The following is a 67,106-nucleotide window of genomic DNA, read 5'->3' as shown; positions in this document are numbered from 1 at the left end:
ACGGTAGTTAGTAAATGAAAATGTTAGTAGCAAATGGGATCCTTATTAGGGTGGGGGGCCATTGCATGTGATTACTTCTCTCTCGCTTTTTTTGCATAGTCACGTGCATGGTTACAATATTTATTGAGGTTAGCGAGGTATCTATGGCTAGTAGCAAATGGAGAGGAAGAGAGGTAGAGGTCTAGAGGAGCATTGACAAGCAATCCCCATGAGCACATCTTTGTGGTTTAATTTTGTAGTGACCAAACCTGCTTTACTTCCCATGTGCGATCCCCATGAGCACAAACCTGCTTTAAGAAAAATTATATCCTTTTTACCATTGGTCAAACTGAAACGGGACCTTTAATTTTCCTGAAGAGAATAATCAAAAACTCATAAATTATATTAAAAATATCAAAACAACTACTTGAATTAAATTAAAAATTAAAGCATAAAACAAAACATAAGGCAAGAGAAAGAAAAACATCACCATCAACACAAGGCAACACAAGACTGGGTGTAATCTTCTCCCCCCCAACGTGAGTGGCTTCTTCTCGCGTGGGTATTTGTGATATATTCCCAAAAGTAGGCTTTCAGCCAAAAAATAAAGTATACATCCATATTTGGACTTTTGCCATTTAATTAGCCTTTGTCCTCAATTAACCTTTGTCTTCAAACCTTCTAAGGTTTGCACAATTTTTCTAATTCAATAATCTAACTTGTGCACATATGCACATTACAAAATAAATCAACTAGTGCTCGTACGCACACTGTATAATAAATTGACGCGTGCATACACACACATCACACTGATGTCAAAATAATATCAAATGCCATAATACAGCCTCAAAATATTGTGAATAAAATAATAAGATCTGTCCACACGCCACGACTCAATCCACCATCCGTGCGACACCTAAATCAATACCCTCGCACTGTGCAACACCTAAATCGGTACCCTTGCACACCTCATCACCTAAACTCATAAACATAAACCACGTCAGTAGTAACAATCAATTGACATCGCATCAATCAATCCTAACATGTTCATGAGAAATAGGCATCATAAAAAATATATATATAAACCAAATATTAAATGACCATGACTAACATGGATCATAACAGTCCCCCCTGTTGGGAAGCAACTGTCCTCAGTTGTGCAATCAATGAGTGGATGGCTTCATGGCACAAGTGGAGGACAAGATCATCACATCAAACAATTTCTAAAAATAAAACCAAACAAGTGAACATATATAAAAGGGATCTAAGTGTCCCATACCACAGAGGTACCTTCCACATACAAACACTCGCTGGTGAAAGATAGAAGACATAGATACGTCTAGGGTAGGCATGTCAAACCAATCTAATGTCCCATACCATAGATTAATTCCACACGACACTACCTTAAGAATAGAAGTTTGAGACGGAGTAGCTAATTCCCTCTGAAACTTTTATTCTGACAACTTTTCTCTATCCTCAAAATTAGACTATAAGTCTTATTCCAAAAATGGATTAGGTCGAAATGGATATTCATATCAACTTAAGATTGAAAAATAATCACTTACATTACTATCAATATCTTGATGATTTCTGAGGATTTGTTCTTGATCTTAATCTTGTAATTGTCTAACTAAATTCTCGAGATTTGTTTTTGATCTTAATCTTGATGAATTCTCGAGATTTGTTTTTGATCTTAATTTTAATCTTGTAATTGTTTAACTAAATTCAAAAAATTATAATCTTTGAATAGGTTTATAATTCTTGAATTTGTGAATCTTACTTGTAAACAATGAAATCTAAAGGGGATATTATCTAACTAGGTCTAGAAGAAAAGAATATTCAGAAGTCAGATATAAAAGCAAACAAGAAATTGTATACAATAAATAATTTTTAACACATACCTCCACCTTTGATTAATGTGTCGAGTGCGTTAACTTCTTTGGTGTCAAGCATGTCCTTTGCTGCAATTTGGTTCTTCTTTCTAGTTGGGCAAGATTTAGCATAATGTCCCAACATCTTACACCTAAAACACTTGACAATAGACAGCTTGGATACAATGTCATTGGTCGGGCTATGCATGTCAAATGCTTCCACAGTTTTAACTTTCTTCTTAATATATTTGTTCATTCTAGACAGATGTCGTTCAATCTTTCTTTGAAATTTGTCCCGATGCTCTCGTTCTTGATTCAAAAGAATATAGATAGAATCTAGCTGTTCTTGAATTGTACGATGGTGTTGCGGATATTCACCCATTTCCTAACAATTAAAAAGAATAGGAAAAATTTAAAACAAGAGAAAAGATAGGGTTTCTTATCTCATATGGAATGTCGAACTAGATGTGAGTCCTGCCAAGTTAGCTCAATACACAAATGCATAATTTTTCAAGAAATAATCCATGTACTCTTTTAAAATTAGAAAACTAGCCATAGGTTAAAGCAACATTTGAATGATATCTTCACTAACAAGCTATTTATATTATTCGTACTTCATGAGGATTTAGAAAACAACATTATTCACAAAAATTTAACAACTCTCGAAATTTCTCTTGAGGTAAGTTCTAAAAATCTGTAGAAGAAATCCAAACTAACTATATTTACATGAGATTATTTTCGATAAAATATGATGGGAAAAAATTTATTTTCTTTTGTAAAACTTTTGATTGGTCTCATTTGTAAAGCTTTATGCTTATGGGGAAAGCTTATTTGAAAGCTTTTAAAGCTTAGTCAAAAGCTTATATATATATATATATAGTAAAATAGTTTTCCTTCTACTAGGGTACACTCACCGCATGAATAGAGAAGGGAAATGAGAAATAATAATAGTAATAATATGAAGCTTTTTTTAATTAATTTATTATTATTATTATTATGTTTATAAAGCTTTATCTCTATAAAGCTTTGTTAAAGCTTTAGTACAGTAACAAAAATATATTTATATATATTATTCTGATTCTTTATAAATTTAAACTATCAACCCTCTCTCTTCTTGAGACTACCCGCGCAGCGCGCAGTAAAAAGGGAGATTTTTGTTTTTTGTTTTTAAAAAAAATTGCTCCTCCTGGATTTCGCACAGCCAGATGGAGATAGAAGCGCGAAGCGCACTGTCGCCCGGGTTTGAAGGAGGGAGAGAGAGATTGGGAATTATATATATATATATATATATATCCCACGAGTATTCGGATAGCGCAGAGCGCAAAAGTAAAAAGGGAGAAAAAAAATCAGCACCTATTGAATTTCGCGCAGCCGGCCAGGATTTGAGGGAGAACCCTTATATATATATATATATATATATATATATATATATATATATATGGGTTGAAAGCAAAAGCTCACAAAGCTTTTATATATAGCGCAAATCGCTGTCCTTCACGATTGATGCGCAGGCCATTGGGAGAGAGAAGAAAAAGGAAAAATAAAATAAAATCCCAAGCTTCTAAAATTTTCTTGGCCGTGATTTTGGTGAAAGAAGATGTAAAAATTTTATTCTCAAAAGATCAATTTCAGAATATTTTTCTCTGAGAGAGCTTATTTCTCTATAAATTAGCTCTTGGTGGATTATACACCGTCCATTATAGATTGCTTCCTCCCTCAATGGTTTAGCAATTGGAAAGCTAAGCAGGATTGGCTATCAATTTTGTATCCCATCCATACAGACAGATTAGGAAGAGGATTAGTGAAGAGGAAGGTGGTTTTATGGTTTTGGGAAACCCACTAATGGTTTTCCACCTAGTTTTACCCTTTGGACAATAGATTGATGGAGATTGATTACCCAATGGTTAAAAACAAGCTTTATTTCATCCATACATAAACAAAAATCCCTAAACGTGTTCTTCTTCAATTTAAATTCAAGAAAATTACCAAAATTACCTCTGTTTTAGTCTCTTTCACCTCTTTTGACCGCCTTCGAGAAAATTAAATTACACCAAAGCTCTGATACCACTGAAACAGGACCTTTAATTTTCTTGAAGAGAATAATCAAAAACTCATAAATTATATTAAAAATATCAAAACAACTACTTGAATTAAATTAAAAATTAAAGCATAAAACAAAACATAAGGCAAGAGAAAGAAAAACATCACCATCAACACAAGGCAACACAAGATTGGGTGCAATCTTCCCCCCCCCCCCCAACGTGAGTGGCTTCTTCTCGCGTGGGTATTTGTGATATATTCCCAAAAGTAGACTTTTAGCCAAAAAATAAAGTATACATCCATATTTGGACTTTTGCCATTTAATTAGCCTTTTGTTGGAATTAGGGTTGCAGGAATGCACACACAACTTCAAGAAGATGAGGAAGCTTGAGCACAACACAGTAGTGTATTATGAGTGCCAAAAATGAAAGATAACAAGCCCTAGAAGATAATGGGCGTATATACAATGCACGGGGGAAAAAACCTCCTAGTGAGGGAAAAAGTACCCCGGCGGTCCTAAGTGTGTTCACACACATCACTACTATAATATGGTAACAAATCCCCCCTGGAGTGATGCGGTGAACAAGAGCTAGCACTCATGTATAGGGAAGTGTCTAGCTATGTGGATGAATCCACAAAAGGGAGTAAGCCCAAAGCTTTGCGAAAAGCTTCGAACTTCTCACGAGGCAGAGCCTTTGTGAAAAGGTCTGCAAGGTTATCCTGTGTTGGCACATAAGCCAAACTGATCTCTCCTGCAGAGAGTCTCTCCCTGACATAATGGTAGTGCACCTCAATGTGCTTCGTACGAGCATGGAACACTGGGTTCCGCGCAACTGCCAATGCGCTCTGACTGTCAGTGAAGATGGTGGTGGCAGATGGCTGCCCAACACCCAAATCAGCCATAAGGCGTCTGAGCCACACACACTCAACCGTAGCTGTGAAAGCTGCCCTGTACTCAGCTTCACAACTAGAAGTGGCCACAGTAGGCTGCTTCTTGCTCAACCATGATATGCAAGAGCTTCCAAGCATGAAGCAAAAACCACTCGTGGACACGCGTGTGTCATAACAACCAGCCCAGTCAGAATCTGAAAAAGCATGTAAATCTGGCGGCAATGATCCCCCCTTGGGATAAAACAACCCAAGATGCCGAGTACCACTCAAATAGCGAAAGATATGCTTCACTGCCTGCCAATGCTTAATGCCTGGGCTATGCATAAATCTGCTCACCTGTGAGACTGCAAACTGAATGTCTGGCCTCGTAATGCATACATAAATGAGGCAACCAACAGCTGTCTGATAGAGTGTGACATCAAAGTGATCTCCAGCATCATGAAGACTCAACTTCAAACCTGTCTCCATTGGAGTAGCAATAGGCTTGCAGTCTTCAAGGCCAAATCTCCGCAACAATGTTTCAATATACTTTGTCTGACACAAAGCAATACCTCCATCACACTGCTTAAATTGTATCCCCAAATAATGATGCAAATGCCCCATATCTGACATCTCAAAAGAGGCATTCAAATCAGCCTTAAAATCAGCAATATGACTCTCATTTGGTCCTGTGAGCAGCATGTCATCGACATAGAGAGCAATGATTAGATGTACACCATCCACACGTTTAACATACAAAGTGCTTTCTGTTGGACTATTCTGAAACCCATGTGCAGTCAAATATGCATGTATTTTTTCATACCAAGCTCGTGGAGCTTGCTTTAAACCATATAAAGCCTTTTTTAACCTGCACACTTTGTTTTCCTGCCCTCTTTGAACAAAACCACGAGGCTGCGATACATACACCTCCTCATGCAAATCTCCATTTAAGAACGCAGTCTTTATGTCCAGCTGATGTACATTCCAACCATTATGAGCTGCTAATGCACAGATGCTACGAACAGTGGTCATACGACATGTGGGAGCAAAAGTCTCATCAAAATCAATGCCCTTCTCTTGAGCATAACCTTTTGCAACAAGCCTAGCCTTATGGCGATCCACTGTGCCATCAGGCTTACGCTTCAATTTGTAAACCCACTTAGTGCCAATGGCCTTCTTGCCAGGGGGCAAGTCACATAAAGACCATGTACCATTCTTCATAATAGCATTGTATTCTGCTTGCATAGCAGCCATCCAATTTTCTGAACTTTGTGCCTCATCAAATGAAACAGGCTCACTTTCATCGCACATACTAGAAACAGCCAATGCATAACAATCTGACGCATAAGAGGCACCATGAGAGCCAGAACGAGTGCGACTAGACAAAGGGGCATCCAACTTGCTGTCACGCAAAGTCTGCACCAGCCATCTAGGCATATTCCTAGAGCCCTCAATCTCTTGTCTCTCATCCTCAAGTGCATCATGCACATCTGCATCAGATATAGGCTGATCTGTGCCATCATTTAAAACCTGCATAGGCTGAAAAACTGCCTCATGAGGTATTGCACTTGACTGTGCACCACTGAAAAGAGGCAACAATGTATCATAGACATCACGTGAGCTGATATCTGTCTCCTTAGTACATGAAACCAAGGGCTGAACTGCATCTTCCACAAATACAACATCACGGCTAACCAAAATGCGCTTTGTCTGTGGATGATACAAACGATAGCCTTTGCTCTCAGCACTATATCCAACAAAAATACATTTGACAGCTTTGTCATCCAATTTTCTGCGATGTTGCACAGGCACTAATGCATATGCCAGGCAACCAAAAACACGTAAATGGCCAACAGATGGCTTGCGGCTATGCCAAGCCTCATATGGAGTGACAACCTGTAATGCTTTGGTGGGACACCTGTTTAGTACATAAGTGGCACACATGACAGCCTCAAGCCAAAAACCATGTGGTAGACTTTGACTCTTAACCATACATCTTGCCATTTCCATGAGAGACCTGTTTTTTCTCTCAGCCACACCATTTTGCTGTGGTGTATACGGCACTGTACATTGGTGTTTTATCCCACGCTCAGCCAGAAATGCATTAAATTCTGAAGACATATACTCCCCCCCTCGATTTGAACGGAGGGTGCCCATTTTACTTTCTGACACATTTTCAGCCATAACCAAAAACTGTTTGAAGCACAAAAACACTTCGGACTTTGCCTTCAAAGGATATACCCATGCATGCCTGGTAAAATCATCAATGAAAGTCACGAAGTAAAGGTAGTTTCCAAATGATGGAGTTTGCATGGGACCACAAACATCACTGTGAACAAGCTGCAATCTGCGTTCAGCTCTCACTGATCCATCTTTGGGAAAGGAAGCACGCTGCATTTTACCCAATATGCAGCCCTCACAAACATGCTTGACAGGTGCCTCAAGCTTAGGCAAAGAAGACACCATTTCAGATTTCTGCAGGCGCAGCAAACTTGCAAAATTCAGATGACCAAAACGTGCATGCCACAGTTTTGCATTTGAAATAGCCTGTGTATCCATAATAGCACATGCTGAATCCTCTACACATTTGCCATCCATATTGAGCTTATACAGCCCTCGACATAGTGAACCAGATGCTACAATGATGTCACCACAAGAGAGATCATGAACAGTACATCTGTCATCCACAAATTTTACAACCAAACCTGTTTTGGCAAATGCGGAGACTGACAGCAGATTCTTTTTGATCCCTGGCACATACAATGCATCAAAAAGTGTAAAGGTGTTGCAATTTGCAACATTCAGCACAATCTGTCCAACTCCTTTAACGGGATAAGAGGAGTTATTGGCACAAGTGACAGTATTCCCTGTGGGAGCAGACTCAAGGAAAGTGAATAAACTGCGCTGCGAGGTGATATGCTTAGTGGCACCACTGTCAAAGTACCATACATCTGAATCTACTGCAGACATACATGTGTCATGCAAAGATGGGTCATAACTGCACTGCGCATTGAATGCCCATTCTGTATCTTGAACAACATTAGCAGATTCATTGTTAGAAGGAGAGGCATCTGCAACAGCCATACCAGCCTCTTTCTTCTTAGCCTCTTTCGCAGCCAGCTTAGGACACGCTTTGATGACATGATCATTTCCCTTACAGTACTTGCAAAATGTCTTCTGTTTGTCACCCTTCTTCTCATCTTTGTCTTCCTTCTTTGGTTGCGCAGCATTTGCAGATTTCTGCTTACTAGAAGAAAAGCCAGCTTTACCTTTCCCGCTTCTCTGACTAGCAACGAAAGCTTGATCTGCGACACGCATAATATTCCTGTTTTGCCTTGACTGGTCTTCTTGCAGCAAAACAGAAACTAACTCCTCAAATGATAAGGCATTGGGATTGCCTTTCATCATCAAGCGAAGAGTGGAAGCAAAACCCTGATAAGAATCTGGTAGACCATTCAAAACAGTCTGCACAAGTGAACTGTCTGACAGGATTTCATCTGCAGAAATGAGCTGCTCTTTGAAATCCTTGATCTTTGTCAAAAAGCTATCCATAGAATCACCTTCGTTCATATGCTCACTCTCCAACTGTTTTCGGAGGTAAGCAACACGAGCCTCATTTCTTGCCTGATACAATGTGGCAAGTACATCCCAAGCATCCTTAGAAGTCCTGCAGGAGCGAATATGTGGGATAATGGTACGTTTGACAGACAGCGCAATCAAGGCATGAGCCTGCGCATCTCTACCATCCCAACGAATCTGCTCTGCTGAAAGTGGTGGTTCTCGAACAGCTGCTACAGCACTTGTGCCTGCACCATCATCAACAGTACCTGTTTCTGATGTGTTTGCAGCATTCCCAGCCACAATAGGACGTGCATCAATACCCTGCACAATGTTCCATAACCCCTTTGCTACCAATACATGTCGCATCATATATGCCCACAATGGATAGTTGGTGCCATCCAACTTATCCTCAGCAGCCAACATGCGGAATACATCATTGTTGTCAGCCATGGCCAATGACTGTACTACTAGATGTAAATGCTGTCTGTAAGAGGTAAACCTGTATAAAATCGACCTGTGCTATGTAGCACAGCCCAAAACAGACAAATGGGCACCTGTCCTGCAGATTTTAATCTTGACAGAAAATCTGCACAGTAGGACGATTTTGCCTGCGCAGTACTTGGAATGCAAAAACGGAGGGCGAATTGACTTCAGATCAAAATTCTGAAACGACCAAGCCCTACGGGCTGTCCCACGGCATATACTAACCTGCAGACGCTCGTGAAACCTCGTCGCAATCGGAGGAGATGAAGCGGCAGGTGCCGGTGATGCTGCCCGGGAGGAGGAAGCCTGCTCTGATACCAATTGTTGGAATTAGGGTTGCAGGAATGCACACACAACTTCAAGAAGATGAGGAAGCTTGAGCACAACACAGTAGTGTATTATGAGTGCCAAAAATGAAAGATAACAAGCCCTAGAAGATAATGGGCGTATATACAATGCACGGGGGAAAAAACCTCCTAGTGAGGGAAAAAGTGCCCCGGCGGTCCTAAGTGTGTTCACACACATCACTACTATAATATGGTAACACCTTTGTCCTCAATTAACCTTTGTTCTCAAACCTTCTAAGGTTTGCACAATTTTTCTAATTCAATAATCTAACTTGTGCACATATGCACATTACAAAATAAATCAACTAGTGCTCGTACGCACACTGTACAATAAATTGACGCGTGCGCACACACACATCACACTAATGTCAAAATAATATCAAATGCCATAATACAGCCTCAAAATATTGTGAATAAAATAATAAGATCTGTCCACACGCCACGACTCAATCCACCATCCGTGCGACACCTAAATCGGTACCCTCGCACTGTGCAACACCTAAATCGGTACCCTTGCACACCTCATCACCTAAACTCATAAACATAAACCACGTCAGTAGTAACAATCAATTGACATCGCATCAATCAATCCTAACGTGTTCATGAGAAATAGGCATCATAAAAAATATATATATATAAATCAAATATTAAATGACCATGACTAACATGGATCATAACACAAATTGATATACAATGAAGTACAAAAGGATGAGTCCTTAAACTCTTTTTGGAGCTGTTGAAGTTGAAACATATGGAGAGGATTAAAAGGATTTAGTTGACTTGTAAGGTTATGGAGCCATTTTTTGTTTAGGGTCAAAGGTTTTTTGGACAAGATCATTGGTTGTTGTTGGGGTGAGGCTAAGCTTTAAGGAATTCCAAGTGATGGGTCATACATGGGTCAGGGATACACCCACCAGAGCCCCCCAATCCAAAGATGTATCTAGAAGATGCCGATGGTGTACAAGGTTTCCACCAGTGGGTGAGTAAAAGTGTACTCATTGAGCACCTACGTCCTTATTGTATGAGACAAGGGGGATTGGCCAATTGACAACTATTCTTCTTTATAAATGAACCAAAGGCGTGATTTTGAGAAGCACGAGGTGAAATTTTATGTAATTGTAGAAGAATGGTTTCTTGGATTTAAAATATGATGATAAAAAACTATGGCCATGTGGTTGCACATTTGTGTGAGTTTTATCCTCCGTGATTTACAGGTGTTAGAAATCGCGGTTGTGATCGTGGAAGAATCACAGTGATGAAGATGAAAAACTTGTGTTTACACCAGACGATGATATGAATTAAGAACAAGAGAAAACACTTGCTAGAGATGTTTTTTATGGAAATTAAGATAGCCTAGTCAATGTGATTAGGCAGAAATTTCAGTTCATATTCTCCTAAATCACTTTCAAGTCTACATTTATGCATCGAGGGTTAATCAAGAGTTTGAAAGTCTTTACCAGACTCCACAACACTAATTATGTACAAAGACACCTTTCCATTGGTTGTGTTGATTTTTGTGTCACATTTACATGGACACTTTTGGTTTCATTTTCTTTTAGCTTATCATTTCCATAGCTAATGACATCTTTCCACCTCCGTACCGCACATTGAGTTCTCTTGAGTCCTGTCTCTGAGAGGTTGAGTTTCATTTGGTAAGTATATATCATTTTGAAAGGGAAATTAATAATCCTCCATTTGGTCTTGTTTCTCTTGCATGAAAATTTGGGAAGTCGATGGGAGGAGTGTCTAAATCCACCATTCAACCAGTCTTACCATGCTCTCCCACGTTTCATGCTTAGAACTGTCAGTTGGAGTCAATTCTTCTTCATTTAGTTGGAAGCATGCACGTGCTTCTGATCCCTTGTATTCCCATGTGGGGGCATAGGACAAAGTTTATTTTGGGGTTTTGTTTGTGTCCCTCAATGTAGCACTTGCCTTCGAGTCTCTTTGTATGCTAGCAAAACTTGTTTTTTGCTACCATCATCAATAGTTTCACATGCAAGTTTTGATGTTTCTTGTGCAGTGGATGTTCCTTTATTTTGATTTGACTTGAGTCCCTTTGGTGAGACTGTTTTAATTTTCCTATCCTCATTTGAGCTTGTTTCAACCTCCACCTTATGCTTATCCTAGGTTTTATTAGGTTTTTGAGGTTTGAGGTCCCTTTTTGTAGTTGAGATTTTGGTTGGTTTGACTCTTGTCAAAACTTTTGGGCAATAGTTGTGCAAGCATGGCTTGGGACTCGTTTTGGGCATTATCACGAGTGTGGAAGATATCATACTTACTATGGTTCAACATGTCTCCACATCTATGAATCATGGACTTTATTGTAGAGCCATCAATATAAGGCCATAAATCCATCAAGGATTCAAAATCTAAAAAATAGGCTTCAACAAGAGAAGCTAAATGAAGGCGAAATAGTGGAGGTGTTATAGATAAGCATGGTTTAAACCATGAGAGAGCGTGAGTGGAACGAGAGATGAAAAGATCAAGCCCTGGCGACTTAGTGCATAGACATCGATATGAGAGAGAGAGAGAGAGAGAGAGAGAGAGAGAGAGAGAGAGAGAGAGAGAGAGAGAGAGAGATGTGATAGCACACATACACAAGTGAGAGAGTTATTGTATAGCACAAAACAACATTGATTGTATTATGATAGTACTTCCACCATGGATAATGCTTTATATGTAGGCACCAAGTCCCTATCTTATGTTCTCTTAATAAGAGAGTGTTCACATCTAAAGTGCTCACACCCCACTAGACACTTACTAGACTCCAAAAATATATATATCAAGGAGTGAAAGATCGTCATCTAAGAGAGAGACCTTAAATATAATGATTTAGGCTCTTAGACTACAATCATGTGATATAAAAGGACACAATGATGCCAACACCTGAAACTCTCATGTCAAGCCTGATACAAGAGCTTGACTGTACATAATGCCTACATCAATCTATATGGCTCTAAGTATGGAAAGTAAGATAAAAAGGAGCTGAGCCTGTAGAGTCAGCTAATCAATCGGAATCAGCAGCTCATTCGGAATCAGCTAGGTAGTCGAATTCAGATGGGCAGTCAGATTCAACCTAACAGTTGGAATTAGCCTAATGTTAATAGTTGCAATTAGCCTAATGTTAATATGTGGAATTAGCCTAATGTTAATATGTTAATTCCAACCTAGCAATTGGAATTAGCCTAATGTTAATATGTGCGCTTGAGTTTAATGGTGGACCGCATTAACTCGATGCTCGATCGGATTAACTGTGTGTTGGCTGTGCAGCAATGCGTGAGCGCCCGAAATGTTTGGTTCAAGTTTATCTCTTGTCGAAGTTTACTTTTACGACGCTCAAGACAATCAACCGGTACGGAGAGCTTGTTATTATGGCCACACAACTTGTACCGTTGATCCCACTATCTCACACCGTGTGAGATAGTGCCGAGGCTCTCTACTAGACGAACCGGTAGTGAATTGACATGGTGCTTGAGGCTGGGTCACTTGCATCTATAAGCTCCCCACCAAGTCCAAGCTTTAGAAAGATGGCGAGTGAGTGACTGGCTATTGAGTCGAGGTAGGAGCCGAATGAACCTCTTGCTCTGAGTGACTAGGGCCGGAGGAGGGGTGCTCCTCAATGGGGGAACTTGCTGTTGGGCTGACTCCACACGAGTGTCTTGAGGAGGGGTCTAGACCTCAGAGGGAGGATGTGGATTCAAGCCCTATGCAGCAAGGTAGGTGAATTTGAAACCTAGTACGACTCTTGGGAGGTCTCTGAATATAAAGGCTTAAACCATTGCTGCAGGATGAGGGCCAAGAGCACTGTGTTGATGGTCACACTAGTGTTGGCATTGGCCAAGCCAGGCCAATGGTGGTGATGTATTCACTTCTTTTAACAATACATGCATGTAACCACCATCTTCATGATATCAACAATGAAAGAGCTTTTCATGGTAATCTCTCGACTCCCCTGTATTTCTAGTAATTCTCTGTTAGGGCTACAAGGCTACTGCTCGTAATACTTGGCGATCTCCTAGTTTCTATCTTGACTTGAATCTCCATTGTTCTCAGTCTCCTCTCCATCGATGCTACTACTCCCTGCTTGTGTCACTTGCCTCTTACTTGCCTACAAAGCCTGTTATACAAGTTGTCATCCCAGGTTCATACATGGTATGAGTAGTGTGGTCGCCAATGCACCATACTGGGCTTGGGATGCAATGGGAGTATTTTAAACAAATGATACACATACGAAACTCTTGTTACATCATATAATTATATTAAAACTCATGAAAGATTATTGACTCTCACTTACCTCATCTATAATCTCAAGTTTTGTTCATAGAAGTAATACATGCTTATGTCATTAATAAAGATCTATCTCTTCATCTGGGGCTAAATGTTTTTCTATGTTCAACCACAATGGGCAATGATCCCTCTCAATACTAGAAATAGCATATACATAAACTTAACAAGTATAAGAATAAATAGTAGACTCTGGTATAATAAGAACTCAATGGTCACACACTTACTCTTCTCAACTGCAAGTCTTCATACATATATGAGGGTGTGTCATTACAAGCCCGTATGAGGAGGCACACTCTCAAGTGAACCCATGCTCACAAGCTTTACAAGCCACCTGCTCATTACATAAGCTGATTTTGAAATGAGTCTGTAATGATAAATTTGATAAGTCAAGAAGCAAATAGAAAGAAGCTAAGCTCACAAGCTTTACAAGCCACCTGCTCATTACATAAGCTGATTTTGAAATGAGTCTGTAATGATAAATTTGATAAGTCAAGAAGCAAATAGAAAGAAGCTAACATGTAAATAACATGTTGTGTAGACTTGTGAGAAGACCGGGCTTAATGTCGTCGTTAAATCTTATGCTTCCTTGATGAGTCTTAAAAAAAATCTTATGCTTCCTTGATGAGTCTTAAAAGCCTTTCTAATGTACTTTCTTTGATTGGTCATGACATACTATGTGTACACATTGCCATTAGGAAGTGTTACTCTATCTACTTTACATATGTTGTGATCCCCAATTGAGAGATTTGAAGCGAATAAATAAACATGTGTACCTAATCTCTTATCATTAAGTAAGTACTCCAAGGTGCATATAAGAGATTGGAAATTGTCGAACTTATCTTTATCTTTAATGGAGGCAGCACCAATCATGTTCAATTTCTCTTCTGTGTGGGGCCATGTGTGTGATTAGCTCATGTGAGAGAGAGCAAAGCATGCCAATAACGCGAGGATGTGCGAGCCTATGCTTTACCTCTATATAACCTTTTGTCTGGCCCGGGAAGGTTAAAAGAAAGTCTTGGGTTGGAACTTCGAATCCGACATTGTTTTCACTAGTTTTATCCGACGCTTTGGACTGGTCTTCCCACCCTGCAATCTTTGACAGCTTCCCTCATACACTTTTCGGCGTCGAGGCGTGATCGTTTCTCGTCCTTTCAAAGTAGCGCAGAGACTGGCGATGGCGGAATCGTATCTACTGATGATGTTTAGACGGGGATTTTCAAAGCGAACGATATTTTCTTGATGAGAGTCAAGTTAGGGTTTTTTCCGAAAGATTTGTGCATTGAAAAACCATCGCGCATACCCATGATCAGAGTTGTAGCAAGTTAGGGTCCCCTGGTTTCACGAGCTTTTTCACAGTGTTTGCGTTTCGCCCGTAGCCGTAGCCATGAGCCTTCTTGAGACGTGGAGTTCCTTATCAAGTCCTAGGGCTAGAGTGCGAGCGCAGGGTTCTGATCATCGCCATCTTCATCACCATGAGAAAGCCAAAAGTGCTGGGTTACGCGAAGCTGGAAGCAGCAATCAGAGGATCACCATCGATGTGAAAGATGATGACGATGAAGTCCAAGTACTCACCCCCCGATCTGAAACCCAGGTAACACTGTTTCTCCAGTCTTTGTTCAGGGTTCCATTGCTCTGCATTTTCTCTCTGTTCAATAGAGGGTTTCTTTAAGCTTTTTAAACGTTTAACTAAAAAGCTCTTCAATACAGACTGTGAATCATTTTCCAGAAGTTAATATGGTTGTCCTGCTTAGAATCATGCATTTATGTATGCATTATAGTGCGCGTGCATGTGATGGAAAAGGGAGTACACAAAGCTGTGGCTGTAAAAGCATGCATTCACGTATGCATGTATGCAAAGTAAGTACATTTCCATTGAGACAGAAAATCATTTCAGATGTGGTTGACTCACTATCAAGTTCCGCATGAGTTGCACTCTATTTCAAACATGCTATTTTTAGCCGGTGAGGGTAGAGAGTAGTGAAATCTGGAAGGAGGGTATGCGTGATGGGTAGAGAGTACATGAACATAGACATAAGACTTTGACATACTATGTATATGCATATGTGATGGGTAGAGAGAGTACATGAAAAGAGAGAGTACATAGACATAAGACTTTGACATACTATGTATATGCATATGTGATGGGTATATGCATATGTGATGGGTAGAGAGAGTACATGAAAAGCTTCTTCAATAAAAAAGACATACATTCTATACCATGCATATTCAAAGGTTATTCATCCTTTATGTGGCACTCTCTAAAGTTTCATCCCCTATACATGTTGCATGTTGCATTCTAAAGATACATACACACACCATCTGTTGCATTTGCAAAGATGCATACATTATGTTGGTTCTATAAACATATAAGTGATCATACATGGGTACACATTTTTATGCATGAGGTTCACTTACATTGGAGCATTGATGATGTGAGTGGGGATGTTATGGCTATGCACGATGTTTGATAATTTGAAGCTTTGTGAAATCACTCTCATGGAGCCAAGATTGCCCTTGTCTTTGGCAAGTTTGGCATTTAATCCAAACTTTCCATTGTTATATATACAACATATGTTGTGTGATGCATCTACAAAATGCTATCAGGATTAGCAAAGCCTAGGCCGTGTTTAAGAAGCCTTCTTCAAGGGCAGGTTGCCCACATGACTTCTAGAACGATGCGAGGCAACACAGAATCAGACTTAGGGTGTGGGTTTGGTGTGGACAAGTGGCGGGCTGGTGCGGCAGCAAGGGGACCAGCATCCGACCAGCCGTCTGGCTGACTAGTACGTTAGGGGACTGATGGGGCTATAAATAGTTCGCCTCCCTCCCCCCCACTTCATTATCAATCGTATCAGGAGTCTAAGTACTCTCTAGGAGCTTTGAAGCATGTGTTTGAAGGTAGATAGAAACAGATCTACAATCAGCCGCCATGGATATAGTTGTGTCCATAGTTGAGGCATATGCTTTTGTACATTGAGCATGTGCTTTTGTTATTAATATAGAGACTAACTAGTAGAATATTGTGTTTGTGTGCTTAAGTCTTGAGTTGCTGTAATCACACTTGCATTTAGTTCAATAATTGTCCTTTTGGTATCATAGCTTAGGGCTCCTAGAGTCTTGCATCAATTGGAATCTCATGAAAGGGGTTACAGACTCTAGAGTGCAAACAGGGTATATTGTAAATGTCGAGCTTGATTGGTGGGATACATGGATGCTTTACAATTGGGAACCGCTACTGGTTTGACCTTTCAAGCTCTCAATTTTTGTCTTTTCTAGCATTGTGCTTGTGTTGGTTGCATGATTAGGGGCTAGAGTATAGAGCATAGTTGTTAGGTACAAAAAGTTCGATTCGATAGGCTACGTTCAAATACGGTCCCGGAATGCACCACTAAATTTTGAAAATAAAAATACGGTGGAGGTACGGTTCATTTAAAAAATACCTAAAAATATAAATATGTATTGTTATACACACATACACATAGATGCAAAACTTAAAGAAGTTACAACTTACCCAAAACATAGAATGTTGCATAGAAAATGAAAGTAGATAAATGTACATGTCAAAGAGTCATGCATATATATAAAGCCACAAAAGTTGGCATGGGCAAGTACAAAAATGCAAAAAGGCTAAAAGCCTAGCTACTAGATACTAAAGGTAAGAAGGGCATGGTTAGATAGTGGATAGTAGAGTATGGACTATAGAGGCTAAAAGCCTATGTCACCATCTATGTCAGAGTTGTCGCTAGACTCTTCAATATCCTCACTAGAGGAGGACACCTGAGAGCTCCCACCAAAATCTCCATACGTTTATCTACAAGGTTGTAATTGATTAGGGGCCCGGGCGTATTAGTAAATCCACAAGTTACAACATATTTCAATTGTAAATAATAAAATATTGAAAGTAATGTAGGTCTAACGTAATAATATACTTGTCTCACTTGAGCCATGTTGTGCATTGCACGCACCATGTGCAAGTTAGCATGGCAATGTTGGAAGGTTGGCGATATCGAGCGTGTGATTTATGCCTAGAAGGTGCCTTGGATTATCCCATAAGTGCTAAGTATGAAGCTCTAGGTGCTAAGTTAGTGATTCAGGGCATAGAGTTTGTCCGTGACTTTATGGTTGCTCCTCTTGTAGGAGCAGACATAATTTTGGGTATTCAGTGGTTTCACAAGTTTCTCCCTGATGTCAAATGGGACAAGCACACGTTCCAGATCAATCGGAATGTGTCAAACGCCTCGGTGACCATTAAGTGTGAGCCAGGAATTCCGAACTTTTCGCTCATAAGCCACTTGCAGGCTAAGCGAGCTGTCAGGAAAGGCGCACAGTGTGCGATGATTTACATCCAGACAGCCCAGACGGTGGCCAGTGCTTCCGAGAAGTACTCGGTTCTCCACGAAAAGTTCGAGAAGATTTTTCTTCGGGACATTCTCTCTCTCGAGCTCCCTCCGTCCAGACCGGAGGATCACAGGATTGACCTCCTCCCAGGCTCGGAACCCCCGAGCAAGTTTCCGTATTGCCTTTCCAAGGCAATGGAATCGGAGTTGGACCGCCAACTCCAAGAATTGTTGCAAGCTGGCTTCATCCGCCCGAGCGTGTCGCCATTTGCAGCACCAATCTTGTTTGTCAAGAAGAAAGATGGGTCTTCCCGTTTGTGTCTCGATTATCGTGCACTCAACAAGCTGACTATCAAGAGCAGATTCTCGATGCCTCGAATTGACGATATCCTCGAGAGGCTGAATGGAGCAAAGGTGTTCTCAAAACTAGATTTAAAGAGTGGGTACCACCAGGTACGGATTGTGGAGGGGGACATCCCCAAGACAGCCTTCCGTACGGAACGAGTCCACTATGAATTTGTGGTCATGCCATTTGGCTTGACGAACGTCCCAGCTACATTTAATCGCATGATGATGCGTGTTTTTCGGGATTTGATTGGAAAGTGTGTGTTCATATTTTTGGACGACATACTCATATTTTCAGCTACGGTTGAGCAGCATGACATTGATGTGGAGAAAGTCCTTAAGTTGCTGGAAAGCAACGAGCTCTACATCAATGAAAAGAAGTCAGAATTTTATCTGTTCCAGGTGCATTACTTGGGATATGTAATTAGTGCTGAAGGCATTCAACTTGATCCGGCTAAAGTGGCCGAGATTGTCAACTGGGAAGTACCTGAGACAGCCTATGACATTAGATCATTTGTGGGTATATGCCAGGCATATTCCACCCACATCGACAAGTTTTCTGACCTCTCGGCAGATCTCACCGATCTGCTAATATTTCTGGAAGACATACTCATATTTTCAGCTACGGTTGAGCAGCATGACATTGATGTGGAGAAAGTCCTTAAGTTGTTGGAAAGCAACGAGCTCTACGTCAATGAAAAGAAGTCAGAATTTTATCTGTTCCAGGTGCATTACTTGGGATATGTAATTAGTGCTGAAGGCATTCGACTTGATCCAGCTAAAGTGGCCGAGATTGTCAACTGGGAAGTACCTCAGACAGCCTATGACATTAGATCATTTGTGGGTATATGCTAGGCATATTCCACCCACATCGACAAGTTTTCTGACCTCTCGGCAGACCTCACCGATCTGCTAAAGGGAGTGAAGACAAGAAGGCAAAAGATTCGAATGACTCCACGAGCATTGGAGGCATTCCAAAACCTCAAGGTGGCTTTGTCAGAAGCGCCTTGTTTAGCACTTGCCTCGTGGGACGACCCATTTCAGGTGATCACCGATGCGAGTAACATCGCAATTGGAGGTGTATTACAACAAAATGGTTATCCAGTAGCTTATATGTCTCGTAAGTTACTGTCCGCCGAGAAGAACTATTCAGTCTATGATCGTGAACTCCTAGCAGTGATATAGGCCTTGAAACATTGGAAACATTTCTTGTATGGCCGTGACTTCGAGGTTCGCACTGACCATCAGGCATTGCGCTGGATTCAGACGATGCCAAGTGCATAGTGGAGTGATCGACAACAACGCTGGAGTCAGATATTGCAGCAGTTTGGTGGTATGATTGAGTACCTTCCAAGAAAGGCCAATCCAGGGGCCGATGCTTTGAGCAGGAAGGGACAAGTGTCTACGATTCAGACCACTAGACTTGATCTTGTTGGTACAAGATTAGAGGACATGAAGCACACGTATGTGGAATCTGAGGAATTCGGTACACAGTGGGAACATGCATTGGATGCCACAGGACCATGCCATTTTTTGATACGCGATGGTTGGCTTTTCTACAAAGGCCGACTATGTGTCATGAAGTCATTCAGGCAGCTCTTCTCCATGATGCCCATGGTGGTCATAGGGGCATGAATTCGACTCTGGAGAAATTAGAACGGCAATACTACTGGCCAAAGATGAGGCGTGATGTGTTTACATATGTACAACGCTGTGACATTTGTCAAAAGGTGAAAGCTCCTCGTGGAAAGAAGATAGGGTTGTTACAGCCCTTGCCAATTCCTGAGGGTCCTTTCCAAGACATTTCCATGGACTTTGTCACGAATCTGCCTCCCAGTTCGAGTAAGCGTAATACGCAGTGCTTAACTATTGTTGATAGGTTTAGCAAATTTGTTATGCTTATTTCTTGTAGGGCCAATGTGACCGCTGAGGATGTTGCCCAGTTGTTCATTCGGCATGGGTACCCGATTGGCGGGATTCCTAGGACCATAGTGTCAGACCGAGATGCCAAGTTTACTAGTCATTTTTGCAGGGCATTGTTTGATAATTTTGGCACTAAGTTGAATTTTTCCAGTGCATTCCACCCACCACAGACAGACGGCCAGACAGAGATATACAACCAGTTGGCCTTTGATGTGCTTAAGTGTTATGTCCACGATCAGCAAGGTAAGTGGGAATCGTATTTGCCTTTAGTTCAAGCTGTTTTGAATGATTCTTTTTCTTCAGCTATTGGTAGGACTCCATATGAGGCGGCGTTTGGAAGACCTTTCCAGTCGTTGCTAACCAGGACTTCGTCTTTAGTACCGAAGGCGAACAGAGTGACGGAGTCTTACCAGGAGATCTTAGAGTCAATAAAAGACAGATTTGCTAAAGCGCAAGAGGCCTACACTCGACAAGCCAATAAAGACCGAAGGGATATGAAGTTTTCGGAAGGGGATTGGGTTTATCTTCGGATTATGAAGCAAAGATTGAAGCAGGTGGGCAAGCGATGCCCAAAGTTGTCTTTCAGGAGCTTCGGATCTTTTCCCATCAGGAAAAAGATTAATGAGGTGTCTATGCAGTTAAAGCTATCTCCGAGTTGGACTATGCACGATGTATTTCATGTCAGTTGGTTAAAGCCATATGCAGGTCCAACCCCTTCAGAGGTCAAAGACGAAGCGGAACCAGACCTTGTGGATGAAGCAGAAGTTATGGTTCCAGAACAGATCTTTCTGCACCGTTTCAAGCATGGCTCAGGCCGAAGACTACGACAATTCCTCACGAAGTTTCAGGACTGAGGAACTCATGAAGCGGTATGGCTCGACAAAGAGTTTTTCGAAGACTATCCGACGTTATTGACGGATTATTTGGAGGCTATGCAGCTTCCGTCAAGTTAAGCAGAAGGGGATGTCACGTGCATCCCGCACTTGGATGCCACGTAGACATTTCTGTACAGAAGGTGCAGGACTTGGGATGGTGAACTTGTCCCATGTGAGCCCAGTCCGAGACGAGTCAGCCAGGGATCCATCTCAGTCGTCTGAGGTCAGGTGTGCATTGTCCTGCACATGAGTCCAAGGTCAGGTGTGCACTGTCCTGCACATGAAACAGTGCCAGTCCGCGCTGTGAGTCTCCCTCTAGAATGATGTCAGTGGTTTTGTGTATCTGGTATGGTACCGGATGCCAGATCACTGAGTAGATAGTGGTTAGGACAAGGGGCCAGCCCATAGGGCTACCCCGGATCTTAGTGTGGGCATGGGAAATGGTGTGGAACCAACCCCATGAGGGTCAGGAAGGCCCAGACTGAACCCACCAGCCATGGAGGGGCTGTAGGACAGCCCTAGGGCAAGCTAAAGGCAAATTTCAGGAGAAAACAGCCTTTGCATGGCAGTAGGGCAGGTATGGGGCAGCCCATACAGGCTGCCCAGCCCTCTTGAGGTTTGCAAAGGCTTTGTCCAGCCAATCAGAAGCAGGCGCATCATGTCCAGTCTTTTAAGGAAAAAATGCAGCATTTTATGTGAATATTTTCAGCATTTTATGCTGAATTTCCAGTCGTGGGAGCATTTATTGCTGGCCGCCTGCAGTAGTACTGGCTGACTGGAGTTGGGCTAGTATAAAAGGGAGAGCCCTTGTTCCCATTCATTTATCTCATTCTCCACCAAGAGCCCAAGCATAAGAGGCTAGACAAAGCCAAGAGGGTGCTAAGCAAAGAGGTGAAGGATTCAGGTCAAGGGTAGGGTATTCCCAGCCAAGAAAAGGTCCAAGATTGCTGTATTTTCTTTCAGATTTCTCATCATTCTAATAAAGCAAATACACCATCCGTGGTGGGGGCCCTACAGAGGGTAATTGGGACCCAATACTGTGTCCTCTCCACCTCTCCCTCTCTCTCTCTCTCTATTTTTTGCACTTCTCCTTTCAATTTGTGCGTGAATTTCCATCGCGAAAAGAGTTCTGAATTCTGAGTTTTGAAGTTACCGATTCTTCTCCGAAGCTTCCACATATTACACTGGGCAGTTTAGGCGTGTGTGATCGTGGGCGACCCCCTCGTGCCTCGGTGGCTTGCGGAGCTTGAATCGAGGGAGGGTGTTGGAAGGTTGGCGATTTCGAACGTGTGATCTATGACTAGAAGGTGCCTTGGATTATCCCATAAGTGGAAGCATGGGAAGTTGAAGAGCCATATATAGACTAGAGTGGCACCTTGTCATAATCATCTCCTCCGGCCGGTGTTTTGGGAGGCAGTGCCGCTCACCGGGAGACGGGAGCCCGGTGGAGGGATGTTGCAGTGCCCATTGGGGGTGTTCGTGGAGCTCGATGGTGATGCGTCTCCTACGTGCGTTAGTCTTTCGCTGCGCATTCTGACAAAGCAATAGACCAACCGCTAACTATCTCGTGCTCAATTGATTTCGTAACTTCCTGTGTATAAGTGAGTAGGAACTCTAGTTCCTCCACATGCACCCGAAGAGCAATCCTAATCCGCAATTTTTAAAAAATGTTTAGGATTTTAGTATCTACACATAATTATAATTTTTAGCTCAAGTCTTAAGAGTTAGAATCTCAAGGGGATCACTGAAATAAAGAAAGAATATATTATATGAGAAAAAAGAAAGAATAAGTATTTAGATTCATCATTTTTTTTAGTTTATTGAATTATTCTTATTTACCTTCTTAGCGTATGCTTTGGATCAAGCTCATCTAGGACTATGGTGCATAGTCACCAGGGAACGGGAACGGATATGGGAACGAGGGGCCAATCCGGAACGGGAACGGGACCCCTTGCAATCCGGAACGGGATCCGGAACGACACGTTATCATATTTCAATACACATGAGTAGACAAATATACAATTAAAAGCAGGTAAAAAGAGACAAATATACAATTGAAAGTAGACAAAAAAAGACAAGAATTTGATAGCAAACTCAATGACCTTGTTCATATTTAGAAAACCAGAAGTACAATAGCTTGTACAATGTACAGCCACATAGTGAAAGCTAGAATCTAGATAGCTAAGAACAAAGAAACCTAAAGTCCTAGGTGATATCAAATAGGTGCAAAGATGTCAGCTAGATCATCCATAGATGCATCATGCATCGATGCAGGTGGAGGTGGAGGTGGAGGTGGAGGGTCGTCATCATCCGACTCAGACTGTGGCTCCATATCTATGAAGCTCTCATGGTCAAAGTCACCACTAGCAACGTGGGCTAATAGTCGCAAGTTGGCTGACACATACACAAGGTCATTTGTTCTGGTAGTGAGTAGCCGATTTCTCCTCTTCGAGGCAACATGGCTAAAAACACTCCATAGTTGCTCAATTGGAGAAGAACTTGCATTCTGACTGAGAATGCGCATTGCAAGCCGTTGTAGGTCTGGAGTACCCGATCCGTAGTTCTCCCACCAAAGAGCACCTCCCATAAGTGTCCTATCTTGTTGGGCATCTGCTGAACCAAAATTACCTGTCTTTGCTTTGTACTTTCCCAAATCAATTCTAATCTTGCTTCTCATCGTAGCATCAGGCACCAATCTGGCAAGGATTTTGTCCCAGCCATTTGTGACTTCTTCATCCGATTCCTGGCCTTTGCCTTGAAACTCTGGATCAATCACAAATGCAGCTGCATGCATTGGTGAGTGATATCGGTCCCACCTTGCTTGACACAAACTTTGAAGTTCTGCCTTCTTTGTTGTGTCGGGCTCCAAAGAAAGGATACGCTCCACCATCTTGTCCATGCCCTCATAAACTTTGCCAATGCAAGGTTTTTTCCCATCCACCATACGCAGCATGTAGATAATGGGCTTCGTAATGTTGACAACATGCTCAATCTTCACCCACAAAGGAGCATCCATGATGTGGGTGTAACAAGTTGTTCCTTGTGTGCTACGGGCAGTGGGCCACGTGCTCCACTCATCACTCACTACAAGCTGCTTGAGAATGTTATGGAGTGCAACTAGCCTCTCTAGCATAATAAAATTATATGCAAAACGAGTTTTCGAATATTTTTTAAGATCCAAGTTTGGGGATCTTTTCCTAAACTCGGAGAGGCTAAATGTGTGCCGAGTGATGAATGAAACTGTCTTTTCCCTTTGCTATGCATGGTGCTACCCATGAAAGACCATCAATGTCTTTCAGAAGATTATTCAAGCCATGTGCAATGCATGGAGTGAATGTGATGTGTGGATACCTTGCCAAAAGAAGGTCGCCTGCAGCTCGATTTGAGGCCTCCCCATCACCAATGACCTGGATCACATCTTGAGGACCCACTTGCTCAATTGCCTCTGCCCATTCCTCCACGATGACGTCGGCATACTTGCCCGTTGGAGAGGCATCATGGGAAGACACAAAAAATGTGTTCCCTCGAGAGTATGCGATGATGCCATGGATGGAGCGAGATTGGCTATCACTCCATCCATCACTAATGATGGAGACACCGTTGCGTTGCCACCCTTCCTTGACGTTTTGCATGGCTTGCTCAACAGCTTCCTTTTCCTTTGCCAAAAGCGTGGTTTGAAGGCTCTCCGAAGAAGGGGGAGTGTAGGTTGGTCCCATAGTCACAGGGGACGGCGGGGACGGCGCCTAGGAACGCGGGGACGCCGACACGGGACGGCGCAGGGACGGGGACGGACGGGGACGGACGGACGTCCCCTGTCTGGCGTTTCAAACCGGGGACGGCGCAGGGGACGCCGTAGGGACGGGGGACGGCTGTCGGGGGACGACAGATAGCCGTTGCGCCGGCCCGTTTCTGGCCGTTGCGCCCGTTTCTGGCCGTTGCGCCTGCGTGCCGCGTGCCTGCCCCACTGTAGCCGTTTATGGCTGTTGGGCTTGGGCTCTACTAGCCGTTTATGGCTGTTGGGCCTTGGCCCTCTCTCTCTCTTGCCTATCTATATAAGAGCCCACAAGGCTACAAGCTGCCACACACAAGTTCATTGCTCATTGCTCATTGCTCAAGCTTCTTGAATCTTCTCAAGTTCTCTCGAGTCTCTTCCAACTTCCAAGTTCCAAGCTCTAGGGCCTAGGCTCTCACCTCTCCCTCAAGCCTCTTGAGTCTTGACTCTTCCAACTTCCAAGCCTCTAGGCTCTCTCTCTCTCTCTCTCTCGCTCTCTCTCTCATTCCTCAAGGCTCTCTCTCTCTCTCTCTCTCTCTCTCTCACACTCCTCAAGGCTCAAGAGTCAAGCGGCAAGCCATCTTCAACCATGGCATCCTCCTCACGTGCCGGGGCTTCTCGTAGAAGGACAACGGGATGGACATGGTGGGAGGAGGTAAACTACACCACATCCGTTCATGGAGGCGGTTCTCGGCCATGGGTATGCAAGCTTTGCCCGTACCGGCGAACGGGTGGCGCCGACAAAGTGCGAGCCCACCTCTTGCATGAGAGTGGGCATGAGGTGAGGTTTTGCACGAATGTCACGCCCGAGAAGAGACGGGAACTTCTTGACAAGCTTAGCGTCTACGAAGCGGTCGAAGCGACAAGAAGGACACCATGAGTGGCCGTGGATCCCGCGACGATGGGGAGAGGAACTCAAGCCTCTACCATGGAGTCATGTGGTGGATCGGGATCATGCACACCATCACCTTCGCCATCAAGTCGGAATGTTACTCCATCCACGACACCGGCACCCTCCATCTCCACGGCCTCTCAATCATTACGTGGCCCACGGCGACAATCTACACTTGGGGAGAATTGGAACCCCAAGTTGAAGGAGGAGGTGGATATGGCGGTGGCCCGCTTCTTCTTCCACGACCACATTGCCTTTCAAGCGGCTAGGTAAGTGCAATCGATCATTGCCAATTCATCATTCATGTTTTCATCATCCTAGTCTCCTTCTCATTAGTAAATTACTTTCTTGAATAGGTCGGAATACTTCAAGGTAATGGTTAAGAAGATTGGGGAGTATGGCTCAACCTATACGCCCCCCTCATCCGAGAGCTTGCGCACTACATTGCTCGACAAGGAGAAGCGCATTGTAGAGCAAGCGGCCGACAACACAAAGCGGCAATGGGAGAGGAACGGAGTCTCCCTCATTGTGGATGGATGGAGTGACACCCGCAAGAGGAGTATTCACGGCATGGTTGCATATTCCCGTGGAGAGATGTACTTCATCTCATCTCATGATGCATCCGGCACTGGGAAGAGCGCGGATGTGCTTGCGGCGGAGTGGGCTACCACCATGGAGATCGTTGGCCCCGAGCATGTAGTCGGCTTTGTTGCGGATGGGGAGCCTTCCAATAGGGCGGCGGGAGCTATTCTCCAAGGTATGTATGGACATGTCACGGTGTCCTTTTGTATGGCTCATTGCCTAAACAACCTCCTCAAGGACATCGGGGCATTACCATGGATCAGCCCGCTCATTGAGGAGGCCAACACCATGGTCTCCTTTGTCCTCAACCACCAAAGACTTCGGCATGAGTTCAACAAGAGGTCCTGTCTCTCTCTTCTCAAATATTCCGACACCCGGTTCGCCTACAACTTTCTCATGTTGGGCTGGTTGAAGGATTGTAGTGGTGCTTTGAGGGGGCTTTTCCTTAGCGACGAGTTTGTCGCCATGCAAGAGTCCCATACAAACACTGGCCAAGAGTGTAGGCTACGGGCGGATGACGCCTCTTGGTGGGAGCGTGTGAAGACCACAGATGCTATGGTGAGGCCCATAGTCCACCTGTTGAGGATTGTAGACGCTATGCAGCCATGCATAGGCAAGGTCTACGAGGCCATGGATCGCATGATAGAGAAGTTGAAAGACTTCGTGCCTGACGAAGACAGATACGAGGAGATCCATGCCTTGTGTCTAGGAAGGTGGAATTCCTACTACTCTCCATTGCATGCAGCAGCTTATGTGGTGGACCCAGAATTCCAAGGCAACAAGCAGGAGAGCGACCGGGAGGTGAGAGCTGGATGGAGGATCATCTTGGATCGTCTTGTGCCTGATGCATCGGTTAGGCGCAAGATCAGGGACCAGCTTTCGATGTACAGGTCGTTTCATGGCTCCTATGGCTGTCATGATGCACAGGTTGACCGCTCCAAAGTTGGTGCTGCTCTATGGTGGGAGGACTTTGGTTCAGATGGACCGGAGCTGCAGCAGCTTGCCATCCGCATACTTAGCCAGGCCGTCAGCTCCTCTTGCTTGGAGCAACTTTGGAGTACCTACAGCCACATTGCCTCTAGGAAGAGGAACCGACTCGGGGTAGAGCGTGCCAATGACCTTGTCTTCGTCAGCGCGAACTTGCGAATGCTTTGCAAGAGCATGACCAAGAAGGCAGATTCCTTCACCGAGTGGGAGATGAGTCAACAAGAAGAGCAACGGGAGGATGAGGTGCAGGAGCAGCATGCCAGTGAGGATGAGACTGAGGATGAGCTTGATGCTTCTTTGGCAGCCGCACAAGCTACCCATGACCATGAGGCGAGCACTTCACGTGGATGATCATTCATGGATCATGATTCATGGGCCTTACTACTTAGCTCTAGCCTCTAGCCTCCAGTCTTCAGCACTTTTTTGTCATTGACTCATTTGAGTCCGTCCTTGTATTTTCATTTTGCCTCCTTAAGGCTCCTGAGTCCTGACTCTTGAGTCATGACTCATTTTGTATCAGATATCTACTTAATTATTATCTTTGACTCAAAATCTTAGCATTTTAGTGTAAATTTGTGCTCATTTTGATGTGCTTCCAAAGTAGAATAAGTGCAGAGTAGAAAATTTTTAAAAAAAATTATTTTTTGAGTGCCGTTCCCTCCCCCGTCCCCGTTCCCTACTTATGGCCGTCCCCCGTCCCGTCCCCGTCCCCGTCCCCCGTCACCGTCCCCCGTCCCTTGTGACTATGGTTGGTCCAAATTCAGCAATGAGACGAACCATTTCCCGAAAATAAGGGGACCTTGCCACATTGAAAGCGATGTGGTCATGGTAGAAGAACCTTGCAATAGCTGCATCCACGGCTTCTCGTTTGCGTGGATTCCAAGAACCCGCAAGAGTTCTTTGCGTGCCTTTGGGGGGTGGTGGTTGATGCACGGAAGAAGAGCCTACGGATGTGGAGAAGTTGCTTGAAGGAGTTGTAAAGAATGATGGGTTCGCAGCCATAGCTCTTGGAGGAGGAGCACGAAAAATCACTTCATTATGCCTAGCTTCTAGCTCTCTCTTTTTCTCAGCTGAGATTGACAAGCATGGTTGGATTTCTTGTCCCGGCTCATGGATTAGGTGACCTCGAACTCGGTTGACTCCCCCATGTTTGGTGCTGCCACAATAGCGACATTTCCACTTCCTAGCTCCTCCGCCTTGATTGGCCTCAAGAATATCCACCTCATCCCACCATGACCATGCTTCGTTCTTCTTGGCTCTCTTGGTTCCCTTAGGAGGCATTATATGAGAGAGAGAGAGAGAGAGAGAGAGAGAGAGAGAGATTGTACTTGGCTTTGAGAGAGAGATTGTACTTGGCTATGAGAGAGAGAAAGCTGTCTTGGTTCCCTTATGAGAGAGAGAGAGAGAGAGATTGTACAATGTACTTGGCTATGAATAATGAGAGAGAGAGATTGTACTTGGCTATGCACACTGTACTTGCAGCTGCAGTGTGCACTCTGTAGGTTTTTATAAGTTCTAACTTCTCAGAGAGGTACGTTTTTTTTAAAACGTTGATATTGACGTTTTTTTTTGAACGTTGCAGGGCAGCCTGGCAGGTCTTCTTTCAACGTTTAAAAAAAACGTTGCATAATCTTTTTTTTTTTCCCATGTTTTTTTTTTAGGGGTCGGCGGCGGCGCTACTTGCAGGTATCCGTTTTTTTTTTTAACACAAGGGGTGCCCAAAACGTTTTGGGCACCCTTTAAAAAAGGCCCAAAATTCCGCCGGCAGCGTAATAGCGCATCGTTCTTTCTTTTTTTTGGACAAGCTGGGTTACGGGTGCCCAAAACGTTTTGGGCACCCGTAACCCAGCTTGTCCAAAAAAAAGAAAGAACGATGCGCTATTACGCTGCCGGCGGATTTGTGACGTGGGAAAAAAAACGTAAGGGGTGCCGCTTCGCGAATCATGGAAAAAAAATTTAAAAAAGCGTTCCTCCACGTTCCGCCGTTCCCTTGTTCCATTACTCCACGTTCCCCCGTTCCACACCAATGGAACGGCGTTCCCATGTGACTATGCTATGGTGTGATGAATCTCGGCAATGGCCTCTTCTCATAAATTGAGTGAGGAGCTCGTAGTAGCTCCTCCCTCCATGTCCGTCATTCGTAAAACCCGTTACCAGGGAGTAATCGCAATGACTATGGCGCGGACCTGGCGCCAGAGTTCCTCTCTCAAGCATAGCCGTTGAATGGCTGTTGCCTCATCGACATGCGAAGGTGTCTCACTTTGTATCCATTCATGCTACTCCGGCGAAACCATTGTTACTTGGAGCTTAGGCATCACATCATAAAGGTGCTCTAGAAAAAGCCACATGTAGGCACAGCGCGTCGAGTAGGGCCTCCAAGTTGCTGTGATGGCGGAAGATAGCCAGGGCCTTGACCTTTTGACTGAAAAAAGTGAGAATATGATTAGCTTTTGTCACCACAGTCTTCACCCACTCTAACTTGCCTATGTCCTCCATAAGCAAGTCAAGGCAGTGAGAGGCACAAGGAGTTCACACTATGGACTTGAACTCTGTCTCAAGTAAGTGGTCCATCTTGCGGCAATTGGATGCATTGTCCGTAACCACTTGAACTACATTTTTGAGGCCAACGTACAAGGATGATGGATGCATGAAATTTGAATAAGAATATGGAAAATAAATAAGACTTGAAAGTTAAAATTTGAGTAAAAGACAAAGGCTAAAGCTTCAAACTCAAAATTGTATCTCATCTCGATTACGGCTTGTTGAATGTGGTGATTGATGAAATCACCCGAGGTTTTCGTCCCTGCCTTTTTGGCATCCACGGCGTGCAAGAATGTTGAGGATGCTCCTCGTCTAATGTTGAGGATGCTCCTCGTCTTTTTATCGGTCCATCTGTCAAAGAGGATGGAACATCCATACTTCACCCACCCCGCTTGAACGGGCTCGAGGGTCTTGTTGATTCTCTCCTTTTCTTCATCAAGTGCCTTTGTGCGCATGTCATTGTAGGTGATACCATGCCAAGGGCCATGGCATGGTCCTACTTCGGCAATGGCCCTCACCATCCTTTGCCATTGAGGAGTTTTAAGGACACGAAATTCAATGACTGTGCGTGCAATCTCCACATTTGCCTCCTCGGACCTAAGAGAGAGAGGTCACATTCGCTCCAATGGTGTCTCTAAGAGTGGCTTGCCTCTTGTGTGGAACCTCAAACTCACTTGGTCTCTTTGATGAGGGGTTGAAGGGGGAGAAGGATGTATCCTTTGCTGGCTGGATGACTTCGTCTTGAGCAGCGGCAATGACGGACATAGTTGCAAACATTCGTGTTTGAAAGGCCTTGCAAACGTTTGTATCATTCGTGTGGTTTGCAAAGTTTGCAAACTTGTCTTTTTTTTAAATAAAAAATTTTGGGCGGTAGACAAAATAATGCCCAAAAGTGTACTTGACGGGCAAAAGAAAAAGGGTATGAACGGTGGAAAAAAAAAACGATTTGTAGATTGCTTTCGTGGGTCTTTGTGCGCCGCCTGGAAAACCGAGCTGTAGTCAGCAGCCTACAGGTGAACCGCTAGGCCCCATACAGGTACTCCGATTTGTCTCATAGGCCGAGTTCGGTCTTTTGGAAGACGTTAATAAAATCTTTCTTTCTTTCTTTCTCTCTCTCTCTCTCTCATCGCTAGCTTAATACGTTGACAGCTGAACTTTTTTTTTTAAAAGTCCCAAATTTAATGAAAATCTGCACATCGTGCAGATTTTTGTCAAATTTGGGCCTTTTTTAAAAATTTTAAATTCAGCTTGTGAGAAGAAAACTCAATGGAAAAAAAGCCCCAAATTTGTGCAGATTTTCGTCAAATTTGGGGCTTTTTTTTTCCATTGAGTTTTCTTCTCATTGAATTTGAGTATATTCTTCTCATTGAGAGCTTAATACTTTGAAAGCTAAAAAAAAAGCCCCAAATTTGACGAAAATCTGCACATTGGGGCTTTTTTTAAAGCTTTATGAGAAGAAAATACCCAAATTCAATGAGTTTTTTTTCTTCTCATTGAATTTGGGTATTTTCAATTGAGCTTTCTTTCAATGACTAATCTCTTGCTAAAATTAATGCAAGCATTTGGTTTTCAGCCTTCAACTTCTCAAAGTATGACAAGACACAAGGGTCTCGAATGGGAGCATGTGAATGTTATCGAACAGAAATCAAGAGGCATTGCTCTTGTTAGATGCAAATATTGCACCCATGAGTGACAATTGTATGTGATGGATGGTCTGATGTCAAGAAGAGGCCAATAATTAATGTGCTTGCATCTTCTATCTATGGCAGTGTGTTTTTGAAAGCTGTTGATGCGAGTGGTGAATACAAGTCAGGTGAATACATCTTTGGTAGTCTTAAAGTTGTAATTCTTGATGTTGGACTTGCAAAAGTTGTCCAAGTGTGCATGGATAATGCCTCCAACTGTGTGCGTGCTGGAGAGCTCATAGAAGCAGAGTGGTCCCACATCTTCTATACTCGTTGCACATGTCATTGCTTGGATTTGTTGTTTGAGGATATTGGCAGCTTGAGTTGGGTTGCTCCTGTGCTAGATGCAGGAAAAAAGATTGTGAAGTTCATAACTAGAAAGCCAAGACTTTTGGCTTATGTTTTGAACTTATAGCAAGAAGGAGCTCTTGAAGCCAGCAGATACACGATTTGCACACATTCATTGTACTTGCAAACCTTCTTGATGAGAGGGTGTACAATGGCTTGAGAAAGATGGCAGTGTTTGATGAGTGGATTAATGCAAAGCCTGTAAAAACTATTAGAGGCCATGAGATTACAGACACTATATATAATGCTACTTTTTGGCAAAATGCAAAGCTCATTGTGAAGTTGATGGCTCCCATTTTAAAGATCCTTCGCATGGCTAATAGGGAGGGAGCAACCATGGGGCTGATTTATGAGATCACAGATCGCATGGTGGAGAAAATAGAGACTATGGATGGTGTTGATGATAAAATATTGAATGTGACATGCAGAAGCTTCGGGGGAGATCGGTAACTTCAATGCTCAGAAATCAGCACACTTTTTGTGTAACACGCGGAAGCTCTGGGAGTCTTCTTTCAGCCCTAAACACTCTTGGAAACCATCTGATGCAAAAACGCAGATATAGAGAGAGAGTAGAGAGAGAGAGAGAGGTGCTGGAAATTCAGTATATTCTATGATACAAAAAGGTACCTAAATCTGCAGCCATGGGCTGCCTTACATAAAAAGGTGGTAACTCACCAAAACAGTCCCCTATGGGACCCCTAATGACTCACACCCCTAGAGGGAGTGAATGGCTAACACAATGAGCACTTGGGCCTATTTATAGGTCCCTTGGACACCGACTGCCGGTCAGCCAGTAATAAATGCATAAAATGCTATTTAATACATCCGACTCCTCCTCCTCCTCCTCCTTGCGCCTGCTGCTGCCCTTGTTTTCTGTTTCAGCCGACCACGTCCATGATCAGCCGACAGCCATCTGTGCAGCTTGCAACCGACATTCATCTGAACTTCAGTTTGCTCTTCACGTCTTTCTCCAGTCTATACTGCCAAGAGTGCTCTGTGCTCTATCATCCTGGTTCTACCTGGTTCTACTCTTTATCTGGCTGCCTCTTTTGGATTTAGCCCTCAGAATGTCCATGGCATCTATGATGCACATGACATCCCCCTCTGCTAACCATACCTGGCAACCCTTTTTCTCTGAAAACCCGGCCTGTTCTCCAAACCACTCTGTCTCTGACGAAGATCTATGCATTGGTTCCATCAAGTCCACAATCCATTCTTGCCCTGACTTTGAACACCGTCTTGGTCTTCATTCCGGGAACTGAGTCTGGCACTCTCACATCACCCTTGGAGGATCAACCTCCCTTGGGACCGTTGCCTGAGAACCTATCTGGTTCACGGAACTGCCATCCCCATCTGGCACTGTGGAACACCACCAACAAACCTCCTGGGAGCTACTCAAGGTGGATCAAAGCTTGTACAAAACATCATGAACATGAGGGACAAAAACTAGTATATGCAGAAATTGCTTTGAGATTAACACAAAAAGACTCTAATTATGATTAGGCATGAACCAAACTTACATAATCACTTGAGATCACGACTTGTACCTTATTTAGAGACCCCTCTACCCTATTTTTAGTTGCATGAGTTGCATGAACCATATGCACCAACCGTTTGTAGGCTTTACACCAACCACTGACCACTAGCCTAGCCACCACACATTAAATTGGACTAAGGAGTTGGGATTACATTTATCCAACATCACACCCCTAGAGGGAGTGAATGGCTAACACAATGAGCACTTGGGCCTATTTATAGATCCCTTGGACACTTGGTAAATTGTCCGACTGTTGGTCGGCCAGTAATAAATGCATAAAATGCTATTTAATACATCCGACTCCTCCTCCTCCTCCTCCTCCTCCTCCTCCTCCTTGCGCCTGCTGCTGCCCTTGTTTTCTGTTTCAGCCGACCACGTCCATGATCAGCCGACAGCCGTCTGTGTAGCCTGCAATCGACAGTCATCTGAACTTCAGTTTGCTCTTCACGTCTTTCTCTAGTCTATACTGCCAAGAGTGCTCTGTGCTCTATCATCTTGGTTCTACCTGGTTCTACTCTTTATCTGGCTGCCTCTTCTGGATTTAGCCCTCCGAATGTCCATGGCATCTATGATGCACATGACATTTCGCGACGGAATTAACGCACAAAACTGAATGAAGATGTGCAGAAAATAGAGAGAGAGAGGGAGAGAGGAGAGGACACAGTATTGGGTCCCGAATACCCTCTGTAGGGCCCCCACCACGAATGGTGTATTTGCTTTATTAGAATGATGTAAATCTGAAAAGAAAATACAGGAAACTTGACCTTTCTTGGATGAGATAACTCCGCCCTTGACCTGCAGTCCTTCACCCCTTTGCGTTAGCAACTCCTTGGCTGTCCTGGCCCTTGATTGCCTTGGCTCTTGGTGAATTATGAGATAACACGATGGGTTGTGGGCTCATCTATTTATACTACTCAATAAAAGCAGTCGGCCACCTTATTATTCAGTCGGCTGTCTTTAATCTTGCCCACAACTGGAATAAACAGCATTAAATGCTGAATAAAATCATAAAAATGCTGCGCATCACTCCCTTGATGATTGGGCACTAGGCGCCTACTGTATAGGAGGCTGGGCACTGTTTACAGGCTGTTTGGAGATTGGGCAGCTTGTATGGGCTGCCCCATACTTGCCCAACAGCCATAAAAAGGCTGCATATCATGTAAGCTATCCCTGGCTTGCCCCTAGGGCTGTCCTACAGCCCCTCCATGGCCTATCTATGGGTGGTGGGTACAGCCAAGGCATTCCTAGGACTCATGGGGGTGGTTTTACATTGTCCCCATGCCCACACAAGTACTTGGGGTAGCCCTATGGGCTGGCCCCTTTCCTAAAAGCAAACCCTAACTATCTACACAATGATCTGGCATCCAGTACCATACCAGATACACAGAATCACTGACATCATTCCAAAGGGAGACTCACAGCGCGGATTCGCACTGTTTCATGTGTAGGACAGTGCACACTTGACCTTGGACTCGTGTGCAAGACAATGCACACCTGACCTCGGACGACCAGGATGGAACCCTGGTTGACTCATCCCGGACTGGGCTCACATGGGACCAGTTTACCATCCCAGGTCCTGCACCTTCTGTACAGAAATGTCTACGTGGCATCCAAGTGCGGGATGCACGTGACATCCCCTTCTGCTTAACTTGACGGAAGCTGCATAGCCTCCAAATAATCCGTCAATAATGCCGGATAGTCTTCGAAAAACTCTTTGTCAAGCCATACTGCTTCGTGGGTCCCTTGGTCTTGAAACTTCGTGAGGAACTCTCTGTGTCTTCGGTTTGAGCCATGCTTGAAACGGTGCAGAAGGATCTGTTCTGGAACCATAACTTCTGCTTCATCAATAATATCTGGTTCCGCCTTGTCTTTAACTTCTGAAGGGATCGGACCTGCAGATGGCTTTAACCAACTGACGTGAAACACATCGTGCATAGTCCAACTTGGAGGTAGCTTCAGTTGTATGGAAACCTCATTAATCTTCTTTTGGATGGGAAAAGGTCTGAAGCTCCTGAAAGACAACTTTGGGCATCGCTTGCCCACCTGTTGCAACCTTTGCTTCATAATCCGAAGATAAACCCAATCCCCTTGCGAAAACTTCATATCCCTTCGGTCTTTATTGGCTTGTCGAGTGTAGGCCTCTTGTGCTTTAGCCAACCTGTCTTTGACTGACTCTAAAATCTCCTGGTAAGACTCCGTCACTCTATGCGCTTCAGGTACTGAAGACGAAGTCCTCGTCAACGACGATTGGAAAGGTCTTCCAAATGCTGCCTCATATGGAGTCCTACCAATAGCTGAAGAAAAAGAATCATTCAAAACAGCTTGAACTAAAGGCAAATAAGATTCCCACTTACCTTGCTGCTCGTGGACATAACACTTCAGCACATCAAAGGCCAATTGGTTGTATATCTCTGTCTGGCCGTCCGTGTGTGGGTGGAATGCACTGGAAAAATTCAATTTAGTACCAAAGTTATCAAACAATGCCTTCCAAAAATGACTGGTAAACTGGGCATCTCGGTCTAACACTGGTCCTAGGAATCTTGCCAATCGGGTACCAATGCCGAATGAACAATTGGGCAACATCCTCGGCAGTCACATTGGCCCTGCAAGGAATAAGCATAACAAATTTGCCAAATCTATCAACTGTAGTTAAGCACTGCGTATGACGCTTGATAGAATGTGCAGCGGAAGAAGGGAAAGTGGAAACACAGGGGGGGAGAGAGAGAGAGAGAGAGAGAGAGAGAGAGAGAGAGAGAGGAAGGAAACACAGGTGATAACCTGCTCTCAATATCATCACCAAAAGGAATACATGTCCCGAGCAATAGGGGCTCAGATTTGGTTATCATCTCCGCTGCGTATTTTGACAAAGATAACCAGAAAGGATAGGCAAAAGGGAGCCCAGAGAGCTCCAAGATTAGGGCTGAGAAAGCAAGCCCAAACAGGCAAAAAATGCAGCCTGTTTGGGACAGCTATGTTGCTGTCCAGACCTGAAAAAGAACGCCTGAGAACCCCTGGAAGTTGCCACCAAGCAGGACAGGTATGCTGTCCAGAAAAAACACCCTTGTCAGGCTGCCAAGAAGGCTGAAATCTGATGCCCTGAAGAGAGGAAACTGCAGCCCACTGAATGGGTATCAATCAGCCCTTGAAGAAACGCAAGCTTCAACGCATGAACACAAAAACGCAGATCTGTCCATGGTGGATTTTCGAAAAAAGAAAACGCATGCGCCAAGAGTTATATTTTTGTTTTCTTTATAAAAAAAGAGAAGAAGAAAAGCTATTCGAAGAGTTTTTTTTTGAGATAAAAGCACTTGTAATAGTTTTTTTTTCTAAGGGGGAAAAGCTATGCTTTTCACCCCCAATCTTGTATAAAAACGGGGCCAAGGCTCTTGTTACCACATAACACAAATTGGGTGAAAGTTGAAGGAGATCTCCTCCACGTGAATCAAGGAGGCATCTTCTCGGGAATTATACAAGGGCTACGCCGATCTCGAGTGATAAATAAATACCTGCGGGGGTGCCATGCTTTGGGGCCAATTGGTCTTTTGTGCAGGAGCACTCCAGCTCCACTTATTCTTTTTCTTCTTTCTCCAAGTTTATTATTCCAGTTCATAAAGAGATTTATCATTTAAGTGTGATTAACTGTGCTCACCGCCCGTCAAGTTTTCTAGAGGCTGGTTTCAAGGTTCCATTGCCGGGATTCATCGTCAACTTTTTCAAGGGGCGAGCCTGTGGTCGACACATTTAATTCTATGGCTGGAACTAGTGCGGAGATGAAGGATTTATCTTCAGAAGAGGACGGCTACTTTGAAGAAGATGAGGAAAGCGAACAAGAATTACCTCCCGATATGCCAGAATTTGAAGATGATGATGCCACCTATGAAGCAAAGATGCAGAGCTTGATGGAGGGATTAATAAAACTTGCGAAGGATTCATGTTTTTCACAAAACTTCAAAGCTGATTCTAAACCACGGAAGCAGGGGTCTGAGAAGAAAGCCAAGCCTCAACATTCGGCTCCTATCTACCCAAATTTTCAGCCATACCCTGATTCTTCTTCTTCTTTTCCCCCACCTACCCATGGAAACCCTTTTAATACTTCTCATCCTGGTTACTTTGGTGGAGGCTCTGTCTTTCATTCCATGACGGGTGTACCCAACATGGGCATGACTGGGAGCTATGGTATGCAACCAGGTATGCATGGAGCTATGTATGGAGGTATGCCAGGAGGTATGTATGGAACTTATGGTGGTGGGGGCGGAAGTGCTTTTGGTATGCCTAGTATGGGAGGTGGTATGATGGGCATGGGATCTAATGCTGTGGGCAATTCTTTTCTCAAACCACATCCATACGATAATCTTGTTCCGGGCGAGAAGCCAAAAGATTATAAAGAGGTGGTGTTGCAGTAAAGTTTGATACTTTTAGTGGGGCAAAGGATCGTTTGAAGGCTCTCACCTTCATTCAACAATTTGATGCGGCATTTTCTGGTGGTAACTTCACAAAGGCATCTAAGGTAAGGAAGGCAGCTTCTTTCCTAAAGGGAAATGCTCTTCAATGGTGGTCGACACTTCTTCATTAGGGTATAGCACCTAGCACTTGGGTGGAGTTCAAGCAAATCTTCTCTTCTTTACGGTTGACACCGACATTTGAGGTGGATGTTATGACAGCTTGGCATCGATTAGATTGCAGAGATTGTATCAATCTGGAAGAATATAACAAGAAATTTTGGGATGCTTTGCTACCAATCATATCCTTTAGGCCCGTGTCACTGGTTGAGCAGGTAGAGACATATTGCTGTGGGTTACCCAAGGAGCTTCATGATTATTGCATTAAAACAAAGGTCATCAATATGACTCAGATGATAGAAAATGCTTGGACTGGATATGCCATGCTTATTGGTCAGATGTCAGGATTTAAGGATCAACGTCTCTTTTCAAAGAAGGCATTTAAGGAGGCAAAGGAGTCAAAGGACAACAAAGACACTGAACCATGAGAGAATGGGCAATCCAAGAAGAGGAAATTTCATCCCTTACCTCAAAAGAACAAATGAAGAAAAGAAAGAACTTATAGCTGCCAACAAATGTTTCTCTTGTGGAGAAGAGGGACATCGGTACTATAGGTGTCCGAAGAGAGCACTTAAAAACGCAGATGATTCACAAGAAGAACCTAAAGCAAAGAAACAAAAACCCTCTGTTGGACTAGTACCTGACTTGATAGGGTTAAAGCAAGGGGATGCATCTTCAAAGTTGTGCAGAGCATGGGGAAGACTTTATCTGCATTTGATCATCTTTTGGATAGATTTATAGCCATAGTTGTACATAGAGCTTCTGCTCTTAGAATTTTAGTTTAGTAGGATATTCGGACTGCTTGTGTTTGTGTGCTTAAATCTTCGGCTACCATAATCACTCTGTCAAACACTTGTATACTTAATGTTGATTAATGATTTCTAAGAAGCTAGGTTTTTCTTTGAGACGGCCTTTGTAGTTTGGCTCTCCAAAAGCTTCTTAATCCCTGTTGGTGGGACAAGGACAGTTTGCTGCTTGCTTTCTAAATGCTGTTGTCATAATGCTGATAGACAGGAACTCTTTGAAACTGGGCTTCCTGAAATTTTCTGTTTTTTTTTTTTTGGGGGGCGTGGGGGGGGGGGGGGGGTGGGGGGTGGGTGTTGGGTTGTTCCTGAGGAGCTTTTCATTGTTTTGAATAGGCAAGGAACTCACGACATAATCGGCGTGGAGTGGCCAGCCCTCCATTGGATGGTGCAGACTTGGAGCTTAGGCTTGGTAGCTCTGGTATGATCCTGAACATCCATAAAAACTGTTGGAAGTAACAGGTGTGTTTCAGCTCAAGAGCATGCATTGAGTCTTGCAATGGCTGCATTATAATGTGTTGCATCTTCTTGTGCCTGCCTGCAATGACTGCATTATAATGTGTTGCATCTTCTTGTGCCTGCCCACCTCCTGTAGACGACACTCCTTGGTTTGCCCTGATTATCATGTAGCGCATTGGAGAAAGAGGAAAGCCTTGGGTATAGACAACTTCTAGCTGGCATTGTTTCCTAAACATTTAAAAAGACTACCTTATGGTTCCGCTACTCAAGGAGCACTTTCATACTGGCACGTTTCTGAGGTGTAACCCAAGCATCAGCCTTTTTCTCAGGCGTCTATAGAGTCCATGCATGGCTTCTGAGTCTTTCCAGATACAAAGCAAATCTCATATTTTGGATGAAGCCTTGTATTTGATGTTTCATTGAGGCAATATTAAGGTCTCTTCTCTAATGCCTTCTTTATGTCTCTTGTGGAGAGCCCTACTGGGATCTGTTGGTTGTTTTCTGCTTGACAGCTATTGTCAAGTCAATCTGTGCATATTATGCCAACCTTTACTAAGGTCTCTTTGCTATGTACCTTTTTAAAATGTCTTGCATGCATTTGCACAGTCCTATTGTGACCACTTAGTTGTATTTTTCTTGATGCTCATTGTTAAATTAATCTGTGTGTATTATATGCTAACCCATTATGGTGGCACTTTCTCAGTGCTGCAAGGAACCAATTTGGCTTCTTTTTCCCAAAGAGTCGCTGGAGGGGCACGTTCTACTAGAGTTTCTAGGAGCCCGACAATCGATTTAACTTCTGGAAATGATGATGATGTGATTCCTCTTGCTTCTGGGGTGAGCATGAATTGATTATTTCCATGTAAAGTTCCTTATGTGCATTTGGAAAGTGAACCATGGCATGCTCTTCTTTTAACACTGCTTTTTTTGCTCATGTCATTAAGGTGGTAAAGTCATGGAATTATTTTATGTGCAATAAGTCTGCTTTCCAGTTTTTCTGGTTGTTTTTGCAAAAGAATAAAATTCTTCTATGGGTAGAAAGAAAGAAAATGTGTGGATCACAGCCCTCCTATGATGCAAGAACTGAGGAGGGGGGGAGGTCGTCTCTACTGTGCGTTTGCCATCTTCATTAGTGTTAATCTCTGTTTTTGCTTAGCGTCTAAGTCTTCCGCTGTTAGCACGCATGTTACATTGTGCATGCCTTAACTGAAATGCATATGGACATGGATTTTACTGCAGGCGTCTCTAAGGCAAGATTAGGGGCCGATTTGGGTAGTTTTGACAGCCCAATATGTGCCCAAAGGTGCCTAAGAAGTGGACCAATGGTTGGGGCACACTTTGGAAACAATATGAACATGTTTCATGGTAATTTTTGATAATGTTTTATGACCTGGAAATGGATGGCCGACACTGAGTATGAATCGCCCTTAGATCCCTATGTAAAGGGAGGTCAAAGGTCATTCATGGGCATTTATAGAGGCAAGGAGGAATAGATGTGATCTGGAGTTTGTTATGTCCGAACCCCTTGGTAGCAGGCATAGTCTCAAGAACCTCCTTACAGTGCTTATCCTTACCTTAAGCCTCCAACCTAGAGAGCTTCTTGCTTGCCTATATTAAGCTTTTACCAAGTAGCTTCTTGATTGTATGCTACTGGCAGTTCTCTCGAGGGTCTTCTCAGAGGATAGCAATATAATCTTGCATGTAGCTAGGTTTTCATAGCATGCACAATTCAGATCTACATTTTTAGATCTGTGTTTATCATTGTATATATCCATTCATGCAATATACAGTAGTTTATGTGTCCCTCTCTCTCTCCTCTGTTATGTCTTGGAAGGTAAGATTAGCGTTAATTCTGTATGTGCTTAGCGTTAATGTGATTCAGGTTCCATAGTCATGTTACATGTTGGGAGACAAAACATCTTGTCATGGCATTGGACTGCATAAGGGCACCACCCCTACGATCCATTAGCATGCTACGGGCAACGACCCATCCATGAAGTCAAAAATGCTCGCCAAAGTTTCCCCTTTCCACGAGGCTTTATTTACTAGGGCAACCCTTCCATGAGTTCACATAACTCACTAGGGTCACCAACCCTTCCTTGAGTTTACATACTCACTGGACAGAGTCACCAACTCTTCCATGAGTTTACATACTTAGTAAACAGAGTCATGAACTTTTCATGTTGATTAGAGTCACCAACTCTTGTCACTTATTAGAGTCACCAACTCTTTCATAAGTTCAGATATTGACTCACTAGGGTTCCATGAGTTTACATACTGGCTCACCAGAGTCACCAACTATTGCATGCATGGAAGCCTTGCTGTAGTGATCCACAGCGCTAAGCCTGCTTAAGAACATTGATATTGAATTAAGATGATTAAGACAGAGGAGAGAAGAAGAGAGAGACTGGGTGTCAGGGTTTTTTGTATTAATATGATACAAAAAGATTACATGATGCTTGTACATAACTTAGGGCTATGGTCAGCCCCATAGGGGTGACCCTGGCCCTTCTACATGACTTCACTAATGACTAATGAATGATTCAACTTCTAATAAATGACTTGATCAATCCTGAAAATGATGAGATGCTTATATATGCTCCTGGAGTGCTGGACAAAAACCACCTTTTTATATATTAAATGCTGCGCTTAAAGTCACCTGCTGTCTGCCAGTATCTGGGCATCAACCGCCTGCTTCCTGGACCCACCTAAAGGCTACCGATTGCTGTTTGGCAGCCTAGCTGGTTGTCGACAGGTCATCCAGAGTCCAGACCCTCCAATGTTGTAGATGATGATGCTGTGAACATAAATGGTGCTACTGCTGATGATATTAATGATGATGCTACTGCTAATTGTTGCACTAATCAAGGATTTCGATAGTTCATGCTGAAGATTAGCAATGGCACAGGCGTGCACGTGACTTTCCCTTTTGCTAAACTTGATGACGGGGTGGATAGTGTCATCCTTCCTCCCTGGACTTCTACTGACTTTGAACTGCTATTGACTTTCTATTGACTTTGACTTTACCGATTGATATTTTTGTATGAACACGTTCACTCCTGATCTCCACTTCCAAGTCTTGATGAATAACTAAGCATCTGTTCACTGTTGTTCCCATGCTTGCTTTTCCCTTAACCTTGACACAGCATCGGGTCACCTATTGGAACTGATGATGCCTGTTGCTAGGCCTTTGGAAATGATCTGAGAGCTTAACGAGGTATTGGGTATGCGTACCTACCCTCAAGGAATGCTTCCTGTGGCTTCGCTTGTTTGTAGACCACTCCATCTGCTACCCTACTGCATCCTTTCTGCTGGAACTGTGCACCTTCCTTGGGACAATGCTTAGTAGGCTAAGCCTGAATGCTCTCATACCAATGTTGCATGCACGGAAGCCTCTCTGTACTAATCCACAACCCTAAGCTTGCTTAGGAACATTGATGCTAAATTAAGATGATTAAGACAGACAGAAGAAGAGAGAGTATGGTGTCAGGTTTTTTAGTATTAATATGGTACAAAAAGATTACATGATGCTTGTACATAACTTAGGGCTATGGTCAGCCCCATAGGGGTGACCTTGGCCCTTCTACATGACTTCACTGATGACTAATGAATGATTGAACTTCTGAAAAATGACTTGATCAATGCTGAAAATGATGAGATGCTTATATATGCTCTTGGAGTGTCGGTTGGCCAGCTGTCGACTGTCGGCTATATTTGTTGGACAAAAACCATCCTTTTATACATTGAATGTTGCGCTTAGAGTCCCCTGTTGTCGGCTAGTATCTCGGCATCAGCTGCCTGCATCCTGGACCCACCTGAGGCCTGTCGACTATTGTATGGTAGCTTGGTTGGCTATCGAAATGTCATCCAGACCCTCCAATGTTGTAGATGATGATGATGATGCTATGAAAATAAATGGTGCTACTGTTGATGATGATGCTACTCCTAACTGCTGCACTAATCAAGGATTAGGCAGTTCATGCCGAAGATTAGCCATGGCACGGGCGTGTACGTGACACCAACTCTTGCATGAGTTTAGGTACTCATTCACTAGAGTCACCAACTCTGGGAATATTCTTACGGAAGAAACAAAAATGGAAACCCTTGAGAAAAGGAGTTTTTGCAACTTTTGTTTTTTGTTTATATATACATATTTTATTATATATATATATATATATATATATATATATATACTTACATATATATATATGTGTGTGTGTGTGTGTGTGTGTGTGTGTGTGTGTGTGTGTGTGTATCTATGTATGTATATATATACATACATACATATATATGTGTGTGTGTGTGTGTGTGTGTGTGTATCTATGTATGTATATAAATTTAAATAATAAAATATGTATATATAAACAGAAAACAAAGGTTGCAAAAACTACATACATACATACATACAAGGTTCTACATTTTGTGTGAATAGATGCTGTGTGTGTGTGTGTGGAGTGCGTGTGTGAGAGCATGTCTTGATACAAGGTTCTACGTCCACTATTGGGCACTGATGACGTTAGTGGGGATGTAGTATCTAGTCCATACTATGCATAATGGAGTTGATAGTTATATAGTCTTGTGGGTTGACTACCATGAGTATATAACGTGCACGTTCCTAAAAGGTGAATTTGGGCATGTTCTTGGATTCATCTAGGTATATAATTCAACTGTATTAGCGGATATGCAGATTTCACATTGAAGTTTTCGTCCGAGTTGCGGCCAATTGATATTGTGCTTATTCTTTCTATCTTTAGCGCAGTGCATTTGCCCTATCAACTACTTATTTGCTATACTAATTCTATTTGCTACTTCCCTTAGTGCTAGGCTTCATTATGGCTGAGTTTGCCTTGCAGCTCCTGAGGTTTGACAAAAACTCAGTATGAAGGGCTTTGTGTGAATATATGCTCTTATGTGTGTGTGTGTGTGTGTGAAGTGCGTGTGTGAGAGCATATCTTGATACAGGGTTCTACACCCACTATTGGGCAGTGATGACGTTAGTGGGGATGTCGTAGTATCTAGTCCATACTATGTATAATGGAGTTGAGAGTTATATAGTCTTGTGGGTTGACTACCATGAGTATATTGTTAGAAGTCATCTCCTGTCTATACATATATACCAGGGCCTCTGTTGTGGGTGTGCCCGCCCTTATTAGGTGTTTTCTCATTTTTCCCCACTTTTCATATTGTTTTTCCATTTTTTCTATTTTTTCTATGAACAAATTGTTGCTGATGACATCTTGCTAGAGTTCTGTTTGACGGAGGACAGTACGGTGGACCTCTTCACGAAGTCGCTATCTCAGGATTTGCTCAAGCGGCACCCCAGTTCCCTGTGGTTGGTTTCACAGCCAGGAGCTGAGAGGGGGTGTTAGAAGTCATCTCCTGTCTATACATATACACCAGGGCCTCTGTTGTGGGTGTGCCCGCCCTTATTAGGTGTTTTCTCATTTTTTCCCACTCTCCATATTGTTTCCCTATTTTTTCTATTTTTTCTATGGCTTGGGTGGCTGCCCTGTGTTGGCAGGAGGACCTTTGATCTGGCCGACTGTACCTTCAAGTACCCGACCTCATATCTGTTCAGGCCGACTTAGGAGAGCTGGCCGACTGGGTGTATTTGCTGGTCGTGGAGGTTCAGGGCCTGTCGGCTGCCTCTGATGCAGGCCGACCCCAGTATTGGGGCCATATAAAATGGCCCCATAGCCCCCTTGCCATTCAGTATCATTCCGGGATATTCTTTGTGTATAGAGCAGAGTTAAATGCCTCTATCTCTCTCTCTCTCTCTCGTGCTGTTGTTTTCTGCATTGCGTTTGCTCTTGTGTTCCCCGATCTGGTCATCATCTCCGCTGCGTATTCTGACATATATAACATGCATGTTCCTAAAAGGTGAATTTGGGCATGTTCTTGGATTCATATATATATATATATATATATATATATATATATATATATATATGTATGTATGTATGTATGTATGTATGTATGTAAATACATATATACACATATACATATATATGTATATATATACATATCTACATATATACATATACATATACATATATACATACATACATATACATATACATATACATATACATATACATATACATATACATGTATGTATGTATGTATATATACATACATACATACATACATACATATATATCTATGTATGTATATAAAAAGTGGATTTTGGAAATATTCGAGGAAGTTAGGCTTTGGATCCTTATCATAAAACCCTCATTCTTTATCACAAAATCCTCCTTGTTTACCTTTATTCTTTCACGAATTTCATTCCCTTTCATGGTCCTTTGTTTATACGATAATCTTCGTTTGCTTTTTTACTGGTAAAGAAGGAAAAAGTTTCTGGTTGATACCAGATTCACATCTGAAGGCAATCGCATATACGATTTGAAGGGGTCTGGGTTGTCGAACCACATCTCCCGAAAATTATCAGTATATATGGCAGGAAACGCTTTTCACATATCGAGGTCGGAATGGGAAAAATTGAACTTTCAAGTATGGAGCAACAATCATCTTTTGAAACTAAAATAGTTACAAGCTACACATGAATGGTGATGCGGTGAGAATTCCCGCGAATTCTTGCTTTCCGAGAGTTGGTCAAACCCAACCCTAATTGCTCGGATAACAACCAATGCACATTGCTGAGTAATAAGGTGGTTTTCTTGCAAAGAGGCTTGCTTTCTTGGAAAATCCACTCTGCGTGTCCCTGGTCACACACACACACACACATACATACGTAGATATATATACATATGTACATGTATATATATACATGGCATATACATGTGTGTTCATGTATATGTACACACACACACATACATACATACATACGTAGATTGGTGCATGCGTAGAATACATGAACACACACACACACACACACACACACACACACACACACATGGTGCATGCGCGGAAGCCTTGCTGTACTGATCCACCGTCCGAACAAGATGCTGATTTAAACATGATTAAGACAGAGGAGAGAGAAGAAGAGGGAGATTGGTGTCAGGGTTTTCTTTGTATTATATTAAGGTTGCTTTAATGTGTGTACATGGTTACTGAATGTATGTGCATGATTGGGCCCTTGGTCACCCGACCTCTGGCCCCTACATAGCTTCTACTGACTTTCTATACTGCGGAAATGATGAATAAGTGACTTGAGTGAACTGATTTATGCCTTCATGCTTATATATGTTGCTGAGCTTCAAGTCGGTCTGCTGCCCTGTTGCTGGACATGATTTATGCAAAATAATCTTCATTAAATGTGGCACTTTCTTCATTGCCTTTGCCCATGTGCTAGCCTTCAACTAGCTATTGGTCAACTGGTTACTAGAGGTCCTAGCTGGTTGCCGACTAACGTATGGAGGTTGTCGACTGGGACTTCAAGCCCTCAATGATGTTGATGATGTTGATGCTGTGGTTGATGATGATGATATTGATTCTGAAGATGATGATAGTAATGGTAATGATGTCCTAAATATTGACTTAGATGAGGGATTAAGGTTGTTCATGCAGAGGATTAGTCATAGCACGGGTGTGCACGTGACATTCCCTCCTGCTAAACTTGATGACGGGGTGGACACTCTGTCATCCTTCCTCCTTGGACTACTGACCTTAAACTTCTACTTCTGACTTTGATATTTTTGGTCTGAACACCTTCCACTTCTGATCTTCACTTCCAAGTCTTGCTGAAGAACTGAGCATCTGTTCCAGTTCTTTTCCCATGCCTGCTTTCCCTTACCCTTAACACAATCTACTGGAACTAATCATGCCTGTTGCTAGGCCTTTGGAACTGATCTGAGAGCTTAATGATATACTGGTTATACATACATACCCTCCGGGAATGCTTCTTCTGGCTTCGCTTGTTAGCAGACCACTCCATCTGCTACCCTGCTGCATTCTTCTGCTGGATCTGTGCACCTTCCTTGGGACTATGCTTAGTGGGTTGAGCTTGAAAGGTCGGATACCAATGTTGCATGTGCGGAAGCCTTGTTGTACTGATCCATAGCCCTAAGCTTGATTAAGAACAAGATGTTGATTTAAACATGATTAAGACAGAGGAGAGAGAAGAAGAGAGAGATTGGTGTTAGGGTTTTCTTTGTATTATATTGTACAAAAAGGTTTCTTTAATGCCTATACATGGTGTTATATGCACATTATGTGTGCATATACCAGGAGGCTAACCCACATTAGGCTTGTGAGCATGGAAACAAGCTCTAGTGGAGCATGGGTTAGGACTAACCTTAAGGATTAAGGTTAGGGTCAGGCATCCAAGGGTCACACATGGGAAATGGAGAGTCAAGAGTCACTTGAGGGCCCTCCTATATAAAAGGGACATGGGGCACACTCAAGGGAGGCTTGGACGCTTGGAGGCTTGGGCTTGAGGCCAAGGCTATGTTATGCTCTCTTGTGTAAAGGATCATATCTACTCACTCACCATTTCACACTATAGCTACATGCTATTGGATTGGAGTTATACCTCTTGATGGTATGGGACATCAAGGTAGAGGTATGATGTATTTCATTTATAATTCATGTGTGGGCTCGGGGGTGGCTGGGTGGATGAGTTTATGCTTGATTTATGCATGTTTATGCATAATAATTATCTAGAGAGATCTTAGGGTTTTAACACATGGTTATTGAATGTATGTGCATGAGTAGGTCCTTGGTCAGCCCCAGAGGGGTGACCTTTGGTCCCTACATAACTTCTACTGACTTTCTACACTACTGAAATGATGAATAAATGACTTGAGTGAACTGATTTATGCCTTCATGCTTATATATGCTGCTGAGGTTTAGGCCGGTCTGTTGCTGGACATGATTTATGCAAAATAATCTTCATTAAATGAGACGCTTTCTTTATTGCCTTTGCCCATGTGCTAGCTGCTGGCCGACTGGATGCTAGAGGTCCTAGTTGGCTGCATAGTAGTAATGAAACGCATTTTAGACTTCACTGAAATTACGAAACGTTTCGGTTTTTTTGAAATGAGTTTTTTATCTGCTGTTTTTTTAATACAGATTAAAAAAAAAGGTTTTAACATGTCTCAGACTTTAGTTTGACATATGTAAATTGCAATGTCTTGCTTTTATTTACAATTTTGTTAGTGTGTAAGGTCTAGTTGACATGCTGTTTGTTGAAAGTCTTGTAAAGTTGTGTAAAACCTTTTGAAGGTCCCCGTTTTTGGCTACTATCTCCACACACCCCCCCCCCCCCCCCCCCCCCCCCCGCCGCCCCCGCGGTTATGAAACCTTTTTTATACTTTTGGGCTTGGCAATGAAATGTTTCGAAACGCGCTTCAAAAACCTTTTTTATGAAACTCTTGGCTACTATGGTTGGTTGCTGACTTCTTTATGGAGGCTGCCGATTGGATCTCCAAGCCCTTAATGATGTTGATGCTGTGGCTGACGATGATACTGTTGATGATGATGATGCTGAAGATGATGATATTAATGCTAATGATGCCCTAAATGTTGACATAGATCAAGGATTAAGGCTCTTCATGCATAGGATTAGCCATGACACGGGTGTGCACGTGACACACACACACACACACACACACACACACACAAACAGTATGTATTCATATAAACATCTTTGGATACATATATATACATGTGTATATATATTAAATATATACATACATACATATGTACATCTATATATATGCATGCCATATACATGTATATGTATATATATATATGTGTGTGTGTGTGCGTGTGCGGACTCGTGCTTCGTCTTTTCGTATTGCATCTACCTTTGCAAAGATAGATGCTAGCATGCTCCAGTCTCATGTGAAAGGTGGCATTCAAGCATTGCAAGGTGATATAGACATGATGGTTACATAACTATCTACTTCCTCTTGTTGATGATGATGAATGCACCCATAAAATGTGTATCATACAATGTACAGGGTTTGTGTTCCTCTAATAAATAAAATTTTGTTTGGGAATATGTACATAGATGCATCCTGATATCATGTTTTTTCAAGAGCATAACCAGCATGAATTTGTTTGCAAGATAGGTTTCTTTGATGGTTAATGTATATACTACGCTGGCTTGAGTCCTTTTCTGGTGTTTGTGTGTTGATCAAGCAGATTTATTAGTCTGTAGTGGCTTATAATGATCCAAATGGAAAGATTGATTATTTTGCAGTGCATGCTCAATGGGGATCTCTATGAGTTTGGCTGTCTATATTTCAGCCCGCCGAACTCTTTTGTGGCATTCTATGAGTTGATATCCTTGGTTGTCCAATGCTCTCATTTGTGGGTATTTTAATAACTCCCCTTCTCCTCAGGATAATACTCGAGGTCATTCTCATATGCTTGCTTATGAGAAAGTGGCCTGGAGAAATGTTGTGGTTGATCTTGGATTGAGAGATTTATGGACAACCACTTCTCCTGATACATTTCACCATAATGCGCATTAGGATTATCATGCAAGATTGCATCGTTGGTACTTACGGGAAGAAAGACAACGCATATATCAGCCGAGGAATATGCTGCAGCCTGCAGTTTTTGGAGGAGACTAGTCATACTCGCATGCTATCCGAGTAAGGGCAGTATCATATTGTCTATGCAAAGCATGCATTGGCTCTCAATGACCATCGAAAATTGCAGAAATGGCAAGTTAGATCATGCCAAAAGCCCCTTTTGGATAAGGGTTACTCATCTAAAGCATTTTTCAAAAGCTGCAGGTTTCGAGACATGTATATCTAGAGTGATGAAAGAGGATGGCAATCGGACACAGGACATACACCAGTTAGAGCATGAATGTGTTATGCATTTTCGGCATGTTTTTGCAACACCACCCTAGATGATTCCTAATATTCGTAGGGCTCGATAGGAGCTTCTGTCTTATGTTTCCAGCATTGTAGATATGGATGAAGTGGTTTATTTGGAGTCTATGTTTTAAGCTATGGATCTGAACAGGGCAGTAAAGGCACTTGGTAAATGGAAGACTCTAGGATGGGATGAATTGATTGTGGAGTTATTTTTGCAGTTTTGGCCTATGCTTGAAGAGTCACTTTGCTTATGATCAATGACGCTTGGAATTCGGGCATCATGTCTTCTGCTTGGCTGGAAGGACTAGTAAGACTTGTGCCAAAAAAGGAATTGTATCATAAACTTTCTGATTGGCATTCTATTACCTTGATGCGAGTGATTTATAAATTAATCACTAAGATGATCACTAACCACCTCAAAAAGGTCTTGAATAGGGGTTTGCATTCAGCGCAATGTGGTTTTGTGCCTCGTAGACAAATAGCAAATCACATTTCTAATGTCTATGTTGGCATAGAGTATACAAAATATACCAAGCAAGATGTGATCTTATTGCAAGTTGATATTGCTAAGGCTTCTTATACATTCCAATGGGAATTACATTGCAGAAGTCATGGCGAAATTAGGTTTCGGTCTAAAAATGTAGAACATCCTCTCAATGGGTTTTGGGTAGATCTTAGTGCCTTCTCTATGCTATTACTACTCATCCCTTCTTGACATATATGGATAAGCTCATTGAGGTTGGCAGATTACATGGACTTCGTCTGCCTGATGGTCGGCATTTGGTTGCTTAGGCATATGGTGATTGACTCTTTCTTCTTTCTTGAGAATACGCAATCGGATTTGCAATGTCTCATGAATACCTTGCATATGTTTGGAATGGTAGCAGGTCTTTTTATCAATTAAAAAAAAATCAAAGCTCTTGCCTCTTAGCAAAGCTCGTTGGCAATGCATTCTATGGCCTAGGCAAATCATATCGCCTTCCTATGGGATGGAATCTTTCACTTCGTGATGCTAAAAGATTGGGTGTTGCAAAAACTCATGATTAAGTTGGAATATTGGAAACTCTCTCTCTCTCTCTCTCTCTCTCTCTATATATATATATATATATATATAAATGATCATGTGTATTTTTTATTATATAAAAAAAAAAAACAAATGTATTAACATGAATGGCCTTACTTGTAGAGGCACTCGTCGACTTGTTAAATGTGAAGCTAAGACGGCCGGATGCGGACGATGCATGAGTAAGTGCGGGCGGAGCCGGTGATTAATGCCAAGAACAAATATTTTGTATAAAAAAAATAAATATATTAATTATTATGTATCACAAATTATATTATGATGAGAAATTAATAAATCGTCAGATTGTTGTAGGCACTTCACACAACAGGTGAAAGCTTACCAGTTGTAGCAAGGACATTGATTTGAATTACGGCTATGGTGTCTTGTCCAATCGATTTTCATGGCTTACATTCAATTTTTTCTCCATCTTCTAGCATGGTTTTATGATTAAAAGCATTGAGATCTTTTGGCAAAATTCTCATTATAAGAAGGCCTTGCATCTCCTTAAGTATGAGTTCATATGCTCGCCGAAAATGCATGGAGGGCTTAACATTTTGAATATCCATGCTCTAGCATGCAAAGCCATTGTGCTTCTGACTTTTCTCGTGCAAGAACAGCCCCTGACGCTTATGATTGCAGCTCTTTGCTTTAATGTGAACACCGATGCATTTGGCAAATGGCAGCTAATTCACTCGGAACTTTTATTTGGCTATGTGGAGGGTAAGACTTTTGGATGCGCTTATGTCTCTCCTTGCAAATTGGAGCTTGTTTTGCAATATATTCAATGGTTGGGTAGACCTCTTGTGACTGGATATACCTTGAGACAAGAAAGTGTCTTTTGGAGTTGTGCATTCCTTGCTCCTTTGGCTCTCTGTTTCCCATGGCGAGCTTACTGTCTTTCTACAAAAGGCATTCAAGTGCTTTCCACGAGCTCAAAGCCGCTAGCAGCTGGACATGCACTATAGACCTTCATGGTGCATGTTACAGGAACAATTGCAGCCTTTTACTCCTCTCTTATGGTTGTTCCGGATAGTGAAAGGACAAAGGATTGGATTTTCCATAGGGGATATCCCGGATCTTATCCTAGTTTCTCTTTCTCTCTCAGGTTTCAGCTGCTTTGATGTATAGGTTGATTATTCTTGTGACTAAGACAGCTCGTTGGTGGAAACAAAACCTAAAGAAAATCTGGGATGGTAAATTGCCACTCAAATCTAGATTATTTTTATGGCAATGCTTGTTGGGAGTTCTCCTAGTTGGAGAATTTCTTGAAAAAAGACACATAGCTGTTGCGAAATAACCTCCTTGTTTTTGCATAAATGAAATAGTGATGCATCTTCTTTTGACCAAAAGTTTCCTTCGGCAAATTTCACATTCCCTTAAACTCAGATTTCTAGGGTATTCCTTCTCTATTTTTTTTTTGGCAACTAGCCTTCTAGATTGGATCATGCACGGCCCTTTCCTAGATATTGGGATTTGTGGACAATATGGCATGCAAGAAATCAGTTGGTTTTTCATTCCATAAGGATTGCACGCTATCGCTACTTTCTTTCGTCAATCTTTGTTTGACAGCATCCATTTGTATTAGATCGGTGCTGGCCAGTTGGCTTTGTTTTTTCACTGTTTTTAACTTGTGTGTGTTCTTCAAGAAGTTTGTGTGTGCATGCGTGTATATATATATGTGTGTGTGTGTGTGTGTGTGTGTGCGTGCGCGCACATACATACATACATATATGTGTGTATGTATGTATGCACAGGCTTTAACATGGCATAACCTAACTAGGTATGTGGGTATCAGTTGTGTGTGCTGTAACATAGGCATAGGAAAGCTATGATATTCAAGTTTTAAGCGGTGTCTTTTTTACTACTGTGCTTAATGGATGTTCTGTTCTGAAGATGGATGGCCGTGTTATTTTCTTTTCTTTCAACAGAAGCGGAAGGTTGTACAGCTGCCCTCAGAGCAGACCAAGGATATCAAGTTGACTTGTGCCATTTGTATGGATATCATGAAAGAGGAAACCTCTACAGTATGTGGCCATATCTTCTGCAGGTCTTGCATACTTGGAGCTATTCAAATACAGAAGAAATGTCCAAGCTGTCGCAGGAAACTAACAAACAGCAACATTCACCGCATTTACTTGCCTAGTGGCAGCAGATAGTTTACTTGCAAATGAATGCTTTATTTCATAGATATCTGTTTTCTAGAACCGAGTTTGCTTCTATATAAGGGGCTTCATGGTCAATTTCATCACGAGTGGTTGGTGCATGAAAAGATTCATGTTGAGTGCTCTGATATATCCGGGCAGATCATGTCAGATTATCGTGTATTTGTACTGATTGTTGATTCTTACCAGAGATATGAGAGTATCAGCTTCCTCAAATACTGTACATTGATTGAGTACAGATTTTTGTGATGGAAGCAATGAAAGTTCTCAGTTGGCTAAACCTCAATACTCTTCAAAATAATTTCACATCATTTCACCATGTGTCTACATCTAGCCATGAGAAGCAAGGGGGCACCCGTGCATGTGGTGGCCTTGCCCATGATCTCTGTTTTTTGGTCAAGACTGTACTTGTCATCTATGCACAACATACATTATGATCAAGATATATCTCTGTTTTTTGGTCAAGACTGTACTTGTCATCTATGCACAACATACATTATGATCCTTTGCTCCTTCAAGTAAAGAATTGATATATCTTGGCAACAAGGATGTTGGAGCTACTCAAAGCTAGTGGTTTTTTGAAAAAATAAAAATTTGGCCAGGGCTTAAACTATTGATCAAATGTATGTGGCTACTAAGCTCTTTGTGTCATGGTCTGCTAACAGTCCTATGCGGCTGGCTCTGTTGCCTGTCAACGAAACCATGCTGTTCAGTTCCTTCCTTGGCTGGCTCCTAAATCTTGGCCAACAGACTTGAACAATCAACCACGGTTGCCTTGGTCACCATGCCCTCAGTCCAGGCGTACGTTATAACCTCAACATGAACGTGCAAGCTTGGCCACCAGACTTCTGTAAGTAGCCGGCTGCGTATGTGTTGGCCACCATGCCTACTTCAGAACCTGAACATAGACCTCAACCAATCTGCCAACACAGACATGATGAGTTCAAGGCAGGACTAGTGCTTATCATGTTTGAAGAAGCTCAAGCTCTAAAGCTGCTCTCGAGTATCAGTCCTTTCACAAGACGACTCCTTTCACTCTTGTGTGCAGTGAGTAATTGCTTTGTTATACCCTTTGGGCCAAATCACCTTATATCCCCTAAGACCCTTACAAGAGCATCAGGTAGGTGGCTAAGGCATGATACTGTATAAAATCTATGTGGAAGAAAATTGTGGCATTGCATTATGGTGTGTTGGATACAATGCCGTTTGAGCGCATCCATCAACAGCATTGGTTTGTCTTTTGTATGGGAAGATATAAGAGCGGGTCAAGGAAACCCTAGTCATCCATTAAGGACGGAATATCAAGAGATGCTTTGCATGACCAAGATAATGTTCAGAAAGGACGCTCCTTTGCAGGGACCACCACTCAATGCGGATAGACACATGCTAAAAAACTGTTTTGGAGAATAATAATTAACAAATTCACATGAATCATACATTAAGACAAAAGGTCATTAAAGCAAAATGAGTTTTCAAAACAAAGCATAGATCTTGAATAATGACTTCAGGGTATGTTTGCCTTGGCAGCAAAATGGGCAGCAATCTATATGGATCAAGCATTGGCACCTAAACAGTAAGTTAAAAAGAGCATTTTCTTGAATGGAAATATGTCGGAGTAGGTGCATGTTTAGCAATCGCTAGGTTTCAAAATACCTCACTTGCATATCCTAAGAACAGTGCCCCACGAGGTGGAGGAATGATACCAATGGATTGACGACTCGATGCTTACTTTTTTTGTAATAGGGAGCTTATGCAAAAGATTGTCTCAAGATTTGGTGTAATTGATTACATAGCAGAGATGTATTAGAGAACTATTATAGTGGCGCATATACCCAGATGTAGGTAATCAAATCCCCAATGGGAACGCTATAAATATCCCCATTATATTTCGGAGCATATATGCTCAATTATTTGTTTTACCTTCTATTTGGGTATGCTTGAGGTTTATTAGATCTACATTGAATTAATATAAAATCAATGAATTTTAATAGCTTTATTTCTATCTAGTTTAAGCTGCCCTTTGCTTGTATCTAATTTAAGACAAATAGAAAAACATACAGCCTCCTTCCTGGTGGTTATGACGTTATGGTGTTTCCCTCCACATCCCTCCTACATGTGAGGAGTGTACGTGGAGTCTAGAATTTGTTATGGTTAGCGTAGTAGTTCCAAGAGTTCAACATTTGGCAATGTTGCAGAAAAAGCAACATGAACAACATCTATAACTCAAATATTAGCAACACTATTAACATAGAAATCTACTTTGATCTCATTAAGTTATAATATTTTTATATATGCAATTAGACAAGTATACACGTAGTTTTTTCCTCTACAAGTATATACATAAATAGAAAAAGTAGAAAAAATTAATGCAAGGTAATTGTAAAAATTTGGTTATCCATAAGCTGTAGTTTTTTCCTATACAAGTGTTGAAAACTATTGGGTCACTTAGCATTGTTTTATTGGGTAGTATAATTTCATCTAATAATACAATGGGGAGGCAAGGATTGTTGTAGATTATGCCTTAACTGTTGAGATTGGTAATGCAAATTGTCAGGAGTGAGAGTTGAGTGGTAATTTGGTTAGAGATTGTATGCACACACCTCAGTTTACATTGAGGAGGAGTGTTGAAATTTGCAATGTAAGGTGTGTGAGTTTATGTTTGTGTGGGAACACACCTTATGAGTGAGATGAGATATTATGTGGGATGTGATTTATGAGAGCCATACAAGAAGATGTTGGATAGAGATTGCCACATGGCATGATGTTAATCCCATTTTGGATTAACAAACATGATCCTCAATTGAGGACATTAATAAGTGTTATGAAACGGCACTATAAAAGTTGTACATTATGAGATACTGGTCACCCAAGGCCTAGTAAGTAAGTTTTGGGCGCCCAAGTGTGAATAAGGGCCAAATGTATATAAGGCATTTTCTCATAATGAAAAGACACAGTCCCCTTTGTGCTATAGAGAGCTCTCCCTTGTATCTTGAGAGAGATTGAAGGAGTGAGAGCATTCTAGCATTGTGTCTCTTTCATGCTTGTGTGAGAGAGTGAGAGAGAGAGAGTGATTGCCTTATGTGACGGTGTGAGCGACTCTACGGTGCTAGTGTGGAGGTGGAGGTTGGAGGTTGGAGTTTAACAAGTCAGCGTGAAGGCCTCAAGGGACTCAAGTTCGAAGCATTGGTAAGTACCCTACGACAGTTGTGATCTATTGCTCATCCTTTAGGTGAATGTGTAGAGTTCCCTCTTGGAGGTGTGGTAGCCCATAACATTTTTGGCACCGCTGCCGGGGAAACACCTTTGTTTCTTTCACCCTCTTGGAGTTTCAGTTCCCATTGCATACGATTCATTATTGCCCTTGCATTCTGGTAGTGCATTGTGTGGAAAATGAATGGATAAGATGTATGTGGTAGAAAGAAATTTTGAGAAATTGGTTGTGATGTTGTGTATGTTTGTGGTGGAGTGGTTTTAGGATAAAGATTCACTGTTTGTTCTTGTTAATTTTGATATTCACATCATTGAAAACACCAATATGAATGAGCAGGTTGGTGTTTGGTTTTTCGTCTTTTTCAAAAATCCATAAAAATAAAAAACATAAGGGACCATTGATTGTGCCAAGAACTTGCATTCCATTCCTTAGGAATGGCACAATCGATTTGGTATCAATTGGATAAGTATTAAGCACCCAAAATCATAATTTTTGACGCGGGAAGTTCCACGTGAAATTGCAGAAACATGTGAAACGTCGTGAACCATTTCGTGCAATCACGCCGTGAATCACTCACGAAATCAGTGCCGCAATTAACACCGAAATTACGGGATTGCCTTGCCAAAAATAGACAATCTTTTCCTGACACCGCGAAGTCTGCCAAAATTTTTGAGCATGTGAAAGTTCAGCATAGCGTTCACGACGTGAAACATTTTGAAGTTGTTCACGGCGTGAAACCCTTCCTGGTTCATGACGTGAACCCTTTTGAAGTTGTTCACGGTGGGTGAAACCCTTTCGTGTTCACGACGTAAAACATTCTCTGCAAATTCATGGGTTAGCCAAATCCAACGATTAGTCAGACCAAAGCCACAAGGGTCGGTTAAGGAGGGCAGCCTATATCAAAAAGAGGGGATCTATCTCGAAGTGCAAAATTTTTTCAGCACGTGAAAGTGGAGAATAATGTTCATTCCGTTTCCTACAATTTCACACCGTGAACCATTCTCTTGAGTTTCACGGTTTCTGAAACATAGCGATAGAATCGAAAGTAAAATTAACTTGGGTTGACAAATAGCTTATCAAATCGTACATACATGCACTTAAGATCTGGAAAACTCATCGGAGATGATCTTACGCCTGACGATAGTGTATCAAATCATCCAGGATCTTCCTATCAAAGAAGTGTGGGATCAGGACATTCTGCAAAAGCACACACCTGAGTGTTTTAAGAAACCCGATCTTTACTGAAACTAGTAGCGAAGAGTCCATGGAAGAAGGACTGAGAGATACGCTAGGTTTGGGAAAGAGGAGAAACCACCCTCCCCCAACCAGGTCCAGTGGTCTCATTGATATCACCTGGGGATTTTTCGGTCTCCAAACTAGTCATGATGAAGAAGTGCAATCTTTGGACATGGGTCCGTCAACAAGCATTGGACTCGGTCCACGACAAGAAGTGCCATTCCAAACATCGAATTCCAGGCTGTCGAATACCGGCACCCCCCGAATAAGACGGGACATAGAAAGTGCAGCAAGGATGGGTCAAATATTCTTCCCCACCACCGAGGAAGTAGAGTTAGACCTCAAACGGAGTGACGTGGAATGACAACTACGAGAATTGAGCTTAAGGAAACAAGAGCTGGATACTCAAAGGACGAGAGCTGAGCAAAAGGAAACGGGAGGTTTTAACCTACTCCAGTCATCATGAGGGAAGGAACTAGAAATAGTTATGGGTAGAAGTGGGAGAAATTCTAAACTTGGAAACCATAAACGAGGAATCCAGAATGGAGGAAGGGTTTACAACCATAGAAGAGGAGGGTAACCTAGAAGGCATGGCAGTGAAGTAGAGGACCGTCTCTACACCAAAAAGGATATTGAGCAGATGATCAATCACCCTACATTGTTACAAGACATGGAACTCCTGATTCTACTAAGACGTATGGAGGCGACTAATGGGGAGTCACTCCAAGGTACAGCTGCTGGACCATCCCATGGACCAGAAATACCTAGAAGAGCCAATACAAGAAGGGGACGAGGTCTAGGAAGGGGGGGAGCAATTCCTCAAAGGCCTAGGATAGATCCAACCATGGACCTTAATGTAGCCACAAGGGCAGACCTGCTAAATATGGCGGCAGAGATGGGCCAGGGGATGGTCAGAGAACTACGTACTGCTCTAGAATCCCGACCTTCCCAGATGAAACCACATATCATTGCAAAACTTGTCCAAAAGTTTTATGGGGACGGGAATCCTATCCAACATGTAGATATTTTTGAATCCACATGTGAAACCTGTGAGCCAGTCAGTGATGTGATAATGATACATGCCTTCTCATTGACTTTGGAAGGAAAAGCTCATCAGTGGTTCTGAACCCGTAAGCCTGAGGATAAGGTTAACTTCACAAGGCTAAAGAATGTTTTTTTTGCCCAATTTTTCCTGAAGTTGTGGCACAATTACATGATATCAAACAAAAGGAAGATGAGTCGATGAGAGACTATGTTTCTCATCTTAAGCACTTAAATTCGAGGTGCAAACTTTGGGAGAGGTTAACTGATGATCAGTTGTTGTTGCCTTGCTCTGGAGAGGGGTTAGAGACCATAGAATGCATGATTACTTGCTAGTACTAGCCCAACCTGCTACTCTTGATGCATGTTGCAAACTGGCAATCGAATATGAAGATAATATGTTGGAATTGCCGCAACTAGAAGATGTAAAAACATCTTCAGCAACTACGACTTCGCGTGTCTCGAGCCACCAAGAAATTGGAACTCAAAGCAAGCAAGTCAGAAACATGACAGTGGATGAGCTTGGTACTGCCATATTAGAGTAATTGAAAGTCAAAGAGGGAAGAGAAACATCTAGGCATGGGCATAATCACCTTTACCCTCGTCGCAAGAAATTGGTGTGGTGCTCTGTGTAGATTAAATCACACTACCATGGAGTGTCCATAGTTAAGAGCAAGGCCATTACTCTATTGTGCTCACTGTGTAAATTAAGAAATCATGACACTTCAATGTGTAGATATCCAAGGTTTCAAAATGTTGCATAACTATCAGGTGGCTTTACTGGTGCCACCTGTACAGATCACCGCTACTGCTGGACAACCCAACTCTTCCTACTTACCTAGGGGGATGTTCCGAGAACAAGACGCTTCACCTTTGCCGCCACCAATTCTACCCCCACAACTGTTAAAAATATTGCATCTCTCCTTATGCTGTCTTGGAGTCCTGTCGGCCTATTTTCTACAGCCGACTGCTTCATGCACAAGTATATAAGAGTTTCTCTCTTTTATTCATTCAATCATCTTTCATTGCCCTATTTGCTAGCTCTTGTACTCTGTAACCTCAAGCTAATAAAGCTCTAGTTCTTGCTTGCAATCTTTCTCTCTCATGTTGATTTGCTTCCGCTTGTGCACATTCTTTCATGGTATCATACACTTAGGCTCTGACTGTTGCACAATCTGCTTCTCTTTGTTTTCTGCTTCTCTAGATTCTCCAGGCTGTAGATCCTTCAAACAGTGGCTGCATTTTTTCTTTCTTAGCTGCGTTTTTTGCTCTCTACAAGCCCTCCAACTGCTGTCGGCCAGCCCCCAGGCTGCGTTTTCTTGTACACAGGCAAGTGGAGGAGTCTAACTGCAAATTCAGTAAGTGCATCAGACAAGTGGCACATCAGCTCTTCTTCCTCCAAGATCCCCTCCCTCTTATGGTAGGAGGTTCTCGGTGGTGTGTTTTTGGGTTTCTTTTGCTGCTGTCCAGCTTGCATCTTCAGAGGGGGCTACTAGTCTCTAGTTGGATCCTGTGGAAAGGTGCTTGAGAGAGCATGTGGATTGCTTAGCTACAGAGGTTGTTTGAGACATAGCTTCTTTGAGGCAGACATGGGTCCCCCCTGCATGAACAAGGAGGACAAGCTCAGTGGTTCAAACTATGATCATTAGAAGCTACAGATGAAGGTCTGGTTCACACAAAAGGGACTCTGGAGCTTGTTCAGGGCCACGAACGAAAGCCCAAATGCCCTACCAGCTCTAAGAAGAAGTGGACTCAGGACCAGGAGGATGCCTTTCTCGCAGAACTTCCAGCTTGGAAGAATCAAGACTTAAAACCTCACTCTACACTTGTATGAGCCATGTCACCAGAGGTCTCCCCCGTCGTGCAAACATTGGATTGTGCTGCTTCTATTTGGAGAAAGCTGACAAATCTATATGCACGGGACTCTACAATGCGGTCTATCAACCTATTGGGTCAGCTCTTTTCCCTGGAGTTTATAGCAGAGACTTCCATGCAGTCATTTGTGATGAAGGTTAAGGTAATTTATGACCAATTAGTGGCAATGGGTACTGCCTTGACCTCTTCTCAGTTAGCTGCTCTCCTCCTCATCAGGCTTCCTCCAGATTATGACATGGTTTCCTGAGCTTTGCGGGTTTAGATCACAACACGTTCCCTTGAGTTTGATGATCTGTGTACTCTCCTCTTGGAAAAAGAATCCATCCTAGTTTCACAGGGAAAATTGAAAGTTTCATCGTCTATTGGACCTGATCAGGCAATTTCGACGTTGCAGAAGAAAGTTCAGAGTCGGTGTTACAAGTGTGGGAAGAAAGGCCACATGTCAAAGGATTGGCAGTCAAGGACAAAGACATAGCCAGGGACAAGGGCAAGTCTTCAAAGAAGGGCAAAGACAAGTCACATGATAGTGACATAGACTTGTCTAGTGATAACCCCAGCTCTCCTAAGGCCTTATAGTCTGGAGAGAACATGACTGGTGTCTTGCTCTGATCCTAAGGGCATCCCCCCGCGTGCTGTCTTCCAGAAACGGCCTCTGGGTAGGAGAGGGGGCTTTCAAAAGCTCACTTATATTAAATCTGGAGCATGGGACCCCTGTGTCAGAGTTCCAAGTATGAAGACAGGCAAGTTCACTTGATGGTCCGAATGAGTTCCAGGATCAACCAAGTTTCCTTCATGGTTTGAATGAGTTCTAGAACTATTGGTCAGCAGAGACTATGGACAGGATGTGTTCCATGTTCATTTGTTCCAGGTTATTGGATGTGATGTGTTCACAGTTCTACTTTGAGTTTGGAGCCAAGCAGATTTTCTTTTGCTCTTTATAGTGGCATTATGTTTTCTGAAGACAACAAGTTGATGATGGTCGCACCTTCGCATCAGCTTTCTTCTGACTTTTTTTTGCACACTTCAAGATGGAGAGGGGGTGTTAAAAATATTGCATCTCTCCTTATGTTGTCGTGGAGTCCTGTCGGCCTGTTTTCTACAGCCGACTGCTTCATGCACAAGTATATAAGAGTTGCTCTCTTTTATTCATTCAATCATATTTCATTGCCCTATTTGCTGGCTCTTGTACTTTGTAACCTCAAGCTAATAAAGCTCTAGTTCTTGTCTTGCAATCTTTCTCTCTCTCATGTTTATTTGCTTCCGCTTGTGCATTCTTTCAACAACCACCATAGGCTAAGATCAATAAAGTATTGATCGAAGAGCCGTCAGAAGATGTTGACGTGGTGCGAGAAATAGAACTTAGCAGGGAGTAGTACGAGGAAACGGCTGAGGTTACACCGAAATACTACGTCCTACAAAATAACACGCCAGTACCTGTGTTTCCAACCACGGTACAATGGAAGGGCAAGGACATGAACTCGAATCTAAGAAGAGGACTGCTACAATTCTTTGGCTGCTGTGCGGAGGGCTGCATCGAGTCGCCGAGTGCCCAAACAAGAATATGGGTCATACACATCAACCACAACAAGTGGCGGCTTTGCCCAATGACATGCCAGTGCTCACCTGCACTAAATGTGGAATTGATCATTTGACAAGGATTGTCCATACCGATAAAGTGACTCTACTTCTACTACCAATCAAGCCACCATCCGAACCATTAGTGTACAATTTGGGAAGATCACACTGCTCAATGTCCTAACAAGAGCTCAAGCTCAACTAGGAGACAAGGAAAGAAATCGAGCGGATGCGACTATTTCCAGAACTGGCCCCCGTAGGAGAAGAATGAAAAAAGTAGGTAAGGGTAACACAAGGGTCACAAGCCAAGACGGATCCAAAGAAGATACAATTGACACTGGATCCACCCAATCAAAGGAAGAGGGGTGTCAAGGGATCAATCATAGAGGATCAGACTAGGAAAAGCAAAGAGAGCAACCAACAACTCCTAAAGGGGTCAGCGCATGCCCCAATGCCAACGAGGAAATAAGAAAGCTCGAAGACGCCAAGGCCTTAGTCGAAGAGTGCCAACCAACCGGGTAAGGGATACAGTTTATCCACACGAAACGAGCCAACCTGGGATAGGGAATTGGACATGCTAACCCCAATTCTGGAAGAAATAGAAGAGTCCCAAGCAAACACACTGTCCAGAATGTTTGAGGAAAACGGGTTGGGGGAGTCCATCCATTCCTTCCCTATGGAAGAATACGAGACATCTACATGGGAAGAACTCTCTATCTCCAAATAACCCAGAGACATAGGAAGTCTCGCGGGGGTGGCTGTGCTGTCCATGCTTGTGCAAATGCCATTAGGGCAACTATTATGCAATTCACCAACCCTATGGACAGACGTAAAAGAATGGGTAGAGGGCGACAGCCGATACTATAGATGAGACTCTGCCACCTCTGGCCGAAAGAACCTTGAGGCATACAAGGAAAACCTGAGTCGTTAAGATACTAGTTAACCAACTGGGACGCTACTACAAAAGCGACGACACAAATGCTACCATTCTGATTCATCATAATAGGTACTAGGCACTGGCTATCCTGGATGGTGGGGCAAGGGTTAGCATCATTACAAAACGTTGCTGGGAAAACTGGAAAAAACTTGATCTAAGAAAAGCAGATCTGATCGTTAAAATGGCTGACGGAACATCTTCGAGGCCCATTGGGCTTTTGGAGAATGTTAAATGCAGGCTCTTTACGTTTCACTGTCATCATACATTCGTGGGTGGTCATGGACTTCCTGTGCCAACCTGATACATATGACATAATATTGGGGAGACCCCTCATGAGGGAATCCAAATTGGTGCATGATTGGGCCTTGGATCATGTGTATGTACGTAGGGATTCACAAATCTTAAAGATTGATCTGAGAACATGGAAAGCATACCCCATGGAGGGGAAGTTATTTGGTAACGATTCGGTCACAAACACGAAGCGAACTACTATACAGATATGCCAACCCTCAGAGGGAGATCCCAAGGATGAAGAGGAAATGAAAATGTATGCATCACTTCCTCCTCCGAACTTTAGTGAAAACTGGATGCATGTATTGGCCACCATTGATGTGATGCAGCCCAGGGGAACCCAGTATTTGGAATCTGAAGAAGATAAGCTCATTGCTCTTCTCAAGGAATTTAAGGATTGTTTCGGTTGGAATTATAAGGAGATGAAGGAGGTACCGCCTAAGGTGGTACATCATACGATTCCAATCATGGAAGGTTCGAGACCAACCAGGCAGAAACCATACCAAATGAGTCCTAAGTATGCGGCAATTGTAAAGGAGGAAATTGACAAGCTCAATGCTGGCGGATTTCATCTATGAAATCGAACATATGGATTGGTTGTCACCGATCGTGATAGTGCCAAAAAAGAATGGAAAGCTTTGGGTATGTGTTGATCTTAAAAAGGTTAATGCAGCCACTAGGAAAGACCATTATCCATTACGTTATACAAAACATGTTTTGGAAAGAGTGGCTACTAGTAGAGAAGCTTACAGGTTCTTGGATGGATTCTCCAGCTACAGTCAGGTGTCCATAGCACCAGAGGACTAGCACAAGACAACTTTCAACACAATGTGGGGGAAATTTGCATACAAAGTTGGCCGTTCGACCTCACAAATGCCCCAGCAGCCTTTCAATAGTTGATGTGCATAGCCTTTAAAGGACTACTTACAAAAGTGGTTGGAGGTATTCATTGACGATCTATGTGCACTCTCTATGGGTAGACCATCTGGGTTGCTTGAGGAAAGTGTTCGAGCGATGTCGATTATATCGTATATCACTGAACCCCTTGAAGTGTCAGTTTTGGGTCAAGCATGGTGTGATATTGGGACACATTGTCTCAAAGAATGGTATATCCACGGACAATAGCAAGGTCAAGCTGATATTGGAGTTGCCACCACCTACCAACTATAAGGAAGTGCAAAGATTTATGGGACATGTGGGGTAATATCGCCACTTCATAATTTTTTATGCAGAAATAACCAAACCCTTGTACAAGCTCCTCATTGTCTTTGAGTGGACCGAGGAGTGTCAAGAAGCATATGATCAACCGAAGCAAGCGTTAGCAAGCGCGCCAATTCTATGACCCCCCCAATTGAGATCTCATATTTCAAGTTCATATTGATGCATCAAATTTTGCTATTGGTTGCATACTAGCCCAGCCTGGTGAGTTCAAATTGGACTATCCAGTTTGCTTCACGAGTCGGTAGCAGCTGAATGATGCAGAGGTGCATTACACCACCACAGAGAGAGAAGGATTGGCCATGGTTTACGTCGTCCAGAAATATCGACATTACCTCTTGGCCAACAAATTCGTATTTTTCCTGGACCATCAAGCCTTACTATACCTGGTAAATAAACCTTGCACCACGGGGAGAATCACACGATGGTTACTATTATTGTTGGAATTCGACTTTACAGTCAATGGGTAAGGAAGAGAACACATCATGTGTTGGCCGACCACATGTCAAGAATTCCAAATGGGGAACCAACAATTGGTATTGATGATGATCTTCCTGATGCTTGTTTATTTAAGTTGGATATGGTACTCGAATGGAGTGAAGAAATCTCCGAGTATCTAGCTTATAATTTTTCGAGGAAATACCTTTGAAAAAAGATAAAATGTGGTGACTTATCAATCTAGTTGCACCTTATTAATAACTGATTGCATGAGAACTATATAAGCTAGAAAAAGATAATGTGCTCAGAAGATGCGTTAGAGAGGATGAGTTTGCCACCATATTGGAAGAAGCTCATTCAGGGATAGCAGGTGGGCATTTTGCTGGAGAAATCACAGCTCAAAAAGTGCTTCAAGCAGGACTATGGTGACCTACGTTATTCGGACATGCCATAGAATTTGTCAAAAGATGCAAAGAATGTTAATGTTTTGCTATTCCATAACAAAAGGACAAGATGCCGCTCACCCTTATTATTGTAATACAACCATTTGAGAAATGGGGGATAGATTTTGTGGGACCGATTAGTCCAGTGGCATATCCATTCCAAGCCCAATATATGATCGTGGCCACGGACTATTTCACGAAATGGGCAGAAGTCAAAGCCTCAAAGAAAGCTGATGTGCGAACAATTGTAAAATTTTTATATGAGCAAATTATCTCGAGGTTCGGCTGTCCATTAGAATTGGTGAGTGATCACGGCTCACATTTTATCAATGAGGTGATTGATCATTTACTTGCGGGATTCTTAGTGATCCATCGAAAATCATCACCTTATTATCCACATGCCAATGGTCAAGTAGAGAGTACAAACAAGATTTTGTGTACTATCTTGACGAAAACCTTGGAAGCAAGTCGAATAGACTGGGAACATAAGCTGATGCAGCCCTATGGGCCTATCGAACATCATATGAGGTAGCAACGAGTTACACTCCCTTCCGTTTAGCTTATGGTGTGGAAGCAGTTATGCCTATGGAATACCTAGTTCCAAGCTTAAGGATCGTCGTACAAGAGCATCTAATGGAGAATGCATTACTTGAAAGGCTAATTGACTTAGAGAAGCTTGATGACACCAGACTGATAGCATCGCATGAACTCATGGTTGAAAAATTACACAGGAAATATTGGTTCGACAAAAACCTTAAGCAAAAAGAACTTGAAACGGGGGACCTTGTCCTCATGTATGGTGTCGGTAGTGCTAGGAAAAAGAAACTTAAATATCGAGGCCTGGGACCATTCTGAGTATCAAAAATCACACCTCAGGTGTCTGTTCGAATTAAGACAATTGACGACATCCAAATGGAGGGTTATGTCAATGGAAGTAAATTAAAAAAATACTTTGGACCACTGACCCAAGAGATGCTCTTGCAAGAACATCTTTTGAAACAACATAAATAGCTTGCAAAAGAAAAGATATAGCAAGCCCAGGAAGAGGCTAAGGCTAGAGAAATCAAAGCCAAACAATTACTTTACAAAAGATTGATATATGTCAACATGGCTTCTGTGACCCTTTTGGACAAAGGGAAACTAAACATTGAGCCAGCACGACTCAAGGTGGGACTTACTACACAGGTAAGGGCCATGCAACAAGCATTGCATTAATAGATATGGGGTCAAGTCATAACTTGATCTCATATGAAACCTGGGTAGCATTAGGTAAACCACACCTTGAACCCAGTGATGTGCAAGTTTGTAGCATTCACTTGGTAGCATTAGGTAAACCACTGATGCGCAAGTTTGTAGCATTCACTTGATAGCCACAAAAGCCGAGGGATTTTTAAATGTTAACGTTTCCATCAAAAATAATTCTTTGGTCGGGAAGGTGTTTGTCATGCCTGCAGGTTCCATGGAAGAAGAGATGATTCTAGGTCGATCCTAGATCTGTGCCAGTAAATGCAATATCCAATATGAAGAATGAATAGCATTGATAAGCACAAGCGAGAAGGTCATGTCCATACACTTATGGAACTCGACAAACAGAGGAAAGCTCATCATAATAAAATTGATGAACAAGCAACGAGTGCAATGGCAACACCTTAGAGGACAGAACCAGCAACCATTTCGTGACGCTTACCCACACAATACCATACATCTAAGGGTACATAGAAGTGGGTGCCCAAG

The 67,106-nt window shown here is 42.6% G+C and overlaps 1 protein-coding gene across 1 annotated transcript; it reads left to right on the top strand.

Annotated features, from left to right (window-relative positions):
- Positions 1-14,414: 14,414 nt before the first annotated feature.
- Positions 14,415-53,548, top strand: LOC147613934 (uncharacterized). Its single transcript, XM_086781936.1, has 4 exons — positions 14,415-15,032; positions 38,964-39,048; positions 39,790-39,923; positions 52,874-53,548. The coding sequence occupies exons 1-4, from the start codon at positions 14,826-14,828 to the stop codon at positions 53,099-53,101; spliced, it is 654 nt and encodes a 217-aa protein (XP_086638062.1). The 5' UTR covers positions 14,415-14,825; the 3' UTR covers positions 53,102-53,548.
- Positions 53,549-67,106: the final 13,558 nt, after the last annotated feature.

The sequence above is a fragment of the Cibotium barometz genome, chromosome 43 (assembly GCF_041138505.1).
Source record: "Cibotium barometz isolate CiBa-2024 chromosome 43, ASM4113850v1, whole genome shotgun sequence".
NCBI lineage: Eukaryota > Viridiplantae > Streptophyta > Polypodiopsida > Cyatheales > Cibotiaceae > Cibotium > Cibotium barometz.
Note: the sequence above shows the minus strand (reverse complement) of the source record. Positions and strands in the feature narration are given on the sequence as shown.

Bases quoted from the DNA above. Each gene is read 5' to 3' on its own strand.
- LOC147613934 (XM_086781936.1), top strand. From the start codon at position 14,826: ATGAGCCTTCTTGAGACGTGGAGTTCCTTATCAAGTCCTAGGGCTAGA. The intron at 39,049-39,789 runs GTATGATCCTGA...GCACTTTCTCAG, and splicing joins GCTTAGGCTTGGTAGCTCTG to TGCTGCAAGGAACCAATTTG. The intron at 39,924-52,873 runs GTGAGCATGAAT...TTCTTTCAACAG, and splicing joins TGATTCCTCTTGCTTCTGGG to AAGCGGAAGGTTGTACAGCT.